Below are 72089 nucleotides of genomic sequence, written 5' to 3' on the forward strand. Positions count from 1 at the left end.
CTTCTCAAGGACCTTATCCAATTCTTGTTGAACTAATAGGCCAATCATCTTGACTTTCTATAATTCAAAATTATTTTTTCCGGAATACTTCTCAACATCGAACTTAGAATTAGATGCCATTAATACTCTATTTTCATATTCAACCTGTGCCCCAATGTTTTTCTTTACTACCACTTGTTAGGGGACTGCAGAAGCACACAGAGATGAATCAAGTAAAGTATTCCAATAGAAATAATCAAGCAAAAGCACAAAGACTCTGAATTTAATATGGAAAAAATCCTTTCAGGAAAAAAAACCATGGCATAAAGTAACATATATCACTATGAAAGTAGAAATTACAAGAGATAGAGAGAATGCTCAATTCGAACAAGCCTTAAATCTCCCCTTACAAGCCCCTAAAAACCCTAGGAATGAATTAGAAAGCCTTGAGATACCCTTTGATCCTGATTACACCCCTATATATAGCCTTTAGGAGAATCACAAACAAAATCGAAAACAAATCCCACAGATATGCAGCTATGCATAACTCTGTGCATACATTCGATGGCACCTTTGATGGGACTTCGATGGCATTGAAACCACTTCGATGACATCAAACTAATGACCAAAATGTTCTAGCAACTAAACATAAAAATCTCAGATTTTACGAATGGCATTGAGCAGGCATTCAATGTCATCGAACAACCTTTGATGACATTGAGCAGCCTTCATTGACATCAAACAGGGTAGCTAAAGTATCCAACAACCAATTTGATAAATTCTAGATTTTCCCCATGGCATTGAACCTATATCGACAGACCTGTTGATTTACAGATTTGAGACATCAATCAACACAAACCAAAGATAAATCCTTTGTTCTTTGTTTCCTTTCCTTCTAATAAATACATTTATCTATATTATATATGTAAGACCATACCCCGAGTATCCATTTCTTTCCCCTAGGTCTCGCGGTCATACTGGTCGAATTTCGCTGACCCGCGACCTGTGGATAGCATTTGTGGTCATCCTTGAGTTGCGTCATGTAGACCTGAAACCTATGCCATTGTGTCCACATCGGTGCCGAGGTTCCAATGCCTCATCTCATGCATAAATCTGACATGTACATCTTCTGATTTCAACCCGAGCATTTCTTGGCCATTCATCATGTGGTGGGGCCCACTTCTTAGCCCTACACATTTTTCAAGGTGGGCCCACCTAGTTACAATTTCCTGAAAAGCCTATACCTAGCCTCTACCTAACCTAGATACACCCATCATAGCTTAGCTTAGGTTTGCTTTTCTAGAAAGTAATCATTTGCCTTGATCCCCACCCCCAATGCTACATCATGAGTTAAAAAAAACGTCCAAGCATTCTCCTCTCCTCCAGCCCCTTCTTCCCCAATCTCCCCTCCATCTAGCCATTAGTAACCCATTTACATAGTTCAATCATCTTCCTCTTGAAGTCTAGAACTTGGATCTTGGAGTTTTGAAGGCCTTCTTCAAGGTGGGTGCTCCATCAAGCTTCTTCATCTCTTTTTCTTCTTCTCTTTCTTCTTTTCTTTTTCTATGTGCATGGAGGCATGTAGGACCCACCAATCCATGGTGGAGATCCTACATGGCTCCTAGGATGAGGCCATGGGCCTAAATCCTCTATATTTCCATCCATGGTGGGCCATTCTCCATGGACCCACCATGATGCTTTCTCCTTCTCATTTCTTGCACTCCATAAGCTATCTATGCCTTGCATGCATGTGGAAAAGGGATCCCTACCCTCCAGCAAGTTCCTTTGATGTATTATAGCATATATGTATCATACAACATAGTGGATGGTGTGAATTTGGGTGTGGGAGGTCCATTAGTGGCGGGACCTTCTACTAATGACTGATTTGCTTCTTCTCTTTCCCTTTCTCTTTATTTTTCTCCTACATATTTTGATGATGTGTGGCCCACGAAGGAGAGGTCAACAACATCTCAGACCCTTAGCTAGATGGGACGTCCAAGCCCACCTTGATTGGACGTCCAAGCCCATCATGCATGTATGGTTTGGGTGACCTCCAAAATGGCTTTTTCATGGAGGTCTGAGTGAACTCATGGGTCTAGAATTTTGTTAACCTACCAAGGTGGACCCTGCATGTTGAATTAGGGCCGTATACCATTTGATTAATTTTTATGGTTTAAAATATGGACAACCTATCTTGCTGCCCGGATTTTGGGCCCAGTTGGAGCATGAGTTTTGAGCTACTATTTAGACCTGTGTATAGGCCTTTCTATCTCAAATTTCTTTAGGGGTTTTTTTGTGTGTGGATCCCACCTTGATATAGAATGGGGCCCACACCCTATCTCCCATGATTGAGGCCCATGGGAAGGGCCAAAGTAGCTTAATTGCCTAGAAATTTCTGGAGAGTTCAGTAACACAGCAAGCTGGAAATGTGCATGTTTATTTGATTTTTTAGAATAAGTGGGCCACCCCAGTGGACCCCACTTGTTGTCCATGTGTAGGACCACCATTCCCATAAAATTTCCAAGGGTTTAGGTAGGTTTAGGCTCACTCTATGCCCAAACATAGGGACAACAAGATTTCCACAATAACCAGATTTCTGTAACATGTATGGTTGCCAATTTATTTTAAAATATTTATCATGCTTATAAAAATCTAAAATTTATTCTTAAGATGGCCCACCCTTGATGGGACCCACCTACTAGATTTGGGGCGATTTGGGCCACTAGAAATCAGAGTGTGGTGGCTGTACTGGTCCACTTGGCCGGATGTCCATGGTGGTGTTGTCCAGCAAGGCTGGCCATCCCCACCATTTGTGGCCCACCATGATGTGTGTTTTATCCACTTGTCCATCCATTGTGGGACCCACTTGGACGTGGCCCACCTTGGTGTGGAACGTCCAAGGTGGGGGCCCACCATGTGCATTGCATAGGGCTGGATGTCTAGCCCATTGGATAACCCAGACCATTGTGGGATGCCCCATGTGGCCCCATGTGGGTTACAAGCTGGACCTTGGTCCAGTAGTATGGCCCACCTAATTCTTTGTGTCCCTTGGTATACTCTTATGTGGTGGGACCCTCTGGCCTAATTACTGGGCCACTTAGACTTGGGTCCCAATCAGATGAGCATTTTTTGGCTCCAGCAGGCCCATAAAACTGGTGGAACAAAAATCCAGTAATATATTGTAAATATACATTGCCTTTGGGCTGAGATTTTTAGGAGGGAGGCCCACCACATTGTGAGCACCTTAGAGGGATTAATTCATGCCCTTAATCCCCTAATTTTGGGCTAAATTAATGCACCCTTGAGGCCCACCATAGTTGGGCTATTTGGGACCATGTATGTAGTTAGATTGTTGGATTCTTTAAGCAGAAATGGGCTAGAACCTTCTTACGAGGCTCGGTAGACTCTTGGGCCATTTTCACCATAATGTTGTGCTAGGTTAGTAGGCTAGATTACACAAATGATTGGGCCCTTGGTTGCCCACCAAATCAACTATATTCTTGGGCCAGGTTGTGGGCCCAATTTACTTGACTAGAGTAAGATTTTTTTTGCCCATGTTGTTTGAGTAATGGGCTGCCCACTAGGCCCACCACAATATATGGGATTGGTGACCTTTATGTTGGTCCCTAACCTTCCCTATAGGCCCATAATATTGCATATGGGTTGGGCTATGTGTGTTGCCCTTAGACCCATGTTTGAGTAGGCCTTGGGCCATCTACTTAAGGCCCATTATGGTATGTATGTGGAATGTTATGGCTGCTCCTCTTATTTATGGTGATGTGTGGGCCTTGGGCCCTGATATGTGAAAGATTAGTATTTGGGCTACCTTCTTGGGACAAGTAGTGGTTGGATGTCTACATTTGTGCCCCTAAGTAGGCCCACTTTCCCCTATGAGTGGTTAAAGGTCCACCATAGACCTTTGCTAGGCCCGTTTCATTTATTTAGGCCCATGTCATTATCCTTCCTCAGCCTTGTGGGCTACCCTAGACTATCAGACCCCCATTAGAGAATTTGTTTAAGTACTTAGACTTACTCCCTACTTGGATAGGAGGAGTATACTACATCGTTCATCGCCGCATGACGCATCTTGTTCATCCTCATGACCCATACGCATCATGGCATGCTTGGTTAGCATTATGTGTGGTCATAGTTGAGCCATTGGGCAAATATGATGGCTTCCTAGAGGGATGGAGTTCCCCTCTTGAGCACGATGGATGCTTGGAGCTGGTGCATGATTGGTATGCATGATCCATGCATCTGGCATCGCATTACATGGATATTATTTACCCTTGCTTCATTAGGGCCGATGCCTCCATTGGTATGTTGTGGATGGCCGTATTTGGACGCCGAAAATACCTCTTGAGCATATTAGGGCACTTAGGATGTCCTTGGGTGAAAGCCCATAAACCTTTATGGTACCAAGAAGATGCCTCAACACCGAGACCAAGTGGAAAACATGAGCGCCCAAGTGCCTTATACTGTTAGGCCGTGTCTCCCACTGTAGCATGGTCAGTTGAGATGGAGTATGGCCTTAGTCGCCTGAGTGAGGAGGCAATAGCCAGGCTGAGTTTAACCAGCTCGTAAATGGGTCTGCTATCGTCGAGCCTTGGTGGTGATTGGTTGTCCACAAGCAGGTAGTGAGGTCTCATACGCTCGCAGACTATGCGGCTATGAGAGCGGCAGTCGGCTAGCAGTGTATTTGACCCCGGTGGTTTCCCTATAGTGGAACTATATATGATTTGTGGACTTGATATGAGGAATGGCATGTATTGCATTGCATTGGCATTAGCTATATAGACCTTTTGTGCATCACCTCAATATGGCACCTAGTACCCATTTATTTCTTTACACAGCCTTAGTACGGCTTGTTGCATTCATGATTGTCATAGTTTAACCTTAGTATGGCTAATGGCATTGATCGTGTTCATGGTTCAAGCCGAGCTTCTGCATTCTCTGATATTTCTTTCCAACACTGGTATTATACACACTTACACCGCCTTTTAAGCTTTCTATAAGCTTATACATGATTGATGCGTACAGGAGATTCTAGGTAGCCACAGTAGCTGAGGACCTTTTGGTGTCGCCGTTGTTCAGACCTTGTATTTCCCTTTTGAGCTCTATACCTTGTATGAAAGTTTTAATTCTTAGGGGATTTTGTGATGTGTTCCCGTGGTTTCTTTCTGTGGTTACTATGTTATGATCTTGGGAATGCTCTTCATGAATCAGATTGTGTTATAGAAATCCTCCTTGTAGGATCCCAGGATCGGAACCTGGTGAATGGGTGCTAGGAGTCAAAAAATGGGATACTACGGAGGCTTTCGGCATCGGATTCGGCTATTGGGATTCTTGAGAGTTTCGGTCACCGAAGGAGTAAGTTCTCAGGACTAAGGTCATTCCCTTGGTGAAGGTGTAGTGGGGTCATCATTCGGAAGCCGATGCATCTTGGGAGCACTAAGTAAAGATTCGAGAGCGCTATCCCCATTTGTTTGTTGATTGATTGTTATATTTCTTTTTGTATTGCCTTCTCTTGTGATTGTTGATGATATGTATAATGATGTTTATGTATTTCCTTTTTTCCTGGTTTTGGCAATTTCGACGACGAAATTTCTTTTTTGGTGGGGAGAGCTGTAAGACCCTACCCCAAGTATCCATTTTGTTCTCCTAGGTCTCGTTGTCCTACTGGTCGAATTTTGGTGATCCACGACTTGTGGATAGTGTTTGTAGTCATCCTTGAGTCGCGTCATGTAGACTCGATTCGGATCGACCCGAAACCTAATCCATTGCGTCTGCATCGGCGCCGTGGTTCCAACGCCGCATCTCATACATAAATCTGACATGTACATCTTGTGATTTCAACCCGAGCATTTATTGGTCATTCATCATGTGGTGGGGCCCACTCCTTCGCCCTACACGTTTTTTAAGGTGGGCCCACCTAGTTGCAATTTCCTTGAAAGCCTATACCTAGCCTATACCTAGCCTCTACCTAACCTAGTTACACCCATCATAGCCTAGCTTAGGTTTGTTTTTCTAGAAAGTAATCACTTGCCTTGATCCCCACCCCCAATGCTACATCATGAGGTTTCTCTTCCCTAACAAGGAGAGAAATCATGACATGGATATATCCTCCCTTCTCTCTCTCTCTCTCTCTCTCTCTCTCTCTCTCTCTCTCTCTCTCTCCTTCTCATTCTTCCATTCTTCCTCTCCTCGCCAAAAATTAAAAATTAAAAAAAAAAAATCCAAGCATTCTCCTCTCCTCTAACCCCTTCTTTCCCAATCTCCCCTCCATCTAGCCATTAGCAACCCATCTACACCCTTCAATCATCTACCTCTTAAAGTCTAGAACTTGGATCTTGGAGTTTTAAAGGCCTTCTTCAAGGTGGGTGCTCCATCAAGCTTCTTCATCTCTTCTTCTTCTTCCCCTTCTTCTTTTCTTTTTCTACGTGCATGGAGGCATGTAGGACCCACCAATCCATGATGGAGATCCTACATGGCTCCTAGGATGAGGCCATAGGCTTAGTCCTCCATATTTCCATCCATGGTGGGTATGCTTTCTCCTTCTCATTTCTTACACCCCATGGGCCATCTAGGCCTTGCATGCATGTGGGAAAAATGATCCCTACCCTCCAGCAAGTTCCTTTGATGTATTATAGCATGCATTATCATACAACATAGTAGACGGTGTGGATTTGCGTGTGGGAGGTCCATTAGTGGCGGGAGCTTCCACCAATGGCCGATTTTTTTATTCTCTCTCCCTTTCTCTCTATTTTTCTCTTGTGTATTTTGATGATGTGTGGCCCACCAAGGAGAGGTCAGCAACATCTCAGACCCTTAGCTAGATGGGACGTCCAAGCCCACCATGCATGCATGGTTTGGGTGGCCTTCAAAATGGCTTTTTCATGGAGGTCTGAGTGAACTCATGGGTCTAGAATTTTTTTGACCTATCAAGGTGGACCCCGCATGTTGAATCAGGGCCATAAACCCTTTGATTAATTTGTATGGGTTGAAATATGAACAGCCTATGTTACTGTCCAGATTTCGAGCCCAGTTGGAGCATGAGTTTTGAGCTACTGTTTAGACCTATTTGCAAGCCTTTCTATCTCAAATTTCTTTAGGAGTTTTGTTGTGTGTGGATCCCACCTTGATGTAGAATGGGGCCCACACCCTATCTCCCATTGTTGAGGCCCATGAGATGGGCCAAAGTAGCCTAACTACCTAGAAATTTCTAGACATTCAGCAACACAACAAGGTGAAAATGTGCATATTTACTTGATTTTTTGGAATAAGTGGGCCACCGTAGTGGACCCCACTTGTTGTCCATGAGTAGGATCACCATTCCCATGAAATTTTCAAGGGTTTGGGTAGGTTTAGGCCCACTCCATGTGGTCCCAAACATAGGGACAACAAGATTTCTGCATCGACCAGATTTCTGTAACATATATATATGGTTGCCAATTTATTTTAAAATATTTATCATGCTTATAAAAATATGAAATTTATTCTTGAGGTGGCCCACCCTTGCTGGGACCCACCTACAAGATTTGGAGCCATTTGGGCCACTGGAAATCAGAGTGTGGTGGCTGGACTGGCTGTAACACCCCGTACTTTTCAGTACTCAGGGTGTTACCATCGTAGAATTAGCAAACTTGTGTGAACGTACACACCCAACCTATGATATTCACTAACAATTGATTATTCAAAATCTGCCCATCCCAACTATTGAGCCTTAAGAGGGACATTCACATTCTCTTGAAAGTGAACCTTAAGTATCAAATCAAAGTTGTAGATCATAGATCCACCATTCATCATAGTCCAACTTGAAGGCCTTCCACCTGTTTCATCACACTTAGACCATCAGACCACTAATCCAACCATGAATATCCATCCTTAAATTAAGGGATCCAACCGTTGAATCACTTCATTTAAATGTTGGGGATAGTGAATTAGACTATCCCTTGGAGTGGCCCATTTTTATGATAAGTAGTCCTAAACTTAAGACTTCTAGCATGAAGTATAGAACCCACATGTTAAATATATGGATGAATAATGATAATAATAATAATAATAAGGAAATGAATAACAATATATAAGTAATAATAGAAATATTATTTTAAATAGATAAAATCAAAGGATAGACGTCCCTAATTACCCTAAGAAAGGGGCCACAACATGGTTTAAGTTAATAAACAAATGTATACATATATATAATAAAATAAAATAAAATAAAATAGCAAAAATCAACTTTGTTCGGGTAGTAATATGTTACGTTGAGAAATTAATAGTAGAAATGCACAGATGACACCCTTAGGCCCTTTTGACGGTCAAGCTATAGATTGGAACTAATCCGACCCTCAGATCGACATAATCAACACTTATAAGTGGTAAACCACTAGGGACGTCCCACCTAAGCTTTGAATCAGTCTCATATTTTGTCTAACACCTTAGAATGATCCGTTAAAATAGATAGACGGAGTAGATTTATCAAATACATCTACGTGGAGCCCACTTGACTTGTGCGTGTGCACAGCCCGTGCTTAACCGCGGTGCCCCGAAATACACAGCCCCTTTAATCGGGCATTGACCCGAGCATGACAAAAAAAGAGGGAGATTTTACCTCCTTGCCCGCTGCAGACCCGATTCAAACGGGCTGCTTTCATTGCATCGATCTATGGCCCACCACTTTGGATCATTTTGGCGATCTGAACCATCCATCATGTAGCCAAGGAAATTCTGATCAAAATCCATCTTTCATGCACGTTGATAGGCACTCGTGTACACACGAGTTTTGACAGTAATAGAACCCGCGTGCGGTGCTATCCGAGAAAGGAAAGAAATTCTGTTTCTCCCTTTCTAGTTGGTATCCACGTGTACCCTACCCTTGCATCCTAGCCCTCCACCTCAGTGGATCTCCGCCATTCAGTCCAAGTCGACTTTAGGGCTTTCATCGCAATGGAAAAGCCGCCGCAACTCCAATACTCGGAACCCACCGAGATTTGTGGACTGACGTCCAGAATATGGAGCCCACGTTGATCAATGGTCCAATCTAGGCCACTCATACGATTCAGATCTTAGGATTAGCCATTGAAATGATATCCGCCATGGGTGGCTGGATCATCTTCCCCATTGAGCCAAATGACCCATCTCCTCTAGTGGGTCCCATTTCTTGATCAGTGCCGTCAATCTAATGGACCATATTACTAGAACATCATTTATAATCTCAGATTATAACCATACAAGCTAAATCTGGTTTTATCATCATAAAAACTTGACGGATTAAATAACTAAAATCATAACTAATCGTGTGATTAGTTAGCGTCCGAACTGTCCAGAATATGATTAAGAAGAGCCTATTAAAGGTTGCCTTTTAGGGCAACCCTTTTCAGAAAAAGGAAACCGAAAAGAGAAAAGACGAAACACCGTTTGCAGTGCCACATCGGGTCGAGTCATCCCGGTCTGAGCTGCTGTGGGTTCGGGCTGAGTCTGTACGCTCAGCTCTTTTCAAGAAAGGAAGATGAGTTCGAGAAGGGAGATTAAGGAGAGGAAGTAGAAGGAAGGGAGAGAAAGAAGATTGAAAGAGGAGAAGAGAGAGGATGCGGGTGTTAGAGACACGGCCCAAGTCTGGACTGAGTCGCTGTTGCAAGTCTGTCGCCAAATCGAGTTGGCTAAGCAGCCTTGAACAGATGCGGGATTTAAGAGAAAAAAATAAGAGAAGGAGAGAGTGGATGAGAGAATGAAGAAGAGAAGAAGAAGACAATGAAGGAGGACTCCTCCAGCTCATTTTGCTACGGGGTCCATAACCGAATCAGCACCCATGTGATTCAGACGCTGGTCTGTGTCTCAGCGACGCTTAGAGACCTCTGGATCCTTAAAGCTAAGAAGAAGAAGAAAAGAAAGGAAAGGAAGAAGATCAATGTGTGCGAGGAGAGATGGCGGGCAAGTTAGTGACTCGCTGGCTCTAGTCAATCGGGTCGAGCCACGGCGAATACGGGCTGAGTGGGGACTCAGCTGGGACATACAGAGAGTGAAGAAGAGAGAAATAGATGAAAGAAGAAGAAAATAGGAGGAGAGAGGAAAGAGAGGAGTGCTGCTACCGAGTTGACTCAGCTGAAACTCGTCAAGTCAGGGCAGGTCTTGCTGAGTCCAGAAAACTTGTTGGATGGGCATTTTTGAAAGAGAAGAAATAGAAAGATAGAGGAGGAAGAAGAAGAAGATCGTGGTTTTCTTCAGTTCTTATCGAGTTGACTCGGTGAGTTTTCATTAGATCCACTGAATTTTTTTTAAGCTAGATATTGTTTATTCCAGTCTAGCATTTAGTTTATGCCTTGATCAGTCTCCATGATGGAATCATTTGGTAATTGAATTGAAACATCAAGCATGTTAATTTAATTGAGTTAGCTTAGTTAGGTTAGGTAAGTATACTTAGTTTCATTACGCAAATTCTAAGTTCAGTTGGTTAATCCTTACATTCACAAAGTGTGAAATCTAAATCTCCTAGGTGCATATCTGTAGGTATGAAGTGGATCAAAATCAACTTAGGTTGGAGGTTAAAAGATGGAGGTTTAAATCTAAACCATAAATGGTGTGTGTGGAACATAGATCGAACCCGTTCAAGTTGAATTCATGCATTCGATCATTCATGTTGCGATCATCTAATTTAAAAGGTGAGGATCACCCTTCAAGCTTTTCCTACATCATGATGGTTATCTTAGTTCATTTATTTCACTAATTGCTTAATTTAATATTAATAGAAGATGTTGATAAATGTTTGTTCCATTCGTATAATTCTTCATAGATGATTGATGGTTAGATTTAGAAAGTATGATATCAAATATTTCTATTCTGGTTTATTGAACACTTTATATATGCAAGTACTTTTGATATCGCACGTGACATATCTTACCACTTTTGATATCTTTATGGTGTATTTAAAGGTCATTGAATTAGTGGCCATTTGCATAATAGATTAGATGGAATTATCTGGTGGACTTGCCATCTTTTGGATCATTTGTTGCCTGAGAGGCTTTTGGGATATTTCTTTTTTTTTTTTTTTTTTAATCACATCCTTGAGATGGATTTGTTTGCCCTATGCGGCTTGATGTAATATTTGCCCTAAGTGGCTTTAAGAAACTATCTTCACATAACCTTGCGATGATAAGTCTCACTTGTAGAACTATAATTGATCACTAATTGAGTAGGTTACCTTTAACACATCATGTTTGTTAGTCTCATGAGCCATGAATGATGGAATGAGAAACTATGCCTGAGCTGTCGGCCTATGCTGGGTGACAAACCCCCCATAGTGACCTTTGAACTTTTCTAAAATGATTGTTTGAAATTAGAATAATAATGGTTGGGCTAATCATGCATTTTCATGGCATGTGGTCTTTTTCAAATGACTAGTTCTCCTTGGGCGTACCTTGCGTACTTTTTCAGATGGCTAGATCTCCTTGGGCGATCTATATATTATTTGATATTTTTCGGGTGATTAGTTCTCCTTGGGCATACCTTTATGTACTTTTTTGGTTGACTAGTCCTCCTTGGACAATTTATATATTATTATAGTCTTTTTCGGGTGGTTAGTTTTCCTTGGACGTACCTTTGTGTACTTTTCCGGGTGACTAGTCTTCCTTCGGCGATCTATATATCGTAGTCTTTTCTGGGTGGCTAATTCTCCTTAGGTGTATATTTGAGTACTTTTTCGGGTGGCTAGTTCTCCTTGGGTGACTTTTTACTAGCTAGATGTGCATCCTCAGGTCTGTGAGCATATGCATGCATCCATGCATTTAAACAATATCATCTTTGTGAAATTCGTTTAATGAATGTATATCTGACGAACCTTATCTGATTTTCATAATAATCATTGTGTAATATTTGTTATACACTGTTTTTGTTAACTATGTTTAATTATCTTGATGATACGATAAATCTTGAGGGGTATACCTCACTGCGATAGCCATTGACGCTATCAAACCGTATTCAGTATGCAAGAAACGCAAATGATGTGTATGTGGGTGCTTATAGAGAATATGGGAACCTGGATGATCTTGCGGCTCTCCATTTCAGATTTCCTTTATGTTTAGTTTATGCTTTCATGTATATTAAGACTTGAGACATTGTGTTGTATAAGTTTTTGGGTAACCACTTGAAATCTTGGTTATGTATGTTTAGACTCCCTCCTATACTTGATTTGCTCATATTCTGCTAGTTTATTAACTCTGATAAAAAGAAAAAAATGTATGTAAAAATTCAGAATATTTTAAAGGTTAACACTCGGGTTTTTGGAAACGAGTAGTCCACTCAGGTTCCGGGAACCGGGGTGTTACACTGGCCCACTTGGCTGGACATCCATGGTGGTGACGTCCAACAAGGCTGGCCATCCCCACCTATTTATGGCCCACCATGATGTGTGTTTTATCCACTTGTCCATCCATTGTGGGACCCACTTGGACGTGGCCCACCTTGGTGTGGAACGTCGAAGGTGGGGGCCCACCATGTGCATTGCATAGGGCTGGATGTCCAGCCCATTAGACCGCCCAGCCCATTGTGGGATGCCCCATGTGGGTTGCATGCTGGACCTTGGTCCAGCAGTATGGCCTACCTAATTCTATGTCTCTTGGTATACTCCTATGTGGTGGGACCCTCTGGCCTGATTGCTCGGCCACTTGGACTTGGGTCCCAATCAGATGAGCATTTTTGGGCTCCAGCAGGCCCATAAAACTGGTGGAACAAAAATCCAGTCATATATTGTAAATGTAAATTGCCTTTGGGCTGAGATTTTTAGAAGGGAGGCCCACCACATTGTGAGGACCTTGGAGGGATTAATTCATGCCCTTAATCCCCTAATTTTGGGCTAAATTAATGCACCCTTGAGGCCCACCATAGTTGGATTATTTGGGACCATGTATGTAGTTAGATTGTTGGACTCTTTAGGCCTAAATGGGCTGAAACCTTCTTGCTAGGCCCAGTGGACTCTTGGGCCATTTTCACCATAATGTTGTGCTGGGTTAGTGAGCTGGATTACACAAATGGTTGGGCCCTTAGTTGCCCACCAAATCAACTATATTCTTAGGCCGAGTTGTCGGCCCAATTTACTTGATTTGAGCATGATTTTTTTTGCCCATGTGGTTTGAGTAATGGGCTGCCCACTAGGCCCACCACAATATATGGGATTGGTGACCTTTATGTTGGGGCCTAACCTTCCCTATAGGCCCATAATATTGCATATGGATTGGGCTGTGTGTGTTGCCCTTAGACCCATGTTTGAGTAGGCCTTGGGCCATCTACTTGAGGCCCAATATGGTATGTATGTGGAATGCTATGGCTGCCCTTCTCTTATTTATGGTGATGTGTGGGCCTTGGGCCCTGATACGTGAAAGATTATTATTTGGGCTACCTTCTTGGGACAAGTAGTGGTTGGATGTCCACATTTGTGGCCCTAAGGTAGGCCCACTTGCCTCTATGAGTGGTTAAAGGTCCACCATAGACCTTTGCTAGGCCCGTTTCATTTATTTAGGCCCATGTCATTGTCCTTCCTCAGCCTTGTGGGCTACCCCAGACTTTCGGGCCCCCATTAGAGAATTTGTTTAAGTACTTAGACTTAATCCCTACTTGGATAGGAGGAGTTTACTACATCGTTCATCGCTGCATGGCACATCTTGTTCATCCTTATGACCCATACGCATCATGGCATGCTTGGTTAGCATTATGTATGGTCATAGTTGAGCCATTAGGTAGATATGATGGCTTCCTAGAGGGATGGAGTTCCCCTCTTGAGCACGATGGATGCTTAGAGCTGGTGTATGATTGGTATGGGTGATCCATGCATTTGACATTACATTACATGGATATTATTCACCCTTGCTTCATCAGGGTCGATGCCTCCACTGGTATGTCATGGATGGTTGTATTTGGATGCCAGAAATACCTCTTGAGCATATTAGGGCGCTTAGGATGTCCTTAGGTGAAAGCGCCTAAATCTTTATGGTACCAAGAAGACGCTTTAACACCGAGACCGAGTGAAAAACATGAGCGCCCGAGTGCCTTATACCGTTAGGCTGTGTTTCCCATTGTAGCGCGGTCAATTGAGATGGGGTGTGGCCTTACTCACCTGAGTAAGGGGGCAATAGCTAGGCTGAGTTTGATCAGCTCGTGAATAGGTCCGCTAACGTCGAGCCTTACTGGTGATTGGCTATCCACAGGTGGGTAGTGAGGTCTCTTATGCTTGTTAGACTGTGCGGCCAGGAGGGTGGAAGTCAGCTGGTAGTGTATTTGACCCTGGTGGTTTCCCTATAGTGGAACTATATATGATTTGTGGACTTGATATGAGGACTGACATGTATTGCATTGCATTGGCATTGGCTATATAGGCCTTTTGTGCATCGCCTCGGTATGATGCCCAGTACCCATGTATTTCTTTACATAGCTTTGGTACAACTTGTTGCATTCATGATTGTCATATCTTAGCCTTGGTATGACTAGTGGCATTGATAGTGTTCATGGTTCATGCCGAGCTTCTGCATTCTTTGATATTTCTTTTCGGCACTGGTTATGCACACTTGCACCGCCCTTTAAGCTTTCTATAAGCTTATACATGATTGATGCATGCAGGAGATTCTATGCAGCCGCAGTAGCTGAGGAGGAGCGTTGGAGCGTTCTGAGGACCTTTTGGTGTCGCCGTTGTTCAAACCTCTATTTCCCTTTCGAGCACTGTACCTTGTATCAAAGTTTTAATTCTTAGTGGATTTTGTGATGTGTTCCCGTGGTTACTTTCTGTGGTTACTATATTATGATCTTGGGTATGCTCTTCATGAATCAGATTATGTTATAGAAATCCTCCTTATAGGATCCCAGGATTGGAATCAGGAGCCGAAATGGGATACTACGGAGGCTGTTGGCGCTAAAATCAGCTATTGGGATTCTTGAGAGTTCCAGTCACCGAATTTGGGGCATGACAATATGTGGTTGATTTGTCCTGTTTCCCAAGAACTCAAAATTTGTCTCACCATGCTCCGAGTTCTGTTATGAAAGTGGTAAACAAGAAGAAGAAGAAGAAGAAGAAGAAGAAAAGTAATAACACCTAATTAGTGACTAATTTAAGCTTAATCAGTTTTTTATATATTAAGAAATTAAAAAACACTTCCATAGAATGTAGTTATTGTCTCAACTGAATCCCCTAGGACCATCTTTATTCTCATGTTGTTGGATTAAAAGGGGGTGCCTATGGACAGTGACCTAAAAATCCTAAATCTTTACTTTGATAAATGCATAGGAAATATGATATGCGTTTTTAGCTTGAGGACTGATATTCACACCCTTGCACTTTTTTTATGCACCCTTTGTTTTTAGTTTGGTTGTTGGAATAACATTAAAAAGTTGAAAAAAGGGGGTAGATATAAAATAATTACTTGTGCATTTATGTAACTTGAGATGAACTTCAGAGCCACCATTGAGGTAGTTGATGTGTGAAAGGCCCATGTGGGAACATAATTTTTGGAGAAGGGAACATCAACTAGCTTGCTTGGTGGAGCAGCCATGAGAAGGATGGGGAAAGTAATGTAGAGAGGCATAGAGCGATGTAAAAAGAGGGTGCCATTCCTACAAAGTAAGAAGTAAAATGAACTATTTAGAGAGAGAGAGAGAGAGTGTGTGTGTTAGAGTGAGAGGGATATGTTGTTAGATGCCTTCAATCTAGCTGGAATAAGGTTTGTTGATGCCATCAACAAACCACTCAATCCCATCAAGCGGTTATCAATTCCATCGAGAAAACATCATTTTTTGGCATCTTCTTGCTGGAACCTTTTTGGGTCCAAATCGATGTGATCAAAGGTGGCTTTGATCCCATTGAAGGGCCTTCGATGGCTATTGATCCCGTCGATAGAAGCGCGTGGTTTTACGGAATTGCAGTAATTATTTCCTATTCTTGGTGCGACTTTATATATGGGTGTAATTGCAGGATTAAGATAATTCTAAGCTATTCTAAGGAGGGTAAAACATTTTTGGTGGCCTGGGAAAGGTGAAAACAAGGGTTTTTGAGTATTGTAAGTGATTCCATCTCTTGTACTTTTGCTTTCATAGTGATTCATTGTTGCTTTCTGCCATTGGTTTTTCTCACAGGGGTTTTTCCATGTAAAATCGTATGTGCTTTATAATTGCTTGTTTTACATTTACTAAATCTTGTGTGATCAAAATTCGAGGTTTGCTTTCGTGAATTCCCAACAAGAGAGACAAAGAGACGATAGATTTGATGATATGATGATTTCAAGGGTTTGGAGGAAAATGAGCAAACATTTACTTCTAACAATATATTCTAGTGGATGATGGGGAAGTTACACTTGAAGAAGCATGGGCTAAATGAATTAGATGTTTACTTCTAACAATATATTGACTTCTAAACACAGCTTAGGATGAAAGATGCATCATCTAGAAGGAGAATAAGGTTGATTGATTCTAAAAGGCACTACACCAAAATCTCTATTCAGGAACGGTTGAAAACCGTTTCTAAATGATTTAGGAATGGTTTTTAGCCGGGGTTTAGGCATTGACAAAATTTAGGGACGATCGAGAACCGTCGCAAAATTTCAATTTCGGAACGGTTTTCAACCGTTCCTAAAATAAGGTGTTGCAAAAGATTAGGGATGGTTGAAAACCGTATCAAATATTTTTAATTTTGGGGAACATTATTTTTTCTTATTTAGATTTTTTTTTCTTTTTTGTTTAGAACCTTTATTATTTATTTATTTATTATTTTTTTTAACATTTGAAACTCAAAGAATGTTATATTACAATTAAAAATTCAGAAATAACTGTAGAAATGTAAGATACAAAAATCAAATATTCTAGACATCATAAGACTTTCTAACACAATACTAAGTAATTAATGATGAATACCTTGCATATCATATCAAAACCAACATTAGTTTCAACAAACTGGTTTTTCAAATCTCCATTCAAAGTAACAAGAATTCCTAATTATTGAAAGAAGAGTAGAGAGAAGGAACATCAAAGAAAATATATTGAAAGTTGAATGAATACTAATTACAAAAAGATAGACAGTTACACGTGTGCCAATATTCTGCCTTTTTTTTTTCTATTCTTTTCTTCTTCTTCTTTTTTTTCTTTTTACAATCAAGCATCAAAGCAACCGAATGTTAGTGTGTGCATGTGTCTAATATAAAAACCTACTACCAAGGAAATTTAAGTATACGATGGCCAAAGAATGCCTTTGTTTAACTTGATAGGTGAAATAATTTTAGTTCATAAATCATCATATATGTGAAATACCTTTGTCGAACATTTTGCTTCTGCAATCGATTCTGTAATTTTTTAGAGCGACAAACATTATACAAACTAAAACTAAATAACAAAGATTGAGGATAACTTGTGACTAAGAACGCTACACAAATTTTTAACATGAAAGAGAAAAGTTTGCTCAAAATAAAATTCAGAATTAAATGAAACCAAATAGTTATAAATCCTGAAAAACAAAAGTAAAAATTGAACAAAATAAGAAACCAGAAATAAATTATTATCGCCTGAGGGTTTAGAGAAACCCATCATCATTTCTTTTACAATTATAAACCTTGGCCCACCCACCATCTCGATTTGGGCTTCAACTTAAAGGCCCACATGCTTAGATGGGCATGCGTTGGCCATGCATAAGTGCTTGATCTGGACCAAGATGCATAGCAAGTTGGACAGGCTGAGGATGGGTATTTAGCTGATGGGTTTTGCTTGGACATGCTAGTTGTGGTCCATCTTTGTTGATCATCCATTATCAAATAATTGAAATTTCTAACAGTTTGATCTAGTTTCTAAAGAAATCAAATGAGCCCAAAGAGTGAACGACGAGTGCATCCCATTCGTTTTATGAGGGGATATGATCCTCAATCCCAAGATACATGTAGCATCTTGAGTTCTCTGTTTGAAAAAGTGGGACCCAATGTTCAGTAGTTTAGATTACAGGACAAATGGGGCCACCATGGATGGACCATGATCCAAAAATTCCCTCAACAAAACAATCCCAACTCCTAGCCCTTGTATCATTAATATGCAAATACATGGTTAAGAGAAGAACCACAGAAAAGGCCCACGATCAACTCTAAAGAAAAGATGCCTACTATTGAGATAGCTAAGCTCTTCAAACCTAGAAGTTTTTAAGTCATTGAAGATTTTTGGTGCACCATCATATAAATAGTTTAGACCAGAGGATTCATGGATCACACTAGTACAAACCAGAAACACTAATACAATGCATACGCTCAGGTCAAGGATTAAATAGTACTTGTTCAAATAATGTCCTTTGATCAAACTTCTTCGAGCTACAGAAATAAACAACTAAATCAACATAGAGCAAACGTTCAGAATTCCTCATTTGAACAAATAAAAGGATCATAAACTAAGAACAGCAGAAAAGCTCGCATATCAAAAGTAGATGGATAAGCTCAATTATATCAGTAAGATGAGATCTAAGCTTACAAAAAGACTATAGAATCCTGCATTGATTTGGACATGTGGCAAAAAAAAAGTGTAGACAAATCTACATGTAAGGATTCATGAGATCGACTATCGATTCCATTCATATATGACTTCCACATGAGTAACATAGATGAGAGGAAAGAGCAGAAATTACAGTTTCTATCCGAAGAACAACTAGTGTTTGAAAATGATAAGGAAGAGGTACTACAACTTCAACCAGAAGAACGTGCAAAGATGGAGAGATGGGCAGCATCGATGGTTTCATAAAAAGAACCCGCCGATTTGGTAATATCCATTTCAGAGATGGCGGATCCTGGGTCAGAATTCAGAACAAATCAGATATTCATTCAAAGGAAATCATATTTAAGCTAATGGTTGGATAGTGTGTATAGCAATTAACTTTACACCTAAATATCCATGCCATTGGATATGTAAAAGCATAGCCACTGCATGCTGTAAAAATAAAATAAGGGAGTGAATTTGCATAGAGCCTCCCATGAGAGATAAACTAAGCCAAAGCTTTGATCAATCATTGTGAAACACGGATAAGTGACTTCCTCTATCCACTTCCTTTTGTACAAGCGCACCATCTAACCATTTGTATATGGTAGAAAAGCATAATGAGATGGTAAGAAAAAGAAATAGTACAAGTGTAATACAATTTGGGTGAGGTAAAAATATGTGGTAGCAATCTCTTTATCCAACTCGAGGGTATGGTTGGAACATCTACCAAATGCAGACAGCAAAGTGCATCCACCACCGGGAATGAGAATGGTAAGAAAAAGGTTAGACCTGTTATCATCCCATTCTCATTTTTGGTGCATTTTGCAGACAGGAGTGTTTAGTGCATCCTACCATTACCACTTTGTAGAATGTGTTGTGCAACTCCACTTCCACAAAGCACACGGGTGGATGCACATTCAATTCCATTTTCATTCCGTGATTCCCAACAAAAACAGAAATATTGAAAGATTTGTCTTCTGAAGCAGAGTAGTTGAACTAAACTCGAAGTTGCTTAGAGGATAAGATACAATAAAGTATGGAGAAAATATAAAACATTCCTTTTAGAGATGAACCATACATTTATGGTTTGCCAATGGATCTGCAATACAATTTGAGTCACAATTAATATGAGAAAATACAATTTCCATTTACTGGGATATCAAAATTAGCCCCTTAAGAATGAAATCTATGGACTACTGCTATTGCCAATGAATTGGCAATACAATTCGAGTCATAGTTAATATGAGAAAATACAATTTCCATTAACTGGGATATCAAACTTAGCCCCTTAAGAATGAACCCAAGCTTACAAGGAGGGGAGCAACTCCCTGATGCCTAGGCAATAACATTACTTAGATCCCCTTCCATGATTAGAGAGCTGCTACCAAATTAACAAAGATTTCCACATACTTCTATTGCTAGATGCTCTGCTCAATTCGAGGAAACCACTCCGACAGGTTCCTAAAAGGTGAACTTTGTGGTATGTTAGCATTCATAAATTACCATAATCAATGGCAGAGTATGAAACATAAGGTGAATTTAAGGGCCATCTCATTTTAGTTAATTGTAATTATGTGCTAGAAATCATGCATGTTAGTTATTAAGATTAACTTTAATCGTTACCTAAAAAAGAAGTTTGATCTCTAACACATATTACAATTAACCAAATATGTCAACATCCCTACAGAAGCCAATTCATGATAAAATAGCATATCAAATATCATAACTCATGGAAAAAATAGAGATGAAATAAATTACAATTGAAAAGCAAAGCAGAAATCATGACAATGCCACTTCAAGAAATCCAAATCATCGATCCCAAGAAATTGAAACTAAAATGAAACACAAATAAGAAACCATAAAAATCCAATCAAGAATCATGAAAAGAAATACAGTTGAAAATACTCCCAATTAGATTCACAAAAATATTACAATTAAAGAAATTCCAATCTGTAAATAAGAAAATCCTCCCTAAAAAATAAAACCAACATCAAATTTTCTTTTTTGATGGTGCATCCATGAATATATTTACATAGCTTTTTCAGTAGGGGGAAGCAAATAAAAGCTAAATCCATACTTATGAAAATATGCTTTAAACACCACTTAAAATCATGAAGATCCCTGTCAACCAACTCTTAAGTCGGCATTTGCTGGGACATGTCCTAAACAAATGAAATTGCATAATAACCATAGTAAGGGGGAAAAAATGAAGATACTGATACAACCCTAATAACCAATAGAAAGTGAAAATACAAGAAAAAACCTAACCCACCAATGGAGGAAGACACTCACTAGCATGTCTTCTAAGAATAGAGAACCTGCCATGAGTACTTGTATCAGAAGTTGTTAATGTTTTACAAAATGATCTAACTGTATACCTTGAAGACTATGTAAGGCTTGGATCAAGACTCCTAGGCTCATTTTGTTATTGAAAAAAATAGAAATTTACAATAGGGCAAAAAAGACACTTGGGTAAGAAATGATCCACTATATTGGCAGCTTCTAGTTGTAGCACTACTAATAAACAGATGGGGAAGAAACATTTAAAAAAAAAAGATCAAAACCCTAATAGCACTAATATTAAACTCCACCGATTTTCAAAACCATATATCAAAACCCTGAGAAAACAAATTACAGTGAATCGAACTTACCTTCCATTGTTTGTGGGCCTTCGACAAAATCAAAATACAAGATAAGCATCTCATCATCTTCCTGTTGCAGAAAATAAAGCATGAATCAAGGGTCAGATCTAACAAAACCACACCCCATGGGCCACTGAATCAAAACACTAGAAATATTGCCCTGTAACGATGGAATTGAAATTCCTGCCCAAAATGAAGAGAGAGTAGAGAGATGGATTTGGTTTTTATAGATTACATCTAAGGGAGTAGGAGTCATAGTCATGGATGGACAAATATGGACTGTCCGATCAATGAATCGAAAACAAGCCTTGAAAGAGAGGGGGGAATGAGGGGCGAAGAGGGGGAGAGAGAGAGGGAAACCTAGCAATGCTGGGTGGAGAGAGACCTGCAATAATGAAATAATGTAGGATTTGGGGGCTATCACGATAGGGAGAGAGAGTGGTTTTGAGGGATTTCGCCAAGGGAGCGGATTAGGCGTTACCAGGGTATCAATTTAGTGGGTGTTACCCCTTACCTTATGTCCCAACTTGATGATGTGGTGTATATCCACGTTGTCCATCCATTTCTACGGACAATTTTGGGACATCATATAAAAAATTAAATATTAGGTGGACCACACTACAAGAAAGAGTAGTGATTGAGTGGATCACCGTTAAATTTTCCAAAGGCCCATTGTAAGGATTTTATACAATTTATTTGCAATCCAACCTGGTCTGACTTAGTTTGGTTCTTCTTATGATTTGGGATCCCAACATAAAATGAGATATAAAAATAGATGGATAGTGTGGATATATAAATAATACATCAAGGTGGGCCCCACACCGTTAGAGTAACACTCCCTAAATTGTTACCTGGGTAACAACAAATGCAACAAAATATACGTTCCCAAGGAGGGTTCAAAATAACTGTTTCAAATTAGGAATGGCTTTAAGCCGTTCCTAAACCAAATACTTATATGTTCCAAATCCATGATTATGGTGTAGTGAGGGATTTCAAGGGCATAGATCGACATAAATAAATAAAAAAAAGCAGATCGTGAAATCAAAATTGATTCCGATTTTGAATTTCATTCTCAACTTGAGGATGTGCACTGCATACTTGTGTTTTGAGCTTGGCTGAGAAATATCCATGGTGTAATTGGTCTGTTGGGTGATAGCTTGGATGCACCAAGACTCTAGAAATCTCGTCAATAGAATGATCCTGACCTTTCAACTATGGCCAGCAAATGGACAATTCCAAAGATAAATACAACAACCAGCCAACATTCAGCAGATCAGAAAAGCCTATAAGATTGATAGTTAGAATCAACTAATATGGGGGACTTTCAGGGCATGGTCTAAACAAGGTGGAACCGTTGTTTAAAAATAAAACTCAAGTCAATGTTCAACTGGGTGGAACCATACTTGCAAAGAAAAAAAAATGATTGTTAAACATGTTTGTGTCCTCAAGTTGCTGAAAGTCAGAAACCCAAGTTGGTTTTTATTCAGGACTGACTGCATGGAATAGTGAACAAAGTGATGGGAGTTTTGATGTTATTATTAACATTAGACATGATTTGCATCCCATATTCATAAGGAAGTCAATCTTATTGTAGGTTGATGACTTAGCCAACTAAACCCTATGAATGGAGTCTCTCCCTTAGGTTATAGAGAAAGTGAGAAGGTACAAGTTATATAGAAAGTGATATCCACATGAACGATAGGGTAAATCTTAGAAGTATCCTCTGTTGGTACTCGCAGAAGCACACAGAGCATAATTAAGTAAAGTAATCACAATTGCATAAGCAAACCCAAACAGAGGACAATCTAAATTTTACATGGAAAAACCCTTGTGGGAAAAAAACCATGGCACAAAGTGATGAGTAATGCACTATAAAAGAAATATTACAATAGATAGATGATCCTATCGATTTGAACAGCCCCTTGAATCTAATTTGAATCCCTAACTATACCTTTGAACCCTTAAGAACAACTTAGAAAGCCTTAATCCCGATTATACCTGATATAAATACTACCCAACCAAAATAGGAAATAAATCGCGCACTCATTCAATTCTATGAGCATATTTGATGGCACGATAGCCATCGAGGACTAGTTGATGACATTGAAGATCCTTTGATGCCATCAAGTAGCAACCTCCAAAATTGTCCAACAATCAACTAGAATTTTTTCAAATTTTCTCAATGGGATAGAGCATCTATTAATGACATTGATATCTACTCGATGGGATTGAGTGGTCTGTCGATGACAATGAGACTCTATTACAGATAGATTTAAGACATTGATAACAATCTCCACCATGTCTTCAATCTTCATTCTCTATTGCTCCTTTGCCATCACCATCTCTAATTGCCTTCTATCATATTTTCATCGTTGCTTCTCATGCATACTTTGTCCTCAATATGCCTTCGCCAAGCCAAGAAAAGTTCCACATAACTTGAACTTCTCTTTAGGAACAACCTTGGTAAGCATATCTGTCGGATTCACGCGTGTTTGTATCTTCTCAATAGTCACACATTATTTATCAAGCACCTATCGAATAAAATGATGACACACATCAATATATTTAGTACGTGAGTAATAAATAAAGTTCTTTAGGAATCAACGATAGAATATCGCTAACCCATGAAAACTCCGTACTTCATGGATGTTTGGTAGAACTATCCATTTCCTGATGCCTCTCACCTTTTCATCGTCCACCCAAATGCCCATGAACGTTATGAAAAAGCCCAAAAATAGTAGGCTTTTGGTCAAAACGTTGTATTTTTTTAGATTAACGTACAACTTATTCTCGATGAGTACTTAAAGGACCTGTTTAAGATGTTATGTATGGCTTGCTTTGTCCTTATTATATATCAAAATGTCATCGAAATAGACCACTATGAACCGCCCATTCACTATCATTTTCCTAAGCACAGATGTGTATTATGCGAGCATTCCAGAACTGGATTGGTGGTTTTAATTCAAACCTAACAATGATCACCCCGAGCGCCAAGATAAGCAAACACAAAGCATGACCGAGTTCTAAGGGAATCAACCACCTATTCAGCCACTAGCTCACTTGTTCAAAGAGATCAGGCAAAATTCAAAAGGTAGGGTTCATCCTCTGAGAATGAGTTTTTTCCTTGCCTTCCATAAGAAAGGACTTTCCTATATAGGTTAAACAGTGATAAGAAGATAACTAATACGACCGATCTTATCGTGATCAGATTTACTAATCAAGCATTATGCTACGAAATATGAAAATGACAAATGCATAATGTAAATGATACTTCACTAAAGAAAACTGAATGTAAATGAGATTAAACTAAGAAATGGAATGTAAATTCTTCTGAAGTTAAAGTAGGGGATTACACTGTGGAATATAATTTGATTGAATGAAAGGTAATTGAAAGATAGTATTTAATTAATTTGGTTGGTGTGAGACATCTTTCCTATTTCCATTCTCCCTCTACTTATAATCTTGATCTAACAGTTATGTTTTGACAGTTATAGCAACCGTTCTTCCATTACTTTATTTCTAGATAATTCTCTTGCTCTTGCTCCTTATCTTCTTTCTTGCCACTTGTCCAACGGATATGAAAATTTGATCGCTGGATATCTGATGCTTAGTCATTTGAGTTCGATCAGACATATGTCGATCACTATAATGTAATTGATATGTTGTGGGTCTGTTTTTAAAATACGACCATACATATCTATAGAAAATCCTATAGCCATAGCATGCACATCCATAAAGATCACTCGTAATCGACCTTGATTAGCTAGACATAGGACTAGGCCAGTCAGGGCACAAACACTACCCAATGAATGGTTTCGGAACTTGGTGTATGAACCTCGTGAATGTGTTAGGCACATTCGAAAGACTGAAGGATATGACCAACCATTCATATAGCCACTTCTTAGTCTTAAAAGTTGTCTTCTACTTATTACTTAGACATATTTAGATCTGATGGTAGCCACTTCTCAAATCTAATTTAGAAAATAATTTTGCACCCTCAAGCATATGTTTAACATATCATCCAGCCATGGTATAGGAAACCTATATTTTATGGTAATTTTGTTGATCGCCTGACTATCAATACACATACGCCAACTCCAATCTTTCCTAGGAGTTAATATGGTCACAACGACACATGGGCTCATATTTTCTTAAATTAGAGCCTTACGGATCAATTCCTCTACTTGCCCTTGTAGAATATCGCACTCCTTTGGACTCATCCGATAGAGAGGCTGATTGGTTAAGCTAGACCCTAGGATAAGGTCGATATAGTACCAAATATCTTCCATGGGGGGCAATTTATCGGGAAGGTCGTCGAGCCAAATTTCTTTGAAATCATGTAGTAAGGGTTTTAATTTCTTAGGAATGATGATGGTCTTGAGTTCTTTTCCCTTTATAATTAATGCATAGGTTTGTTCTGCCTCTTTGGATTCCTCTGTAAAGTCCCATATGGTTAGGAGAGAACGCCCAGCCAGTTAAGAAGTTACGGGTGGCACTTTTGGGTCCATAGGGGGCTAGTATGGTTTTCTAGTTGTCCTTGACGAAATGTACACATTATCTCATTCTTTATGAGTGGTGTCATGGTCGGATTGCTACGGTCGATCTAGTAGAATGTGACAGGCCTCCATGTCAACACCCTCGCATATGACTTGGTCTTTATAATGTTTGTCAATTGAAAAAGATATCGTGCATTGATCAGTTACCTTTGTCTCACTAACCTTCTTAATCCAGCCAATCATATACGGGGAGGGATGACACTCTATTTTTAGCTGCAATTTATCTACCATGACCTTGAAAACAATGCTCTCGTTGCTTCCTCTATCAATAATCACATCACAGACCTTTCGATTCACCGTACACCTAGTTTGCAAGATTTGTGCTGTGGGTGTGTGTACCTCCTTTCTTGGTGCATACAATAGTCGCCTCACGACGAGAGACTCACCATGATCCTCTGGAGCCCAATCTTCCTCATCCACTTCATCCTCTGCGGTGTACTCCAATTCATCAACATTCAAGTCTTCATTGGCATTTTCAATATTACCATCATTAATGGAAAGGTTAGCCACTTGTCGTTGGAGGCAAGTGTTTAATAGGTGATCCGGTTGGCTACAACGATAACAATGGTTGGGCCTTGGCAAACCATAGGGGTTCAGGATCTTGCTTGGATTTTCATCAGTGGTTACGCCCCTTTGGGGTCTAACTTGCCCGCTTCCCGAATCTTAGTTCGTGGGTGTAAGAAGTTAAGTGCACCCCCTACAAGTTCTTTCCTTTTAGCCTGTGAAGTTCCCTGGGATGGACCCACTGCAGTGACCCTAGTGGTAAGATAGGTCCGTGTGTTGGGATACTGAAGTTACGCTTTCGTTCGAGTGGCCAACTTGATTACTTCATTCATCATCCACAAAGGTTGCATCTATACCCAATTTTGGATCACAACCACAACCCATCGTTGAATCGAGCAACTTACTATGATTCGGCTTCGACTAAATCGTACCATGCCATTAAGTGGTAGAATTCTTCTGCGTAATCTCTCACTGAACGACTGCCTTGTCGACAAGTTGGAACAATACCTGATCGTAGTTGCTAAGGAGGAATTACACATACAATAACTACTTCATCCGCTGCCATGTGCAGATTGATGCTTTCATCTGTCTCGTCCATGTAGGTTAAAGTTGCTCCCACTAAGGTGAAGTTTCCTCCTTCAACTTGTAAGCTATACACTTAACCTTCTTTGCTTAAAGGATTTTGATATAGTCAAAGAATCACTCAACTTTAGAAAGCCAATTGAAGAAATCCTCAATGTGAAGTTGGCTATTGAAGATAGGAATATCAACTTTCATCTTAAATTGTTAATATGTCTGATCTACCCGATCGTTGCCATATCTAGGATATTTGAGGATCATGTTGCCAATCTCCTCATCATTGGATCCCACCTCCCTAGGCATGATCCTGTGGTTCACTATTGTCATTGCCCTGCGATTAGTGCAATTATGAATTTCAGCCTAACAAGGGTGGATAGTTCACAACCCCAAGTGTAGGGTCACAATGCAGTAATAATCTCGGTAAGACCGAGGTCGAATCCATAGGGACTAAACTTGTGTGTCTTTTGAAAGTAACTAGAATTAGAACTAGAAGAAGACACAAATCTAAATATGAAAATAAAAGGAGTAATTGTGATGTATGGAATTAGAAACTTAAGAAATTAAAGGTGGGAACTAGGGTTTCCAAAGATCCACTTAAAGAGATCAAGGAGATCTATGCTTGATTCAAGGAGACAACTGGAATCAAAGTCCCATCTTATCCAATTGGAAGACATCTCCGTAAAACCAAATCTGAACTTCCTTTGACCTAATTCTCAATGGAAGAGAGGTGTGAGAACTGGAAGTGATTCCATCACAAAACCATGCCTAGGAGACAATGGCTCACAATAGGATATACCAATTCACAACCAATATGTGAGAACTATGAAGATTAGAAGGGATTCTGTCACCCAACCATGCCCATAAGATGATAGTGAACAACAGGATTTCCTAATTTCATAATCTCAATACATGAAAAGAAGATCCTCAAAGTTATTGCAGATCTACTGTAATTTAAGTCACAATAAACCATTAAAAATTGAAAGTATTCCTTAAGAATCAAAGAGAGTTCAACATAAACATGAATTAAAGTAATAGAAAACATCACATTACGCTATAAGCTTCACCTCTTAGCCCTAGTTAAGACGTTTAGCCAACCATAAACATGATTGAACTAAAATCTCTTGCGAAAAACATAAAAACAACTAAGAAAAAGGAAGAAAAACTCTTGGCGACAGCTTCTCCATTCTTTTGCTCCACTCCTCAAACCCTAAAAGATGCATAGAGATGCCCTGAAGACTTCTATTTATAGTTGTACATTACCTCCTTTGGCACCGTGTTGGAAAATTCCAAAAACCGTCTCAAATTTACGCAGTCTGCGCAAAATCTCTGTAACCCTTGACTAGTTGAGGACAGCCTTCGACTGGTCAAGGGTCACCTTCAACTGGTTAAGGATCTCCTTTGACTGGTCGAGGATGAAAAAAATTTAGAGGATTTTGTTGTTGGAGTTTGAGTCGAGGAATCTTCGACTAGTCGAGGGACTAGTCGAATGAGGTAGATTTTTAGGGTTCCTTTTCTTCACTTCAATTCTTTAATGCTCTTTATATCTCACTTAGTTTTCTCAGATCTTTGGCATGTGAATTCTTCATTTTTAATCTCCTAGGATCCATCCTTAACTTGATGATTCTTGAGCGTTAAATCTATGTTTTTAGCATCCTTTTCAATTCAAGCTTTTAAATTCACCTTGCAATACAAACATGATTAAAATAAAATATTAAGCATTATCATGTTCATAAAACTAAGTAATAAATGGAGGATAATATACAATATTTGACCCTTAATACAATCCCCAACCAGCATTTTGTTAGTCCCGTACAAAGTACACGAAAAATAAATCTCAATGCTTAATGTCAGAAATCCTTTTCAAGAAACAATCTTTTGTACACTCAAGGATGAATGGGTAGAAATAAGATACGAAAGTGAGATTTTGAACACATAGAACCAAATCACATAAGCAACCAATTGAATAAGTTCTTTGTCCATTAAACCGAAGCATAATTTATATATCAAGTTTTTCAATGTGCTTAGTGCAAGTCAATTTACTTCCCATATGAATACTATCAATTTATCATGTTAGTTATGCCCATCACTTCAAGATCAATTTAAAACTTAAGTACTGATTCCGAACTTATCCCCTTTTCCTTATTTTTCCAATTTTTAATTTTATGTCGACGGTTAATTTTTATTCATTCTTTTTATTTTCGCATTCTTTTCAATTTTTTTTTCATTTTTTTCATTCTTTTTCATGACCTCTTTGTCAATTTCCTGGTTTTTTTAACTGATTCTTTTCTTCTTTTAAGGTGGATAAAATTCTCCAGAATTGATTCTCACCATCTATCAATGATTTACATACTAATAATCAGAAATTCTAGTACATCTTACAGAAGGTAGATTGAGTATAATGTGTCTTGTAATTTAAATTAACATGATATTCAAACTACCTCTTAATCAATTGAGCACAAGCACTTAGGTGATAAGTTACTTAAATGATTAGACTCTAGCAATTCAAGATTTAATCTCTATCTTATCATACTAAAAGCATTCTTAAGTACACAATTCATTGCTTCCCAAACAGATTTCAACTTGAAACATTGAAAATTTTTAAAAATTTTGTTCAAAACTGAGAAAACACTGATTAGGTTACCTAATTCCCCATCCCCAACCGAAAATCTACATTATCCTCAATGTAAAAGCATTAAGCATGTGATGCAAAAGAGACAATAAAAAGAAGAGGAAAGTGATGGAAGGGTAATACTTGAACTTTAAGAAGGAATTCTGAGGCTATTTCTTTCAATGATCTTAGTATGAAGATGAGTTAGCACAAACAAAACTCAACATAGTATAAGAAAACTATCCTAAACAGTAGAAGTAAACTACCCTAGTCCTATGAAAGCGATAAACCTACCTATACCTTCGTCAGACTAAGAGGTCAATCTTGGTAAACAGGATCAATCAGATGTATGAACATGTCCTCTGAATCAAATTTCTCAACAAATGGCTTTGATGGATGTCCATTTACTTTGAATTCATTGCCATTGTTCAGATTCTTTATCTCAATAGCCCCATGGGGATAAACATTGGCAATAGTGAAGGGGTTGGTCCAACGAGATCAGAGTTTGCCTGGAAAGAGATGTAATCGATAATTATATGAGAGGATTATCTAACTTGGTGTGAACGATTTTTGAAGAATGTGTTGGTCATGAAACGCCTTCATTATGTCCTTGTAAATTCTCGAGTTCTTGTACGCATCATTCCAGATTTCTTCGAGTTCATTCAACTAAAATTTGTGTAGTGAGCCAGCGTTATCCAGATTAAAATTCAAAATTTTGATCGCCCAGTAGGCGCTATGTTCCAACTCCATAGGCAAGTGGCATGCCTTCTCATAAACAAGTCTAAAGGGAGACATTCCAATAGGGGTCTTAAATGCTGTACGGTAGGCCCATAAGGCATCGATCAATCAGATTGACCAATCCTTACGGTCAGGGTTAAATGTCTTTTCCAAGATGTGTTTAATTTTTCTATTGGAAATCTCAGCTTGCCTACTTGTTTGTGGGTGGTATGGAGTGCTCACTTTCTGAGAGATATTATATTCCTTCATTAAGTTTGTGAATAGCCTATTACAAAAATGTGAGCCCCAATCACTAATGATGGCTCGAGGCATTCCGAACCGGGAAAGGATGTTCTTTTTTAAAAACTTAATGGCCATTTGATGGTCATTGTTTTGGCATGAAATCACTTTGACCCATTTAGTGACATAGTCTACTTCTAGTAGAATGTATAAAATCTCAAAGGATTGGGGGAATGGTCCTATGAAATCGATGCCCCAACAATCAAATGCTTCAATGATCAGAATGGGGTTCAAAGGCATTATATTTCGATGAGACAATGCTCCCAACTTCTGACAATGCTTTCAAGCTTTGTAAAACTCATGAGTGTCCCTGAACATAGTAGGCCAGTAAAAGCCACACTGTAGAATCTTAGCCGTCGTCTTTTTAGAAGAAAAGTAACCACCACAGGCCTAAGAGTGACAGAAGGAAATGACACTTTAATATTCATTGTCTGGCACACATCTCCTTAAGATTTGGTGTAGACAATATTTAAACAAATATGGATCATCCTAGAAGAACTTACGAACCTCGGCGACGAATTTTTCTTGTCTTGCGCAGTCCAATGTGTCGACGTGAAACTTGTGGCAAAATAATTAGCAATATCAGCAAACCAAGGTGAATGGTAGACTTTGAAAAATTGTTCATCAGAGAACATGTCATTTATATGTGTCATTTCAAGGGAATTAGAGAGATTAAGTTAGGAAAGATGGTTAACCACTACGTTCTCTACTCCATTTTTATCTTTTATTTTCAAATCAAATTCTTAGAGTAGGAGGATCCATCTAACCAGGTAGGGCTTAGCATCATTCTTAGAAAGAAGATACTTAAGCTCTACATGATCTGTGTAAATGACGATTTTGGATCCGATCAAGTAGGATTTAAATTTGTCCAAAGCGAACACTACGGCTAAGAGTTCTTTTTCCATAGTCGAGTAGTTCGCTTGGGCAGGATTTAGAGTTCTACTTACATAATGAATAACATATGGCTTCTTTTCTTTTCTCTAGCCTAAAATCGCCCCAGGAGCATAGTCAGACATGTCGCACATAAGTTCAAAAGGAAGGCTCCAGTCGGGCGGCTGCATGATAAGTGTAGTAGTTAACATGCCCTTGAGCATAGTAAAAGCTTCCTAGTATTGCTCAATCCACTCGTATGGTGCATCCTTTTGAAATAGATTACATAAAGGACGAGAGAGGTAACTAAAGTCCTTTATGAATCTTCTATAAACCTGGCATATCCTATAAAGGATCATACGTCTCGTATGTTGTTAGGTGGAGGTAGGTTAGAGATAAGATCAATTTTAGCCTTATCTACTTCAATTCCCTTAGACAAGATGATGTGTCCAAGGACAATTCCCTTACGAACCATGAAGTGACACTTTTCCCAATTCAGTACCAAGTTCTTTTCCTCACATCGCCTCAGTACATTTTTTAAAATTTTCAAACATTCGCTGAAGGATGGACTAAAGACCGCGAAGTCATTCATAAAGACTTCTAAATATTACCCCACCATGTCAGAAAAAATACTCAACATGAATCGCTGAAAAGTGGTGGGGGCATTATATAGCCCGAATGACATCCTTTGGTAAGTTAAGGTGCTGTAAGGAAATGTAAATGTAGTCTGTTGTTGATCTTCAAGGGCTATCTCGATTTAATTGTAGCCTGAATAACCGTCGAGGAAGCAATAGTAAGAGTAACCAGCTAGCCTTTCCAAAATTTGATCGATAAAGAGCAAAGGAAAGTGATCATTCCTCGTGACGGTATTCAACTTCCTATAGTCAATGCACATTCAAAAACCAGCAGTGATCCTAGTTGGCACGAGTTCATTATTGGCATTGGATACGATAGTGATTCCAGATTTCTTGGGAACTACCTGAGTTGGATTCACCCATTGGCTCTTAGATATTGGGTATATGATACTTACATCCAAAAGCTTAAGAACCTCGCTTAACCACTTCCTTCATGTTTAGATTTAGTTTATGTTGTGATTGCCAAGAAGTCTTCATATTATCCTCAAGATAAATGCGGTGAGTATAAATCGAAGGGTCAATTCCTTTGAGGTCTGCAATCGTCCATCCAAGGGCTCCCTTATGCTCAATGAGAGTAGATATGAGCATACTCTCTTGTTCTTGCTCAAGATGGGAAGAAATCACCACTGAGTATGTCTCATCTTGACCTAAATAGACATATTTCAAATCAGAGGGCAAAATTTTTAGGTCAAGCTTTGGTGCCTTAAGGTTAGACGGTAGGGGCACTACATTAGTTTGGGGTAATTCTTCGAATTGTGGCCTCCACCAGTTAACTTTTAAGTAATGGCACGGTATCCAACATGGTCCCCATCTCCCTAATCATGTCATCATCAAAATCATAGGAGTGGGCTAGGCAAGTCTCTAGAGGGTCAGAGGATAAGGTTAGAAGTGCTCTATCTTCCACGAAAGAATCAATCAGGTTAATATTGTGGGAATCATCTTCATCCTCTAACTATTTGACTATGTTGAAAAAGATATTCAACTCCAATGTCATTTTCCAAAAGACATACTCATGACTCCATTCATACAATTAATGATTGTGTTTGAAGTGGCAAGGAATGGATGACTAAGAATGACGAGAATTTGAGTGCTCATATCCATGATGGGTTGGGTATCCAGGACGATAAAATCTATCGGGTATAGAATTTGTCAACCTAGATCAACACATCCTTGATTATCCCTCTTGGTACATGAACTGAGCAATCGGCAAGTTATAACGAGGTTCGAGTGAGTTTCAATTTACCCAAACTTAGTTGTTCGTAGATCGAGTAAGGAATCATATTTATGCTTGCTCCTAAGTCAAGAAGTGTATGCTTAATCTGTTAGTTCCTAATTACACAAGCGACGGTTGGGCTACTGGGATCTTTGTATTTCAGTGGCACATCTTGTTTCAGGATGACACTCACTTTTTCAGTTAAAAAGATTTTCTTTTGAATATTTTACCGTCTTTTAGTTGTATACAAGTCTTTTAGAAATTTGGCATATGAAGGTATTTGTTTAACCACATCCAGTAAAGGGATGTTGACCTTCACTTATTTTAGCACCTCTAGAATGTCCTAAGAGTTAGAGAGAGGTTTTGGTGCTATCATCCGTTAGGGAAATGGGGCAATCGGCTTGCCTTGAATTTCTCGTTCTAATTCTTATGGAGCAAGGCTAGATCTATCATTGTTGTCCTCTTCCGGGTCCTTAGGCATTTTGGCCCTAACCGGAATAGTTTTGTCAATGGTCTTCTTACTCCTAAGAGTGGTGATAGATTTAGCTTGCTCCATCTGATTTGAAGAGCTCGGATCGCTAACTTCATATTGTGGTTTTGGATTGGGAAGAGGTTGAGTTGGAAGGCTCCCCTCATTCCCAATCATATTCCTTGTGTTAAGCCCTTGTATGGCTTTTGTAAGGTTTTGGAAGGCTTGTAGCATCCCTTGATTGAAAAGCTCTTGGTTTTGAAGATTTTTTAGAACTAGATCCTCTTGAGGTTTCCTTTGATTTAGAATTTGATTGAAGAAACCTTGAGGGGTAGTAATTTTTCCATTCCTCTAACTAAAGTTTGGATGATTTCTCCAACTAGGATTGTATGTATTAGAGGCATGTCCATTAAAAGGTCTTTAGTAATTGTTCATGGCATTAGATTGCTCATTCAACACTTCTTGAAAGGCAGGTATTATTAGACAATTTTTAGTTGTGTGAACGTTATAAGTACAAATACCGCAAACAGTTTCCTTAACCTTATTCTTCTTTAGTTCCATGATCTGGAATTTCCTTAGGAGATTAGACACTTTAGCATTGATATCATCATCCTCTTTAGAAGATATAATCTACTCCTCTCCTTTGATTGAGTGGGCCTAGAAGTAGTGCTTAATTTTGGGGAGGTGTCTGATGATTATGCATTTTCAGCAAGTCTTTCCAAGTAGTCCCACACATTATCGACATTTTTATTCATGAATTCCCCATTACACATTGTCTCAACCAATTGGTGTATGGAAGATGTCAGATAGTTATAGAAAAAGTGTGTAATACGCCACGTTTCAAAGCCGTGTTGTGGGCATGAACTGACAAGATCTTGAACCGCTCATAACATTGGAAGAATGTTTCATCCTCCTTTCCGGCGAAGTTCATAATTGACTTTCTAAGAGTGTTCGTTTTATAATATGGAAAAAATTTCTTTATGAACTCCCTTATCATGTCATTCCATGTGCCAATAGATAGGGGACATAGTGAATGCAACCACGTCTTAGCTTTCTCTTTCAAAGAAAATGGAAAGAGTTTCAGTCTGACCGTGTCCTCAGACATGTTAGGAAAATATAAAATGGCTATAATCTCATCAAACTCTTTCAAGTGCAGTTATAGACTTCTAAATTCAAGTCCATGGAATTTTGGAAGGAGTTGGATCACCCCTAACTTAATATCCAAATGTCTCTTATTTTCTAGAAAAACCATGCATGAGGGCGTTCTCACCCCCACCGGTTGTAAATAGTCTCACAAAGTACGAGGCGGGGTGCTTGATGTACCTCATTCTCATCCTGGACTTCCTCCACCCGATGTTGAGGTTGTCTTCTCAGTTGATTGGCAGTCATCACTTCAATTGACTCTGAGGATTTCAAGTTGTGTCTAATCATGTGATGGATAGATAACCCCTCAACCAATCCTCCTTCACTCAAAAGACGTTGAGTGTTATCACAGACCCACTTGGGCATGAAACACTCTCAACCCTCTATTTCAGACTTTAAACTAAACCTAAAAGAAAGAAGGAAAATGAAGATCTAGAAATAGAAAGAGAGAGGGAATTAGAAAGAAGTTATCAAATTAGAAGTTTCTAAATTAAGATCTTGCAAAACAAAACAAAACAAGTCAGTTTCTAAAAAAAGAAAGAGTTAGTTTCTAAAATCAAATTAAGAATATTTCTATACCTAGATTTAGGAAGCTAATTAAGTTAGTTTCTAAAATAAAACAGAAAAACCCTAATCCTAAAACTAGAAAACAGAATAACCCTAATCTTAACCTAATTCCAAAACAAGCTAATCTTAGAAAAAATGCAACCGTTAGTCCCCTGCAATGGTGCTAAAAACTTGTTCACAACCCCAAGGGTAGGGTCACGATGCAGTAATAATCTCGGTGAGATCGAGGTCGAATTCGCAGGGACTAAACTTGTGTGTCTTCTGAAAGTAACTAGAATTAGAACTAGAAGAAGATGCAAATCTAAATCTAAAAATAAAAGGAGTAATTGTGATATATGGAATTAGAAACTTAAGAAATTAAAGGTGGGAACTAGGGTTTTCAAGGATCCACTTGTAGAGATCAGGGAGATCTATGCTTGATTCAAGGACACAATTGGAATCAAAGTCCCATCCTATCTAATTAGAAGATATCTAAGTAAAAGTAAATCTAAACTTCCTTTGACCTAATTCTCAATAGATGAGAGGTGTGACAACTGAAAATAATTCTATCACAAAACCATGCCCAGGAGATAATGGCTCACAATAGGATATACCAATTCACAACCAACATGGGAGAACTATGAAGATTAGAAGGGATTCCGTCAACCAACCATGCCCATTGGACAATGGTGAACAATAGGATTTTCTAATTTCACAATATCAATGCATGAAAAAAAGATACTCAAAATTATTACAAATCTACTATAATTTAAGTCACAATAAACCATTAAAAACTGAAAGTATTCCTTAAGAATCAAAGAGAGTTCAACATAAACATAAATCAAAGCATTAAAAAACATCCCATCATGGTACAAGCTTCACCTCTTAGCCCTAGCTAAGAGGTTTAGCCAACCATAGACATGATTAAACTAAAATCTCTTAAGAAATACATAAAAACAACTAAGGAAAATGAAGAAAAACTCTTGGCGATGGCTTCTCCATGCTTTTTCTCTACTCCTTAAACCCTAGAAGATGTCGAGGGATGCTCTGGGGACTTCTATTTATAGTTGTGCATCACCTCCTTTCGTACTAAGTTGAAAATTTTCAGAAACCGCCTCAAATTTACGTAATCTATGCAATATCTGCATAACCCTCGACTAGTCGAAGACAGCCTTCGACTGGTCAAGGATGACAGGAATTTAGAGGATTTTGTTGCTGAAATTCGAGTCGAGGAATCTTCGACTAGCCGAGGGACTAGCCGAAGATGGCAAATTTTTAGGGTTCCTTTTCTTTACTTCAAGTATTTAATACTCTTTATTCCTCACTTAGTTTTCTTGCATCTTCAGTATGTGAATTCTTCATTTTTGGTCTTCTAGGATCCATTCTTTACTTGGTGATTCTTGAGTGTTAAATCTATGCTTTTAGCATCTTTTTCAATCCAAGCTCTTAAATTCACCTTGCAACACAAACATGATTAAAATATAACATTAAGCATTATCATGCTCATAAAACCAATAATAAATGGCGAATAATATGTAATATTTGACCCTCAATAAGGATCACCGCCATAAACACGGAGCTACCATATAGCCTCCATCATGCGATCGATGGCAGTCTGCAGCCCTTGCATGACTAGCCAATTCTCTCGCTATACCACTTCGAAAGCAGCCACTATTAAAAACAATTCATTGGAGCACCGTTTATGGGAATGTTGCTCGACCCATAATTAGAAGCCATGGATTCGAGGAGGACGCCTCGCTTTGATAACACTTGGCGTAGGGAGGGCATGATGAGGTCGATCACAATCTTCCTCAGTGGATAACTACTTCGAATCCATGGAGTTCTCTGGACTCCTCACAGAGCTTCCTCGAAGCTACAGGGTATAAAAGAACGAATAATTCCTAATAAATTTGAAATAATTTGGTTGATGATAAAAATGAAATTAGAACCCTTTAAATAATGAGCTCAAACTTAAGACAAAGTTTTAGACTTACAATCCAACTCAAACACCCTAAAAACGTGACTTACTATAAATTATAGTAAACTTACTATTTATAGACAGCCTCTGTTCCTACTACACTTCATGGTTTTCGTCCAAAAATAGTAAGCGTCCAATTTGGCCCAACCACATTATTCTCGTAACTATTCTAAGCCCTTGTTATGTTGGGCATGACTTCTACAACTCAAAAGATCAAAAGTTATACTCGAGATAAAACTTACTATTTATAGTAAAAATGAAACTAAATGGGACTTTTGAATGCTTTAATATGATGGAATCTCACAAATCTAGCATGTGCAACTCAACATGGTAGGATTATTTGGCTAAGTAAGTTTTCCTACCCAAAATCATATGTAATATGTCAAAAAACTCATCCTGGTTTGTGATACACGACTGATTTAAGGTTCTTATGACCTGTATCATTTCTGCCTCTGATGGAGCCTTCTCTGGTCCATCTTCACCACAAAAGTGCCCCCAACCTGCCCTACATCAGCACCTCACACGAGGGGGTGGAAGGCCTGCTAGAGATATTGACCTATGACTCATATGTAAATGTTCAGGTCGGTCATCGGGTATGGTACACAGTAAGCATGCCTTCAACTAAAATAGTCCAAACCCAATATGCATGTATGGCACATTTGACAACTGTGCCACTGAATTTTGATATAAGACGTGTTAGCAATGTGCAATTTGCATTACCTAATGAATTGCGTACCATAGCCCAAATTTGTTAAACGTTTTGCTGATTCACGTAAGTGTCACCTCCAAGAATCATGGCTCTAAATGTTTGGCCAAAGGACATCCACGTTGGGCCTACAAAATGAAAACCTAAATGTGATACATGTACGTAGCATCCACATGGAGACATGGTAAGAGTTTCATCGTCAGCTCCTACCTGCGTGAATAGAGTTCTAAACAGATTTATGGGCAGATGTGGTCCCTCGTCACGCAAACATCATTCCAGGCCAATTTGCTGGTGGGCCAATTTTCCATGGTGGGGACTCAGGTTTGGCTGCTCATCAGGCCGACTGCGTGTAAGAGCAATCTGACTCTTGAAAGTAAGAATAACCAGAAAATGAGCATATCACACTGACATGTGTGGATTTGTGTCTTATTTTTTAGGCTGAAATGCAAAACGCCTCATGAGTTTTGTTAAAATGTTGGCTGAGCATCTATCTACCATGCTGGGCTGTTTCACCGTAGGATGGCACAGGTATGATCAATCTGGGATGTTCATTTGGCAAAGTGAGCCACACGTACATTTTGATCAATTTGGACGGTTGGACTTCTGTCTAGACTCCTCAAACATGTGTGATGTGCCTGATCAATAGATCATATTATCTTTTTATCCCGTGTACACTACCCATTAAATAATCCCAATCTCTAACATCTGTACCATCTATCCACCTTAATGACGCCCTTATGGTAGCTGCCATGCGGACCCCACATTCTATAAAAAAAAACCAATGCCGAAACCATCAAGCACAAAGATGACCCTATATCCAAAGGCTAAAGTGACTGCTTGTGTCGCTCCTCATTAGGGCCCACATGCTGTATGGTCTGATGATCAGAACCATCCATGTTGTGCACCCAATTATAAGAACCACCTTCTAAATATTATAAAGGGGTATTTAGAATAATGAAGTGAACATTTTCAATGGCTGGCATTCAACTCTAAAAATCAAAGGCCATGATCATCATTAAGTGTGAATGTCCGATGGTAGGTTATTTGCGATAGTATTAAAGAGAGGTATCTATCAAACCAATGGATAATATTAACATGTGGGCCCCAGTGGGTGGTCACATAGGACGCGGACTAGGTGCTACCCTCGCAGGTCCTGATCTGGGCACAGGAAGGGCTCGGCCGCCGTAATATATATCGGTTTTCATCTACGTCGTTCCATCATTTTTTCCATATCAATTTAAAGTGAGACAGATCCAAGGTTCAAGTGGACTACACGGTTGAGATTGAATTCCCACCGTTGAAATTTTCATGAGGGCCATAAAAGTGCTGGATCAAGCTGCTATGTATGTTTTCCCTTCATCAACGTCCATGCTACCTTATGAACAAATTGGATGGAAAATTTATAGTGGGCCCTAGGAATTCAGTAGTGACTGCCATTGTCACTGCTGGATGAAAATAAGCATTAGGAAGCTTTTAATTTCAATCACCACTGTTTCCTGTGGTGTGGTTCTGTTGCAAAAATATTGATTTTAATAAAAAAATATAATATAATATAAAAAGTTGTTTTGAAAAACACTTTTCTACGGGTTTTTTGGAAATAGTCCCACATGGAAAAGAAAAGAGAAAAACCTGTGGTTTATATGAAGGATGTGGAGTATTATGATATTTACCTACTTATTCCGTGGACTATGGACCTTACGTGTTCCAGTGCGTAGCACTGAAACACCCACGCACGGGCTCGGGCTCGGGCGTGGGCATGTGAGGCAATGTGGCTGTAGAGGCGCTAGTGGCGCACTTTGCTCTTCGCACGTCCGCATTGTGTACCATAGGCTATAAAAGGAGGACCTGGATAGGTTTCCAAACCATCTCAACTCACTCCAGCACACCCATATGAACTGAGACAGCCAGCCCCTCTCCATTCATATATTCTAGTGTTTTCAGCAACATGGTAAGGCTTAAATCTTAACTTGAAGAACAGACCAGCGGTGTGGTCTAGAACGGTTCAACTGAACCAGTAGCTGAAGATTTGAACTGACCTGTGCAGAAGTTTTTCTCTTCTTTTCTTCTTCTTTTGAGATTTTTTCCTTTATACTGTAATACTGCCAGAAAGTGTGTAATTGAGTTCCATTTGGTAGGCCTTCGTGTTTGCTGAACGCAGACCCACACTAGGCTCGTCGTATCCTAGAAGCTATTTGAGTAGGGGCAAATAACGCTTTAAGGACAGCGTTTCAGACGGGCTTCAGGCTGTCCTAATTTCTAATTATTTTGCACTTTTCGATTTTTACATTATATAGAAATACATTAATCTGTATAAAATCTAATACGTCCATATGAGATTTGGATCTAATGATATGGTAAGAAAAATGGATGGACGGCATGAATAAGATACATGCATCATGTGAGGCCCAAGGAGCTTCTCCATCACCTACTTCTACTGGCTTGATACCGGATGGGTAAGTACGGAAGCCGAGTCCCCCAGTGCCGGCTCGAATAGTCTGGAATCCGCGTCCGGCGATATACACGGTATCTAGTGTCGTGAGCCTCGCGACAAAGGTAAAGAACTCTTCCACCAAACTTCTCGAACGTTGACGTGGACGGAGACTTTGGCGGATTCATGCTTTGCACAGCCCGTTTTCTGGACAAGGTTCCGTGAGTGAATTGCGTGGAAAGATACTAAAGACATGATTAACAGTACTTGCCGGTATCTCACACGTTTACGAGATTAGACCATTCATCGGGATGTTACACGGTTACCGCGACCTTGTGGCTCTACCTAAATAGGGGGTGTCCGGTTGAAGGGAGCCTTTGTAGGGACTTTTACTAAAATGACCCCAACGTTGTGTTAAACAATACAATTGGTCCGGCTTTGAATTTTCTCTGTTTACCGGCAAAGGCTTTTTGAACTTTTAAAGGGACGAAAATGTCCCTATATACGTTGACCCCAGCCCCCTGCGGGAGGATTCCGATTACACACGTGGAACCTTTTGGTATTTGTTAGAGACAAACAACGTTTACATGTTTTACCAAATCATTTGATGACATAATTTCAGAAATGAGGTGGATCCAGAGCTCAAGTGGACCACACAACATAAAACAGTGGAGATTGTACGCATACGGTTGAAACATTGGTGAGCCTGCAGAAGCTTTGGATTATGCTAATATTTTTGTTCTTTTAGTTCATCCCATGGTAATGACCCTACGAACAATTGAGCTATTTTATAAACGGTTGGCATTGCATATAAACATCATGTGGAACCTAAAAAGGTTTGAATGATAGGTAACTCATTTACACCATTTTTTAGTCATGTGGCCCCTTGACTTTCGAATCTGACTGATATTTAGTTTCATGTCTCAACATGATCTACCAAAAAAGGACGGACGGAGTGGATTTCTCAAAAACATCATGATGAGCCCCATGTACAGTGAGGCCAGGTTCTTATTTAAACGTGGCCTCATCCGGCTGTAATATCTGTGAGCTCCAGGGAGAGAGGAATGAATTAGGTGCAACCTTCTCTCACCGAGCACGCGCGGTGCCACACTAAACTTATGGCTCACCTTGATGTACCAATTTATATATATATATATACACACACACACACACACACACACACACACACATACACATACACACACACACACACTGTCCATTGGTATTTCCAAATTATTTTGTGGCATATGCTAAAAAATTAAATAAATCCAACTCTCATAAATACCAAAATATAGGAAACAATAGTTTTTTTTTTTTTTTTTTTTTTTTTTTTACCATTAAAAGCTTCTCGTGAAATTTTTTAATTTTTTATCAAGATGATATTTGTTTTTTCCCCTCCATCTAAACCGTTGTCACTTTACCAACAGGTTACATTTCAAATAAACATTAAAGTGGATGTTCAATCATCACTGTTTTGTTTGGTGTGGTCTACCTGTGATTTGAATCAGCCTAAGATTCTTTTGGTCATGCTCTAAAATGCGTTGGCAGAAAAGATGGACTGCGTGGATATACAATTCATGCATCAATGTGCCTCCAATGGTCAAGGTTGCAGCCACTTGCTAGTTTCAATGTTGCACCTAAGTCACGCTCGCATGGGGATGTGGATTTACTGCTGGTTATTATTTGGCAGGAAGTTCTTGCATTGAGAGGGGCTATTGTGATGTTCATTGTGATGTTTGTGAGCAATTCATATTGTCCATTAGTGTTGCAATTAGGACATGCGAAAAAAAATAATGAGGTAAATTCAAAACTCAAGTGGCCAACATGAGAGAAAAAACTAGAAAAAGAAATATCTTAAAGTCTTATAGGATAACCTCAGCCTTTAACACATGACAACCTTAGCATTTAACATATGAAAACCTTGGCTCTTAACATGTGACAGCCTTGACCCATGATAACATTGACCCTTAACACATGATAACCTGGACTTATGACAACCTAGACTCTTAACTCATAACAACATTGACCCTTAACACATGATAACCTGAACTTATGACAACGTAGACTCTTAACAAATAGCAACATCGACCCTTAACACATGACAACTTGGGTTGAGGTTATCATGCGTTAAGGGTTGAGGTTGTTCACAAAAGTTTCAACAATGGGCATTTCTTTTTCCAAATTTTCCTCCCGCGTGGCCTACTTAAGTTTTGGATCCAGCTCATTTTTTTTCTGCATGTTCTAAAATAATCTTGCAAAATGGATATAGAGGAGTTGGATTTCTCACAAATATCATAGTGGGCCCCACATTCAGGGTGACACCATGTTAGGTGAGAGAGGGGCCACACCTAATCCATTCCAAATTTGTTGATATTTCTAATGGTATACTCGACCTGATATTTAGATCTTATTAAGATTTGTGATTGTGTCCTAACATGAGATGGAAAAGTAGACGGACGGTGTGGATATACAACAAATACATCAAGGTGGGCCCCACACGATTACGGTGTTAGTAACACCCACTAAGATTTAACCAGGGTGTTAGTAACACTTATATGATTTAAACCCGAATTGAATCAACAGTCCAGTGACCCGATGGAAAGCTGATGGGAAACCCCAACCGATGGTTCAAGGTCCTATATAACAAGAGTCGGAATCGCAAGGACACAAACGGGGCAATACCTGATGTGTGGATCTGCAATCTCTAAGAGCCCATCCAACCCGGATCGGTCGACAGCCCTAGCTGTGAATAGATACATACCTTGGTTTAGTCCACTTGATATTTGGATCTGCTTCATTTTTATATAATGCCCTAGAATGAGTTGGAAAAAATGATGGACAGCGTGGATATACAACACATGCATCAAGGTAGGGCCCACGGTCAGGGCAACACCCAATAACATGTTACCCGCGCAACATCTAATTTGCATTCTGCTTACGTCGTCAACGGGTTTAAGGCGCCTGATTTTTTATTGACTGCATTCGTTTTGCCTACGGCACCACTTATTGGGCCACATGGTCGGTTCTTTGGTGATCAAAACCGTGCATGTGGTTGAATACATGTTATCCGGACCATCTTAAGAAAACACACCGAAAGAGTGATTGTGACTTTCACCGTCTGTGAAAAGATTTACAACAATGAAATTAGAATTTTCATTAAGGATCATCACTGACGTGTAATCACGAGATAGTAGCTGATATTGGGTGTTGCCCATGGGCGGCGAGAAATGCAGTATCTGGAGTCATCGCGACGGAGGGAAAATAAACTCAATGTTAAAGACCCAGTTATTGGAGTCGTCTTGGCACCCTAAACGCGTCAAAATGATACTAATTAATATAATAGAGGTGGTACACTAAACGCGTCAAAATCATACTAATTAATATAATAGAAGACGCAGACCGAGACTCTGACTAACACTGTTGTTGGAGACACCTCGATCGTTTGTTATAAATAGCCAATCGTCACTCAAATTCTCCAAGACGAGCTTCTTAGCTTTTGAGCATTCTTGTTTGTTACAAGAGAAGAAAAAAATAGTAATGGCATCCGAACAATGTTCCTCTCTTGTAACATGCGCCCTTCTTCATCTTGTCATCCTTCTTTTTCTCCCTCTTCTCATTCATTCTCATTCCACTCACCAATATCAACACCAAAACCAACAACCCTTTAAGTCTCTAGAAGGTTGCCACAAGGGCCAGACCATCAAAGGCCTCCATGCAATCAAGCAATATCTTGAGATGTTTGGTTACCTCCCTCACCGTCACAACAACAATACCAGCGGCAGTGATGACGACACGTTTGATGATTCCCTGGAGTCGGCCGTCAAGACTTACCAGCTCAACTACCATCTCAGTGTCACTGGAACACTTGATGCGAATACGCTTCAAGACATGGCGTTGCCACGGTGTGGTGTCCCAGACATTGTAGATGGACGTACTTCGATGCGTTCCGGGAAAAAGCGTCATCTTGGGTCCACCACACAGCACACAGTGGCCCATTTCACCTTCTTTGACGGCAACCCCAGGTGGCCTTCTTCCAAGAAACACCTCACCTATGGTTTCCTCCCTGGAATCCAAGTCATTGGGACACAGGACCTGAGGTCTGCCTGCTCAAACGCTTTCAATAGGTGGGCGAGCGTGAGCAATTTCACGTTTGAGGAAACACAAGATTATAACTCTGCTGATCTTAAGATCGGATTTTTTAGGGGAGATCATGGTGATGGGGCCCCATTCAATGGGCCTGGCAATGTAATTGCACATGCATTTGCACCGACCAGGGGGTGGTTCCATTTCGATGCAGATGAGAAGTGGTCCACTAAGCTAGCTAGTGATGCCTTCGACGTGGAATCCGTTGCGGTGCATGAGATCGGGCATTTACTTGGACTTGGGCACTCATCGGTGGGGAATGCTATAATGTTCCCCTCTATTTCCATTGGTGTGAAGAAAGTGGAGCTGCATGGGGATGACGTACAGGGAATTCAAACCCTGTATAATCTAAACCAATGACAACATCCCATGGTACGTCGCCACGCCATCATAAATAAAGGTGTTTACCTCCTGGAGACTCGTTATTTCTCCTCTACTTCGGGATTTATATACATAAATATTTGAGTTAGATTTTTCATGTTTGATTAATAAAGAATAATGAGGTTGTAAGTTGTTTCCTATTGGAGTTGGGTTTATTATTTAGAAGGATTATTTTATATATATATAGATGAAAGTGCGTGTACATGATTAAAGCCAAACAAATCAAATTAGATCTATTTTTAGGCGGGTATAAATTTACATGAACTTAAAAGAGCATTTTTTTGCTATTTCTATATTGTGGAATAAATGAATCGTCTATGCATCGATAACAGAGATTCAACATAATAATGTTAATGGCATACTTGATCGAGAAGACATTCCCATTGCAATAATTTACCGAGAAGGGATCTTAGGGCATGTTTGATTTTTCAGCTCAACTGTAATTACCGTGTAAATGGGTAATAATTATTTACATAGGTAATTACCACATCTTTCCCAATGCAGATGTGACAACTTACTTTTTTAACACTTCAAGTGAGAAATTTACAAAATCAATGTGGGGCCCATTGTGTTGTATGTGACTTATCCACACTGCTCATTTGTTATGCCAGTTGAATTTAGGGCATGAGAAAAAAAATGAGGAAAATACAAAGCTCAAGTGGACCACACCACATGCAATAGCGGGAATCGAACGCCTACTAATAAAAACTTATTGGGGCCTTTAAAAGTTTTGGATCAAGCTAATATTTGTGTTTTCCCCTTATCCATGTCTATGTGACCCTATAAACGGCTTAAATGATGAAAAAACCTCAATGTGGGCCCAGTGAAGGAAACAACTTTCAATGGTAGATGAATTAAGGCCACTATTTGCTTTCATGTGGGCCGTTCGAGTGTTGAATATGCCTCATTTTTCGATTCATGCCCTAAAACGTTCTAATAAAATAGATGGACGGTGTAGATATATCATATACATTACGGTGGGGTCCACAAATTTAAGTCAACATTTTTATGTCAAGGTGGAATTACTCTCACATTTTCAAACCAAGTAAAAAAGTAATGATTACTTATTTACCATGATTTACATGTATAATAGAAAATCAAACAAGCCCCTAGTCTTCCGCACTTCACACTTTTAGGAGAACCTCTTAGTGGGAATAATGTTTTCTCTCTTATGCGAGTGAGGAGACTAAGACATGTATTTATATGAAAGAGGGCTAGCGAAGCTTACCCATCACTTTTCTCTCATCTAGGGTCTCCACACTGTAAGTTTCTATATCTAGCTTAATAATCGTGCATAGGAACCATGGTTCAAGCATTCTGCCCCAAACTTATCTATAATAATCACAACTGTAATTGGGTTTATTAAATCACTCAATCTGAATAATCTAACAGTCAGATCTAAACCAGTAATCATGTGTGGCCCACTTGATGGAGTCTTACATTTTTCCACTTGGGCTACACTGATCTCTAAAAGAAAACAAAATATTTTATTTTATTTGTGAAATATAATATTATAAAATGCATTTACTTTTGAAAGTTCCTAATTGTAAAACCCACTACACCAAATTTGCTGATTAGGTACGGCGGTTTTTAGTTTAGGTACGACTTAGAGCCATACCTAATGGGAACACTTTTACACCAAAACCTTACTCCTACTTTGTGTGGGGCCCACCATGATGTAATGGTTTTATCCACATGGTTCATCCCCTTTCTCATATTATTTTATGGTATGATCTAAAAAATGAGATAAAACCAAGGTTTAAATTGACCACAAAGTAGGATTTAAACAGACCACATAGTAGCATTACATACCCTACTCCTCCCTATGCAGGGAATTTCATCATAATATGATAGGTGGAGACAACCGCCCTCATTGCGTTAAGGGAAGGTTTACCCGGTATGACATTGTGCACTTACGGCACGCTCACGATGAGGAAGTCAACCAGAAGAGTAACCTGATGCTGCCCCTCCCCTACTGTCACTGGGAGGGAGGTGTCTCCCTTGAAGATCACTTTGTATCTGGCAAAGTCGTACAAAGGGGTCTTCACAGGTCGGAGACGTGACCCGTCGATCCCCATTCTCTCGAATGCCTCGGAGTAGATGATATCGGCCGAGCTTCCAGTGTTGACCAAGATGCGGTAAACTTTGTGGTTAGCTATAGTCATAGCTACCACCAGGGCATCGTCATGTGGATGTTGGATTTCGCGCGCATCATCTTCTGTGAAGGTCAAGCTGCAGGGGCTCACTCGAAGTTCTTTCCCGGCCTTTCAGCCAAGTGGACGTAATGCTTGGGGTTCGAGCTCCAAGAATAGGCTTTGCGAGCCCTATTCGAGTCTCCCCCTCCAGACGAATTGCCATAGATAGTCGGATCTCTGCAGGTTCTTCTGTGGTCTTGCTCGGCTGATCTTCTCTCTGAGTTATCTTCTCTTCCTTTGTGTATCATCGCAGATAACCCTTGCGAATGAGGGTCTCAATTTCTTCTTTCAGATCCACGTAATCGCTAGTGTTGTGACCATGGTCACGATGGAAGCGGCAGTACTTGCGCTTGTTTTGCTGGTCTACCTTGGCCTTCATGCATATCGGCCATTGCAGGAGCTTTTAGCCCTTGATGTCTAGCAGGATCTACTTTAGAAATGTGTTTAAGGGTATATAGGAGGGGAATTTTCCCTCAGGCCTCCTGCTCGATCAGCGATCGTGAGAGGCCCCTTCGTCTGGCCTCTTACTCAATGACTGCGGCTCTTCGTTCCTCGACCTCTTCCCCTTGGAAGACTACTTTGTGGCCTAGACATTTATGCGAGAGTTGAAGAACTCCTCGGCATTGGTGTATTTCTGATCTTAGCTGATGAGCTTTGCCAAAGTAGTCTGCAGATTCTTCCCAATTGAGAAGACAAACTTCCCTTCCTTTAGTCCGCTAAATATAGCTGAGAGTGTCATCTTGTTGTCGTAGTCATCCACCAGTAGCACCTCTTCATTGAAGCGGGTGATTAAGTCCTTCAGCAATTCCTTGTCCACCTACTTGAGGGTGAATAGATGGGTCATCGGCTTCCGGCTCTTCTTACTTGAGAAGAACTAGTGTAACGCCCTGAAAATCGAGGGTCGAGCAAATGCTCAACTCCCGAGTTCCAATGCATCACTTATGCAACATAGATAATGATGATTAAATGTTATCCATATTTGTGCATTAACAATGAGTGAGATTATACCAAATCAACATATCATACTGCAGAGGCGATTAAATTAAGCAAGCGGAAGATGTGATAGATATATAAAATCTATAAGTGGATATAAACCCCAGAGTATGATCATATCACCAGGATGAATAATTACATGTATAGTTTCAAAATATACAAAATGATAAGTGTAATGTCATCTAATCCATATCCCTGTAGTCCCGGTGACGCAACTCCAGGTCTACATAGACCCGCCAAAGAGTTGCAGGTAGGAGAACTTCTCGTCGTCATAGAAGGCCGGCTCCAACTCGTAAGCCGCAACATCATTTGCAACTACAACAGAGTCTGGTTGGTGTTTTTAAACACCGTTCCAGAGTGGGAGTGACTAATCAACTCGGTGGAGCTATAAGGTAAAGGTTAACATGTTATCAATTCAGTCAAGCAGTAATGATAAAGTAATACAACAAGCATTCCTAAGTACTCTGGTTAATGTAAGGATGATATGTATTAATGATGCATGCTCTCACCTGAACGCCTTCTACGACATCATCTCACAGTCGCGCATGCTAAACTCCCATTGTGCTCAACACCCACGCCAAAGGCATATGTAATGGGGTGCATGGTAGTGTTAGCCAAGTTCTTAATTAGACCTGTTCATGCAGCAGATTCAGGAAGCTAAGGTACCTCTCTTTATATCATTTACCCAAACAATGATCCATATAAGGTCGTCAATCCTAGTTAATCATATACGATAGGCAAGTTCGTGAGTTTACACTATAGGTTGCTACGGGAGGCTCGTCACCTCAGCGTAGGCTTAATTCACACTCGGGGTCATTGCAAGGGACTCGTCACCGGGTCATAGGCCTATTTTATACTCGAGGTAACTACAGGAAGGCTCGTCACCATAGCATAGGCCGACAGCTCGAATACAAGGTTTGAATGATAGGTAACTCATTTACACCATTTTTAGTCATGTGGCCCCTTGACTTTCGAATCTGACTGATATTTAGTTTCATGTCTTAACATGATCTACCAAAAAGGACGGACGGAGTGGATTTCGCAAAAACATCGTGGTGAGCCCCATGTACAGTGAGATCGGGTACTTATTTAAATGTGGCCTCATCAGGCTGTAATATCTGCCAGCTCCAAGGAGAGGAATGAATTAGGTGCAACCTTCGCTCACCGAGCACGCGCAGTGCCACACTAAACTTATGGCTCACCTTGATGTACCAACTACACACACACACACACACACACACACACACACACACACACACACACATTGTCCATTGGTATTTCCAAATTATTTTGTGGCATATGCTAAAAAATTAAATAAATCCAACTCTCAGAAAGACCAAAATATAGGAAACAATAGTTTTTTTTTTTTAATAATAATAATAATAAATTTACCATTAAAAGCTTCTCATGAAATTTTTTAATTTTTTATCAAGATGATATTTGTTTTTTTTCCCTCCATCTAAACCGTTGTCACTTTACCAACAGGTTACATTTCAAATGAACATTAAAGTGGATGTTCAATCATCACTGTTTTGTTTGGTGTTCTCTACCTGTGATTTGAATCAGCCTAAGATTCTTTTGATCATGCTCTAAAATGAGTTGGCAGAAAAGATGGACTGTGTGGATATACAATTCATGCATCAATGTGCCTCCAATGGTCAAGGTTGCAGCCACTTGCTAGTTTCAATGTTGCACCTAAGTCACGCTCGCATGGGGATGTGGATTTACTGCTGGTTATTATTTGGCAGGTAGTTCTTGCATTGAGAGGGGCCATTGTGATGTTCATTGTGATGTTTGTGAGCAATTCATATTGTCTATCAGTGTTGCAATTAGGACATGTGAAAAAAAATGAGGTAAATCCAAAACTCAAGTGGCCAACATGAGAGAAAAAACTAGAAAAAGAAACATCTTAAAGTCTTATAGGATAACCTCAACCTTTAACACATGACAACCTTAGCATTTAACATATGAAAACCTTGGCTCTTAACACGTGACAGCCTTGACCCATGATAACATTGACCCTTAACACATGATAACTTGGACTTATGACAACCTAGACTCTTAACACATAACAACATCGACCCTTAACACATGACAACTTGGGTTGAGATTATCATGCGTAAAGGGTTGAGGTTGTTCACAAAAGTTTCAACAATGGGCATTTCTTTTTCCAATTTTTCCTCCCGTGTGGCCTACTTAAGTTTTGGATCCAGCTCATTTTTTTTCTGCGTGTTCTAAAATAATCTTGCAAAATGGATATAGAGGAGTTGGATTTCGCACAAATATCATAGTGGACCCCACATTCAGGGTGACACCATGTTAGGTGAGAGAGGGGCCACACCTAATCCATTCCAAATTTGTTGATATTTCTAATGGTATACTCGACCTGATATTTAGATCTTATTAAGATTTGTGATTGCGTCCTAACATGAGATGGAAAAGTAGACGAACGGTGTGGATATACAACAAATACATCAAGGTGGGCCCCACACGATTAGGGTGTTAGTAACACCCACTAAGGTTTAACGAGGGTGTTAGTAACACTCATATGATTTAAACCCGAATTGAATCAACAGTCCAGTGACCCGATGGAAAGCCTATGGGAAACCCCAACCGATGGTTGAAGGTCCTATATAACAAGAGTCGGAAACGCAAGGACACAAACCTGGCAATACCTGATGTGTGTATCTGCAATCTCTAAGAGCCCATCCAACCCGGATCGGTCGACAGCCCTAGCTGTGAATAGATACATACCTTGGTTTAGTCTACTTGATATTTGGATCTGCTTCATTTTTATATAATGCCCTAGAATGAGTTGGAAAAAATGATGGACGGCGTGGATATACAACACATGCATCAAGGTAGGGCCCACGGTCAGGGCAACACCCAATAACATGTTAGCCGCGCAACACCTAATTTGCATTCTGCTTACGTCGTCAACGGGTTTAAGGCGCCTGAGTTTTTATTAACTGCATTCGTTTTGCCTATGGCACCACTTATTGGGCCACATGGTCGGTTCTTTGGTGATCAAAACCGTGCATGTGGTTGAATACATGTTATCCGGACCATCTTAAGAAAACACACCGAAAGAGTGATTGTGACTTTCACCGTCTGTGAAAAGATTTACAACAATGAAATTAGAATTTTCATTAAGGATCATCACTGACGTGTAATCACGAGATAGTAGCTGATATTGGGTGTTGCCCATGGGCGGCGAGAAATGCAGTATCTGTAGTCATCGCGACGGAGGGAAAATAAACTCAATGTTAAAGACCCAGTTATTGGAGTCGTCTTGGCACCCTAAACGCGTCAAAATGATACTAATTAATATAATAGAGGTGGTACACTAAACGCGTCAAAATGATACTAATTAATATAATAGAGGTGGTACACTAAACGCGTCAAAATAATACTAATTAATATAATAGAAGACGCAGACCGAGACTCTGACAAACACTGTTGTTGGAGACACCTCGATCGTTTGTTATAAATAGGCAATCGTCACTCAAATTCTCCAAGACGAGCTTCTTAGCTTTTGAGCATTCTTGTTTGTTACAAGAGAAGAAAAAAATAGTAATGGCATCCGAACAATGTTCTTCTCTTGTAACATGCGCCCTTCTTCATCTTGTCATCCTTCTTTTTCTCCCTCTTCTCATTCATTCTCATTCCACTCACCAATATCAAAACCAAAACCAACAACCCTTTAAGTCTCTAGAAGGTTGCCACAAGGGCCAGACCATCAAAGGCCTCCATGCAATCAAGCAATATCTTGAGATGTTTGGTTACCTCCCTCACCGTCACAACAACAATACCAGCGGCAGCGATGACGACACGTTTGATGATTCCCTGGAGTCGGCCGTCAAGACTTACCAGCTCAACTACCATCTCAGTGTCACTGGAACACTTGATGCGAATACGCTTCAAGACATGGCGTTGCCACGGTGTGGTGTCCCAGACATTATAGATGGACGAACTTCAATGCGTTCCGGGAAGAAGCGTCATCTTGGGTCCACCACACAGCACACGGTGGCCCATTTCACCTTCTTTGACGGCAACCCCAGGTGGCCTTCTTCCAAGAAACACCTCACCTATGGTTTCCTCCCTGGAATCCAAGTCATTGGGACACAGGACCTGAGGTCTGCCTGCTCAAACGCTTTCAATAGGTGGGCGAGCGTGAGCAATTTCACGTTTGAGGAAACACAAGATTATAACTCTGCTGATCTTAAGATCGGATTTTTTAGGGGAGATCATGGTGATGGGGCCCCATTCAATGGGCCTGGCAATGTAATTGCACATGCATTTGCACCGACCAGGGGGTGGTTCCATTTCGATGCAGATGAGAAGTGGTCCACTAAGCTAGCTAGTGATGCCTTCGACGTGGAATCCGTTGCGGTGCATGAGATCGGGCATTTACTTGGACTTGGGCACTCATCGGTGGGGAATGCTATAATGTTCCCCTCTATTTCCATTGGTGTGAAGAAAGTGGAACTGCATGGGGATGATGTACAGGGAATTCAAACCCTGTATAATCTAAACCAATGACAACATCCCATGGTACGTCGCCACGCCATCGTAAATAAAGGTGTTTGCCTCCTGGAGACTCGTTATTTCTCCTCTATTTCGGGATTTATATACATAAATATTTGAGTTAGATTTTTCATGTTTGATTAATAAAGAATAATGAGGATGTAAGTTGTTTCCTATTGGAGTTGGGTTTATCATTTAAAAGGATTATTATTTTTTTTATAGATGAAAGTGCGTGTACATGATTAAAGCCAAACAAATCAAATTAGATCTATTTTTAGGCAGGTATAAATTTACATGAACTTAAAAGAGCATTTTTTTGCTATTTCTATATTGTGGAATAAATGAATCGTCTATGCATCGATAACAGAGATTCAACATAATAATGTTAAAGGCATACCTGATTGAGAAGACATTCCCATTGCAATGATTTGCAGAGAAGGGATCTTAGGGCATGTTTGATTTTTCAGCTCAACTGTAATTACCGTGTAAATGGGTAGTTATTTACATAGGTAATTACCACATCTTTCCCAATGCAGATGTGACAACTTACTTTTTTAACACTTCAAGCGAGAAATTTACAAAATCAATGTGGGGCCCATTGTGTTGTATGTGACTTATCCACACTGCTCATTTGTTATGCCAGTTGAATTTAGGGCATGAGCAAAAAAAAATAAGGAAAATCCAAAGCTCAAGTGGACCACACCACATGCAATAGCGGGAATCGAACGCCTACTAATAAAAACTTATTGGGGCCCTTAAAAGTTTTGGATCAAGCTGATATTTGTGTTTTCCCCTTATCCATGTCTGTGTGACCCTATAAATGGCTTAAATGATGAAAAAACCTCAATGTGGGCCCAGTGAAGGAAACAACTTTCAATGGTAGATGAATTAAGGCCACTATTTCTTTTCATGTGGGCTGTTCGAGTGTTGAATATGCCTCATTTTTCGGTTCATGCCCCAAAATGTTCTAATAAAATAGATGGACGGTGTGGATATATCATATACATTACGATGGGGTCCACAGATTTAAGTCAACATTTTTATGTCAAGGTGGAATTACTCTCACATTTTCAAACCAAGTGAAAAAGTAATGATTACTTATTTACCATGATTTACATGTATAATGGAAAATCAAACAAGCCCTTAGTCTTCCGCACTTCACACTTTTAGGAGAACCTCTCAGTGGGAATAGTGTTCTCTCTTATGTGAGTGAGGAGACTAAGACATGTATTTATATGAAAGAGGGCTAGGGAAGCTTGCCCATCACTTTTCTCTCATCTAAGGTCTCCACACTGTAAGTTTCCATATCTAGCTTAATAATCGTGCATAGGAATCACGGTTCAAGCATTCTGCCCCAAACTTATCTATAATACTCACAACTGTAATTGGGTCCATTGAATCGCTCAATCTAAATAATCTAACGGTCAAATCTAAACCGGTAATCATGTGTGACCCACTTGATGGAGTCTTACATTTTTTCACTTGGGCTACACTAATCTCTAAAAGAAAACAAAATATTTTATTTTATTTGTGAAATATAGTATTATAAAATACATTTACTTTTGAAAGTTCCTAATTGTAAAACCCACTACACCAAATTTGCTGATTAGGTACGGCATTTTTTGGTTTAGGTACGGCTTAGAGCCGTACTTAATGGGAACACTTTTACACCAAAACCTTACTTCTACTTTGTGTGGGGCCCACCATGATGTAATGGTTTTATCCATATGGTTCATTCCCTTTCTAATATCATTTTATGGCACGATCTAAAAAATGAGATAAAACCAAGGTTTAAATAGACCACAAAGTAGGATTTAAATAGGCCACAAAGTAGCATTACATACCCGACTCCTCCCTATGCAGGGAATTTCATCATAAGATGATAGGTGGAGACGACCGCCCTCATTGCGTTAAGGGAAGGCCGACCTGGTATGATATTGTGCACTTACGGCACGCTCACGATGAGGAAGTCAACCATAAGAGTAACCTGATGCTGCCCCTCCCCTGCTATCACGGGGAGGGAGGTGGCTCCCTCGAAGATCACTTTGTATTCGGCAAAGCCGTGCAAGGGGGTCTTCACAGGTCGAAGACGTGACCTGTCAATCCCCATTCTCTCGAATGCCTTGGAGTAGATGATATCGACCGAGCTTCCAGTGTCGACCAAGATGTGGTAAACTTTATGGTTAGCTATAGTCATAGCTACCACCAGGGCATCGTCATGTGGATGGTGGATTTCGTGCGCATCATCTTCAGTGAAGGTCAAGTTGCAGGGGCTAACTCGAAGTTCTTTCCTCGGCCTTTCAGCCAAGTGGACGTAACGCTTGGGGTTCGAGCTCCGAGAATAGGCTTTGCAAGCCCCATTCGAGTCGCCCCCTCTAGACGAACTGCCATAGATCGTGCGGATCTCTGCAGGTTCTTTTGTGGTCTTGCTCGGCTTATCTTCTCTCTGAGCTGTCTTCTCTTCCTTTATGCATCATCGTAAATGACCCTTGCGAATGAGGGTCTCAATTTCTTCTTTCAGATCCATGTAATCACTAGTGTTGTGACTGTAGTCACGATGGAAGCGGCAGTACTTGTGCTTTTCTCACTGGTCTGCCTCGGCCTTCATGCATATCTGCCATTGTAGGAGCTTTTAGCCCTTGATGTCTAGCAGGATCTGCTTCGGAAACGTGTTTAGGGGGGTGTAGGAGCGAAATTTTCCCTCAGGCCTCCTGCTCGGTCGACGATCGTGAGAGGCCCCTTCGTCTGGCCTCTTACTCGATGACTGCGGCTCTTCGTTCCTCGGCCTCTTCCCCTTGGAAGACTACTTTGTGGCTTAGACATTTATGCGAGAGTTGAAGAACTCCTCAACATTGGTGTATTTCTGAGCTCGGTTGATGAGCTTTGCCAAAATAGTCGGCAGATTCTTCCCAATTGAGAAGACAAACTTCCCTTCCTTGAGTCCGCTAAAGATAGATGAGAGTGTCATCTTATCGTCGTAGTCGTCCACCAGTAGTGCCTCTTCATTAAAGCAGGCGATTAAGTCCTTTAGTAATTCCTTATCCCCCTACTTGAGGGTGAATAGATGGGTCATCGGCTTCCGGTTCTTCTTACTTGAGAAAAACTAGTGTAACGCCCTAAAAATCGAGGGTCGAGCAGATGCTCAACTCCCAAGTTCCAACGCATCACTTATGCAACATAGATAATGATGATTAAATGTTGTCCATATTTGTGCATTAAACATGAGTGGGATTATACCAAATCAACATATCATACTGCAGAGGCGATTAAATTAAGCAAGCGAAAGACTGTGATAGATATATAAAATCTGTAAGTGAATATAAACCCCAGAGTATGATCATATCACCAGGCTGAATAATTACATGTATAGTTCCAAAATATACAAAATGATAAGTGCAATGTCATCTAATCCATATCCCTATAGCCCCGGTGACGCAACTCTACATCTACATAGACCCGCCAGAGAGTTACAGGCAGGAGAACTCCTCCTCATCGTCATAGAAGGCCGGCTCCAACTCGTAAGCCGCAACATCATCTACAGCTCAATAGAGTCTGGTTGGTGTTTTTAAACACCATCCTAGAGTGAGAGTGACTGATCAACTTGGTGGAGCTAAACATGTTATCAATTCAGTCAAGCAGTAATGATAAAGCAATGCAACAAGCATTCCTAAGTACTCTGGTTAATGTAAGGATGATATGTATTAATGATGCATGCTCTCGCCTGAACTCCTTCTGCGACATCATCTCACGGTCGCGCATGCTAAACTCCCACTGTGCTCAACACCCACACCAAAGGCACATGCAATGCAGTGCATGGTAGTGTTAGCTAAGTTCTTAATTAGACCTATTCATGCAGCAGATTCAGGAAGCTAAGGTACCTCCCCTTATATTATTTACCCAAACAATGATCCATATAAGGTCGTCAATCCTAGTTAATCACATACAATAGGCAAGTTCGCGAGTTTACACTATAGGTTGCTACGGGAGGCTCATCACCTCAACGTAGGCTTAATTCACACTCGGGGTCGCTGCAAGGGACTCGTCACCGGGTCATAGGCCTATTTTATACTCGAGGTCACTACGGGAAGGCTCGTCGCCTTAGCGTAGGCCAACAGCTCGAATACAATGTCTCATACCATCGTATTCGGCTCATGAGTTTGGTTTTCTCACTGGACACTATGGGGAGGCTCGTCACTCCAGCGTAGGCCGACAGCTCGACCTCGGTGTCCCATACTACCATACCTGGCTCATAAGTCTTAGCGGATTGTGGTACCAAGGTTAAACGGGCTTTTCAATGGTAAGCGGTACCTTAGATTCAAACAGTAGCGTCCATATATGGTGAACATACATTAGGCTAATCGGGTTACTTGACAAGCTCAACTGGTACTAGCGTACGTTGAATTAATCGACATGGAGGGCATAAGCACTACGCGTGGCCTAACCACTATTAACAAACGGTATACGACTCGGATTCATCTAATGTGTCTTACGTGGCGAAACGACCTCGGCCACTACCGATTATCAAGACTACGCAGTAGTCCCAATCATATTCAAACACAATAGGCCTTCATATTGGATAGTCGAAGCATCATGTGACAACCAATTTAAACATAAATCTCACTTGAGCCTTTCAACAAACACAAAATGCACATGTTAATATACATAGGCATTTCATCTATAAATCACATAGTCGTAAGAGAGATTTCATAAAGAAAATTGTAGTTAAAGATAAGGTAACTGAGAATCCTATCTCAACACCCTCATTAAATACATTTCAACAAGCATTTTCTCATTCAGGCATTTTATCAAACACTTAGACTACACATAACACATACATGTAATAAATTTATTATAACATATATTATAACAAATCCTTTCACAAAGGAGTTGCCACACATACAACAATCATGTATTTATAATTAATAATCATGGCAAGCATGAATCCAAATTTCATATTTATTCAAACATTTCAACAAACACATGGAATGCATTATAATCAACATAGTTCGTATATATATGTAATACACAGGAAACATCGCATCTAAGCATATGTGATAGCAATCAAGTCAGTCATAAATCATTAACTGACATTGAAAGCCTTGAAAACCAAACTTAAACATTTATAGTCCGCACCTTCCGTTGGTAAACTCGTATCAAACTGAGTTCGAACACTATGCCTTTATCTACGGCACAACGGCTACCTAAATCATGAAATATGTTAGTTATTTCACCGATCTACCTATCTGGATACCTAAAGCAGATTATGGTTAGGATTCCTTGCCCAAAAGTGGAGTCAAAATCACCGGTATAGCGACACGGATGAGGTGATTCAGCACGTGGAGTGCCAGGATCGAATCCCAGCAACTATCTCTCGCTCTCTCTAACTTCTCCTCACTTTCTCCTTCTCTTCTCTCTTTTCTCTCTTAGGGTTTAGAAAATTCATATGGAATGAGAGAGGGGTAGGTTTAGGGTCTTATATAGGCCCAGAAGTGAAGTCAATGGCCTAAGGGCCATGATATACTTAAGTTATAGCCAAAAGTCGTTTGTTTCGGGCCAACGGAACTCATCTAGAGGCCCATTTCCTATATACGATCCAGAGAAAGTTCCCTGACAATGAATCTACACCAGGTTGAGATTTTGGTTTGATTAAATTTATGGATCGACTACGATGGACCAGTTTCAGTTCATCGGTCATCGACACTCGATCAGGGCCACAAGTACATTGACCTGTGTATGAAAATTTTCTTGATCCAAGGGTATAGTTGGGTCAGAATCTGTCGGTCAAAAACCTTAAATTTAGCCTCCAAGCGAACAGCCCAAATTACTTAAGTTTAAATTTATTTTCTAAAGATATTCGCGTTTCTCACACACTTCGCTTCGAGTTCAAGTTGTGCATTTCTAGATACTATTTGGACTTGATTTCTGGGATGGTGTCAAGCCCAGTAAGGCAGTCATAATCGTATAGTTTCGCAGTCATCGGACTTTCAACGCGCGGTCCAGGTCCGATACGAGGTTTCATAATGCTCCAGAGAGCAACTGGGTTTTGAGATTGATCCTAGGTTTTTAGGTAATGTAGAGTTAGCGATTCTACTGGTTTTAGATCTTACAGTTCGTATAGAAAGCGGTTCAAGCTAATCTACCGATTAATTCAGTTTAGTACTTAATTACTTTTCATCTAATTTCTAAAGGATTTAGTCCTTAGTGATTTCTGCCTGAGGTGGTACTCGGGTCTTTGTACGAATTTTTCTAGGATGTTATAACTGGGTAAGGAATGATCTATTGAGCTCTATAAGGGAGCCGATCGACTTTGGCTTGAGCTGCTGATACTAACTCTTAACAGACCCAGAGAGAGTTATCGAGAAAGCCCTACACATCATGGCGTCCGTGGCTGACTGGATCTGCATCCAAGGGCGGTAGGATTCCACATGTTCTAATGGGTCCCCGAACCCCAAGTACTGGATGACTGGAGGCATCCTCAACCTCAGCGGCATTAGCTCATTTATGATTTCTGAGGTGAAGGGAGGCTCGGTCTCTTCCATCATCGCCTGTATCGCAGTTGGAATGGATGCAAGATGTCAATTCTGCTGTAACGTCTTGATCTGGTCACGGAGTTCCTTAACTTGTGCTTTCAAAGGATTTTAGTTCTCGGCTACTGCTTCTCGGGGAGCCTCCATCGCCTCGAGTGCTCTGCCCTATCTTCTCCTCTCCAGCCGATAGCGTAAGTCAGTTGAGGCCAGAGATGAGGTCACGGATACATAGGATGGTTCCGCGTCCCGAGTAGGATCCGGGACTTGGACATACCGATTCTAGGACACAATGTTCTGCATAGGATTGGGAGCTCGTGCGGACTAATCTTAGGACACCCTGACCTGAGAACTAACTTGCTGCGGTGGTTCCTCGAGTGCTGGGGTCACCTCCACTATGTTGAGAGGTGGTTGCTGACTTTGTCGCGCCTTCATCCAACTGATTTCATCTCTCAGCATCTAAACTTCGTTCTGTAACGCTTTATATTTCCCTCCTCGGCTCCGAGTCCACTGGGACGGCCCTGTCGAAGTCGATTCAGTATGCAATAGTGACGATGATTAATGTTTTTCGCTAAGTTCGGGCTCCACTGTTGTCACCTTCTTCTTCCCTTTCGCCATTTTCAGTAAAGCTTTCTAACTCTTTGTTTGAGTCCCACAGACGGTGCCAAAAAAATGTTGAGGTTAAAATCTATACCACCCTCCACTCAATGCTACGAACTCAAAACTGATCCTGGTCTTGCACGGAAAGGGTGAGCAAAGGAGACCCTTGCTTAAACAGAGGACCCTCCGATGCCTAAGTTAGGCTAGGGAATTTGGGCCTAAGTTGCGTAATGTAGAGAGAGGGTGCAAGATATTACGTACCTATTGTAATGGGTTTCTCTAGTATTTATACCCGTGAGGCGAAGGGATCGCGACCATTAATCTCGGCACGATTTGCTCAATCAAGCGAATGTCGCGCTTGTAGGAATATCGGTCAGTATCTTTGAGTCATGCATAGGATCATGCATTAATGGGACAAATCACCAAGCGTGATCTTCAGCTACGTCCATATTTCGGTCAGCCTCATGACTTTGTACTCCGAGCTCGTGATCGGACCGAACCTTCCTTATCCGGACCTTCCTTATCCCGACTCGGACTCAATCCATTTGAGTCCACGATCAGATCCCCCTAGTCGGAGCATAAAAGTTGGAGTCCGTTGGGCGTGCCTTCTTCTGGGCTCACCGGCCCTCGAGATCAAGGATGAGTCGGCTGATCCAGGGCCATAACTCTTCAGATGAGGTCAAGGACGAGGACAAGGACGAGAGCTCGGCTTTACCGATCCTCTTCAGATGAGGACAAGGATGAGAGCTTGGCTCGTCTGACCCTCTTCGGATGAGGACGAGGACGAAGACGAGAGCTCAGCTCTACCAATCCTCTTCGAATGAGGACAAGGACGAGAGCTTGACTCGGCTGACCCTCTTCAGATGAAGACGAGGATGAGGACGAGAGCTTGACTCTACCAATCTTCTTCGGATGAGGGCGAGGATGAGAGCTCAGCTCGGTTGATCCAGGGCCGTAGTTCGGATGTCTGCTTGAGTCCGTTGCGATGTTCTCTTTCCGAGGCCCTACTAATTGATTCAGTTCACTTGAGTCGGTCATTATCGGGTCTGCTCACATTTTCCCATAACAAGAATAATGAAAAGAACATTTTTAATGGCTGGCATTCAACTCTAAAAATCAAAAGTTGTGATCATCATCAAGTATGAACATCGGATAGTAGGTTTTTTGGGATAGTACTAAAGAAAGGTACCATTCAAACCACTGGGCCATATTAACACGTGGGCTCAAGTAGGTGGCCACATAGGACGTGGACTAGGTTGTCTTGAGCTTGGCACAGGCAGGGGCTCTGTGGGGCTGCCGCCTTGATATTTATGGGTTTCATCCACACCGTTCATTCATTTTTCCATATCAATTTAGGGCATGAGCCCAAAAGGTGAGATAAATTGGAGTTTCAAGTGGACTACACAGTGGGGATTAAAGTCTCAACATCGAAAACTTCTTGAGGGCCACAAAAGTGTTGGATCAAGCCGATATTTGTTTTTTTTCCCTTCATCAAGGTCCATGCTACCTTATGAAAAGGTTGGATGGCAAATAATCATCATAGTAGGCCCTAGGAAGGATTCAATAGTGACCGTCATTGTCACTGCTAGATGAAAATAAGCATCAAGAAGTTTTTAATTTCAATCACCATTATTTACTATGGTGTGGTTCATCTGAGATTTGGATCTAATTCATTTTTGGGCTCATGCCCTATAATGATCTGGAAAGAAATGGAAGGATGGCACGAATAAGACACATACATCATGTGAGGCCCATGGAGCTTCTCCATCACCGACTTCTACCGGCTCGATACTGGAGGGGTCAATAAGGAAGCGAAGTCCGCCAAAGCCGAGCTCGAATAAGCCAGCGTAGTCCACAATCTGCGTCCAGCGATATACGCGGTATCTAAAGTCGTGAGCCTCGCGACAGAGACAGAGATGAAGGAACTCTTCCACTAAACTTTTAGAAGGTTGACGTCGATGGAGACTTGGGCGGAATCATACTTTACACAGCCTTTTCTCTGGACAAGGTACCGTGAGTGAATTGAGTAGAAAAATATTAAAGACATGATTAGCGGTTCTTGTCGGCATCCCACACGTTTACAAGATTAGATCATACAATTAGCCCTGCTTTGAATTTTCTTTTTCTTTTTTCCTTTTTTCAATAACCAGTAAAAGGCTTTTTGAATTTTTACTGGTACAGAAATGTCCCTCCGTGTGTCAAGGATGATGGCGGGAGGATTCAGATTACATACAGCGTAACCATGCTGGGTAAACTATGGGGCCCACTATGGTGTTTGTTTGAAATCAACACCGTTTACATATCTTGCCAAAGCATTTTATGCCATAATTCCAAATATGAGATGAATTCAAAGCTATGTGGACTACAAAACAGAAAACAGAGCTTATATGTCTATGGTTGAAATATTATTCGCAGAGCTGTAACGTCCTCACTGAACTGTACCTGCTCCCATTTGATGATGTGGGAAGGATCAGGAACGTATTTCTTCAGCATCGATACATGAAATACGTTGTGCACGCCTGCGAGTAGTGTGGGCAAAGCAAGGGGATACGTTACCACACCCACTCGGTCTAGTATCTGGAATGGGCCTATGAATCTCGGCATGAGCTTCCCTTTCTTTCTAAACTGGAGGACTCCCTTCATGGGGGAGACCTTCAAGAATACATGGTCCACAACTTCAAACTTTAGCTGTCGCCGTCTCGTATCGGCGTAACTCTTCTATCTACTCTGTGCTGCAAGAAGTCGACACCTAATAATGTCGATCTTCTCTGAGGTCGCTTGTACTAACTCTAGGCCAATCAAACTCTTCTCGCCAACCTCTGCCCAGCAATGTGGTGCTCTACACGGACGCCCATATAGTGCTTCGTAGGGGGCCATGCCGATACTCGCCTGAAAGCTATTGTTATAAGCGAACCAGCATAAGGAAGACAGTCATCCCAACTATCTTTGAAATCGAGCACACATGCTCGCAACATGTCTTCCAACACCTGATTTACCCGTTCCGTCTGCCCATCCGTCTGTGGGTGGAACGCGGTACTAAATTTCAGTTTCACACCCATTGCTTCCTGGATACGAGTCCAGAAGATAGATGTGAATCGCGTGTCTCGGTCCGACATGATCTCTATCGACACTCCATGCAGACGTACTATCTCCTTGATGTACAACCTAGCCAAATCGTCTGCAGAGTTAGAAACTTTAATTGGGAGAAAATGAGCCGATTTCGTCAACTGGTCCACAATCACCCAAATGGAGTCATGCCCCTTCCTCGTCTTCGAAAACCCTGAAATGAAGTCCATAGAGATGAAATCCCATTTCCATTCAGCTATGGGCATAGGTTGAAGCAAACCAGGAGGTCGGCGATGCTCTACCTTGATCTGCTGGCACATGAGACAACATGACACATAGTCTGCTATGTGGGCCTTCATATTGTCCCACCAGTATGAGCGCTTCATGTCTCGATACATCTTCATACTACCAGGATGCATCACCATCTTCGAATTGTGAGCATACTCGAGAACTTCCCTTCTCAAGTCAAGAAGATTTGGGACGCATAGGCGGCCACGATAACGTAAACCCCCATCCATACCAACTCTCCATTCCGAGTCTTCACTATTGCTCACTTTCTCTCTCATATTTGCTACTAGTTCATCATCTTTCTGCGCTACAACAATCCTGTCATCGATGAGTGGATGCACACGAACGTGTGTGACGCTCTCGAACGGTTCCTCTATTGTAAGTTTCTGCTCAAAGTCTCGCACAAACTTTACCATGTTCCACTTGTCTATCATTAGTGGAGCCGTGAATGCTATCGTCTTCTGTCGGTCAACGCGTCTACCACAAGGTTAGAGTCACTACCAAAAAAACGGGCAAAGGCTACGGATTTAATCCGTAGCCATAGCCTAAGGCTACGGATTAAGTCCGTAGCTAGTCCGTAACACGACCGTCGTCGTAGGTGCCATAACGATAGGTCTGGAACCTATGGCTACGGATTAAATCCGTAGCCTTTCCCCTGTAGCAAAAAAATAAACAGCTATATATATTATTTGTAGCTGAAAGTCCGTAGCAATAGGCCAAAATTTAAAAGGCTACACCTATCTGATTATTGGCTACGGATTTAATCCGTAGCTATGTGTTAAATAGCTACAAATATAATCCATAGCAATTATATCTGTAGCAAAAACTTCAAACAGCTACGGATATTATTTGTAGCTGAAAGTCCGTAGCAATATGCCAAAATTAGAAAGGCTACACTTTTCTGATTAGTGGCCACGGTCAATATCCGTAGCTATTTTGTACATTGAAAAATTAAATCATTTGTTCATTCAATTACCACCTGTACAATCATTCATTCATTCAATTACAATCATTCATTCATTCAATTACAATTACAATCCTTCATTTAATTAATTACAATTACAATCAATTACAGTTACAATTACAATAATGCTGAAAATACAAATCTTTGGCTTCATTAGAGAAATGTGCTCGACTTCACCGAATTTCAGCAGCTTCGTATATTCCATCATCCTACAAACAATCATGTCATTCATAAATTAGAATGCCCATTAGAGAAAAGAAAGACAGTGAAAGAAGTGCATCACGTATAACCACTTTTTTTTCTTAATGAATTAAAAAAAAAAAACTCAAAGAGGAATGAAATTGACACAAAAGAAATGGTCTCACCATATGATTATAGGTTTAGGTTTGGGTTTGGTTTAGGTTATAGGTTTAGGTTAAGGTTAGGCTATAGGTTAAAATTAAGTTTAGGTTATAGGTTAAGGTTTAGGTTATAGGTTTTGGTTTAGGTTTAGGTTAAGGTTTAGGTTATAGGTTATAGCTTTTGGGAACTTGATTACAGGTTAAGGTTTAGGTTTAGGAAATCGGGTTCGGGTTCGGGATCGGGTTTAGGTTTGGGCTTTCAAGTTTAGGTTTAGGTTAGGGAGTTGAGATTAGGATTAGGTGTAGGTTTGGGTATAGGGATAGGTCAAGGTTTAGGTTAGGTTATAGGTTATAAGTATAGGTTTAGGTTAGGTTATAGGTATAGGTTTAGGTTATAGGTCAAGGTTTAGGGATTTGAGTTTAGGCTATAGGTTTAGGATTAGGTCTAGGTTGAGGTTTAGGGAATTGAGTTTAGGTTATAGGTTTAGGTTGAGGTTTAGGGAATTGAGTTTAGGTTATAGGTTTAGGTTTAGGTAATAGGTTTTGGGATTTGGGAATAGTTTTAGGTTATAAGTATAGGTTTAGGTTAGGTTATAGGTTAAGGTTTTGGGATTTGAGTTTAGGTTATAGGTTTAGGATTAGGTCTAGGTTGAGGTTTAGGGAATTGAGTTTAGGTTATAGGTTTAGGTTTAGGTTTAGGTTTAGGTAATAGGTTTTGGGATTTGGGAATAGTTTTAGGTTATAAGTATAGGTTTAGGTTAGGTTATAGGTTAAGGTTTTGGGATTTGAGTTTAGGCTATAGGTTTAGGTTTAGGTCTAGGTTGAGGTTAGGTTATAGGTTAAGGTTTAGGGATTTGAGTTTAGGTTATAGGTTTAGGATTAGGTTTAGGTTGAGGTTTAGGGAATTGAGTTTAGGCTATAGGTTTAGGTTTAGGTCTAGGTTGAGGTTAGGTTATAGGTTTAGGTTTAGGTTTAGGTTTAGGTGTCGGTTTCGGTTTTCGGGATTTGAGAATGGGTTCGGGTTTAGGTTATAGGTTTTGGTTTTGGTTTAGGTTATAGGTGTTGGGATTTGAGAATGGGTTTAGGTAATAGGTTTTGGGATTTGGGAATAGTTTTAGGTTATAAGTATAGGTTTAGGTTAGGTTATAGGTCAAGGTTTAGGGATTTGAGTTTAGGCTATAGGTTTAGGATTAGGTCTAGGTTGAGGTTTAGGGAATTGAGTTTAGGTTATAGGTTTAGGTTTAGGTTTAGGTTGAGGTTTAGGGAATTGAGTTTAGGTTATAGGTTTAGGTTTAGGTAATAGGTTTTGGGATTTGGGAATAGTTTTAGGTTATAAGTATAGGTTTAGGTTAGGTTATAGGTCAAGGTTTAGGGATTTGAGTTTAGGCTATAGGTTTAGGATTAGGTCTAGGTTGAGGTTTAGGGATTTGAGTTTAGGTTATAGGTTTAGGTTTAGGTTTAGGTTTAGGTTGAGGTTTAGGGAATTGAGTTTAGGTTATAGGTTTAGGTTTAGGTTTAGGTTTAGGTAATAGGTTTTGGGATTTGGGAATAGTTTTAGGTTATAAGTATAGGTTTAAGTTAGGTTATAGGTCAAGGTTTAGGGATTTGAGTTTAGGCTATAGGTTTAGGATTAGGTCTAGGTTGAGGTTTAGGGAATTGAGTTTAGGTTATAGGTTTAGGTTTAGGTTTAGGGTGAGGTTTAGGGAATTGAGTTTAGGTTATAGGTTTAGGTTTAGGTAATAGGTTTTGGGATTTGGGAATAGTTTTAGGTTATAAGTATAGGTTTAAGTTAGGTTATAGGTCAAGGTTTAGGGATTTGAGTTTAGGCTATAGGTTTAGGATTAGGTCTAGGTTGAAGTTTAGGGAATTGAGTTTAGGTTATAGGTTTAGGTTTAGGTTTAGGTTGAGGTTTAGGGAATTGAGTTTAGGTTATAGGTTTAGGTTTAGGTTTAGGTTTAGGTTTAGGTAATAGGTTTTGGGATTTGGGAATAGTTTTAGGTTATAAGTATAGGTTTAGGTTAGGTTATAGGTTAAGGTTTAGGGATTTGAGTTTAGGCTATAGGTTTAGGTTTAGGTCTAGGTCTAGGTTAAGGTTTAGGGATTTGAGTTTAGGCTATAGGTTTAGGTTTAGGTCTAGGTCTAGGTTATGGTTTAGGGATTTGAGTTTAGGCTATAGGTTTAGCTTTAGGACTAGGTTGAGGTTAGGTTATAGGTTTAGGTTTAGGTTTAGGTTTAGGTGTCGGTTTCGATTTTGGGGATTTGAGAATGGGTTCGGGTTTAGGTTATAGGTTTAGGTTATAGGTCTTGGGATTTGATAATGGGTTCAGGTTTAGGTTATAGGTTTTGGATTTGAGAATGGGTTTAGGTAATAGGTTTTGGGATTTGGGAATAATTTTAGGTTATAAGTATAGGTTTAGGTTAGGTTATAGGTCAAGGTTTAAGGATTTGAGTTTAGGCTATAGGTTTAGGATTAGGTCTAGGTTGAGGTTTAGGGAATTGAGTTTAGGTTATAGGTTTAGGTTTAGGTTTAGGTTGAGGTTTAGGGAATTGAGTTTAGGTTATAGGTTTAGGTTTAGGTTTAGGGAATTGAGTTTAGGTTATAGGTTTAGGTTTAGGTAATAGGTTATAGGTATAGGTTTAGGTTATAGGTTAAGGTTTAGGGATTTGAGTTTAGGCTATAGGTTTAGGATTAGGTCTAGGTTTAGGTTTAGGGAATTGAGTTTAGGTTATAGGTTTAGGTTGAGGTTTAGGGAATTGAGTTTAGGTTATAGGTTTAGGTTTAGGTTTAGGTTTAGGTAATAGGTTTTGGGATTTGGGAATAGTTTTAGGTTATAAGTATAGGTTTAGGTTAGGTTATAGGTCAAGGTTTTGGGATTTGAGTTTAGGTTATAGGTTTAGGATTAGGTCTAGGTTGAGGTTTAGGGAATTGAGTTTAAGTTATAGGTTTAGGTTTAGGTTTAGGTTGAGGTTTAGGGAATTGAGTTTAGGTTATAGGTTTAGGTTTAGGTTTAGGTTTAGGTAATAGGTTTTGGGATTTGGGAATAGTTTTAGGTTATAAGTATAGGTTTAGGTTAGGTTATAGGTTAAGGTTTTGGGATTTGAGTTTAGGCTATAGGTTTAGGTTTAGGTCTAGGTTGAGGTTAGGTTATAGGTTTAGGTTTAGGTTTAGGTTTAGGTGTCGGTTTCGGTTTTGGGGATTTGAGAATGGGTTCGGGTTTAGGTTATAGGTTTTGGTTTTGGTTTAGGTTATAGGTCTTGGGATTTGATAATGGGTTCAGGTTTAGGTTATAGGTTTTGGATTTGAGAATGGGTTTAGGTAATAGGTTTTGGGATTTGGGAATAGTTTTAGGTTATAAGTATAGGTTTAGGTTAGGTTATAGGTCAAGGTTTAGGGAGTTGAGGTTAGGTTATAGGTTGAGGTTTAGGGAATTGAGTTTGGGTTATAGGTTTAGGTTTAGGTTTAGGTTGAGGTTTAGGGAATTAAGTTTAGGTTATAGGTTTAGGTTTAGGTTTAGGTTTAGGTAATAGGTTTTGAGATTTGGGAATAGTTTTAGGTTATAAGTATAGGTTTAGGTTAGGTTATAGGTCAAGGTTTTGGGATTTGAGTTTAGGTTATAGGTTTAGGATTAGGTCTAGGTTGAGGTTTAGGGAATTGAGTTTAGGTTATAGGTTTAGGTTTAGGTTTAGGTTTAGGTTTAGGTAATAGGTTTTGGGATTTGGGAATAGTTTTAGGTTATAAGTATAGGTTTAGGTTAGGTTATAGGTTAAGGTTTTGGGATTTGAGTTTAGGCTATAGGTTTAGGTTTAGGTCTAGGTCTAGGTTAAGGTTTAGGGATTTGAGTTTAGGCTATAGGTTTAGGTTTAGGTCTAGGTCTAGGTTAAGGTTTAGGGATTTGAGTTTAGGCTATAGGTTTAGGTTTAGGTCTAGGTTGAGGTTAGGTTATAGGTTTAGGTTTAGGTTTAGGTTTAGGTGTCGGTTTCGGTTTTGGGGATTTGAGAATGGGTTCGGGTTTAGGTTATAGGTTTTGGTTTTGGTTTAGGTTATAGGTCTTGGGATTTGATAATGGGTTCAGGTTTAGGTTATAGGTTTTGGATTTGAGAATGGGTTTAGGTATAGGTTTTGGGATTTGGGAATAGTTTTAGGTTATAAGTATAGGTTTAGGTTAGGTTATAGGTCAAGGTTTAAGGATTTGAGTTTAGGCTATAGGTTTAGGATTAGATCTAGGTTGAGGTTTAGGGAATTGAGTTTAGGTTATAGGTTTAGGTTTAGGTTTAGGTTGAGGTTTAGGGAATTGAGTTTAGGTTATAAGTTTAGGTTTAGGTTTAGGTTTAGGTAATAGGTTTTGGGATTTGGGAATAGTTTTAGGTTATAAGTATAGGTTTAGGTTATAGGTTTTGGTTTTAGGTTATAGGTTAAGGTTTTAGGTCATGGGTTTTGGTTTAGGTTATAGGTTATAGGTATAAGTTAAGGTTTAGGTTTTGGGATTTGATTAAGTTTAGGTTATAAGATATAGGTTTAGGGAATTGAGAATAGGTTAAGGTTTAGGTTTAGGATATCGGGTTTGGGTTCGGGATCGGGTTTATGTTTGGGTTTTCAAGTTTAGATATAGGTTTAGGTTAGGGAGTTAAGATTAGGCTTAGGTATAGGTTTAAGTTTAGGGATTTGAGAATACATTTAGGTTATAGGTTTAGGTTTAGGTTTTAGGTTTTAGGTTTTAGGTTAAGGTTATATGTTTAGGTTGAGGTTTAGGTTTAAGTTAATGTTGAGGTTTAGGTTATAGGTTAAGGTTTTAGGTCATAGGTTTTGGTTTAGGTTAAGGTTATAAGTATAGGTTAAGGTTTAGGTTTAGGTTTACGTTTAGGTTATAAGATATAGGTTTAGGGAATTGAGAATAGGTTAAGGTTTAGGTTTAGGTTTTGGGTTTAGGTTTAGGTTTTAGGTTTTAAGTTAAGGTTTAGGTTTAGGTTAAGGTTGAGGTTTAGGTTATAGGTTAAGGTTTTAGGTCATAGGTTTTGGTTTAGGTTAAGGGTATAGTCCTTGCAAATACAGATATAAACACGGCCATCCGACACAAATGCCAGGCCCTTCCAATGCTGTCCATAAAAAATGGACAGCTTCATCATGGTCATAATAGCGGTTCCCTCTTTCCAGGGAACCCCGCTCTTCCGAATAGCTCCGACGCACATCCGGGTCTGCTCCATTAATTTCGATCAAATACATAAACACGGCCTGTCCAAATGGCCAGGCCCCTCCAATGTTGTCCATAGGAAATGGACAGCTTCATCATGGTCATAACAGCGGTTCCCACCTTCCAGGGACCCCCGCTCAACATTCGAATAGCTCCGACGCACATCCGAGTCTGCTCCATCAATTTCGAGCGGTTCATAAATACGGCCTGTCCAAATGGCCAGGCCACTCCAATCATGATTCAAAGAAGAGAACTCGAGGGTTTTCCTTACCTTCCATTGTATGCTTCCAAGGTGCAGATGACCCCTGAAAGACACATACATCCTGAGAATCGATCGCTTCTCAAAACCGCAGACTGTTTTGTTTTGAAACTCGTTCATCTCACCTAAAAACCTGTCACATAATGAATAACTGTAACCACAATGATAACTATTGTGAATGCACTATAATGAAAAAATTATTATTATTATAGATAACTGTAATTACAACATAGATATCATGAACACGATATCACATAATGTATTGTTTGATGAACTACACATGTGCATTCTTAACAAGAGACGTACCAAATGCTTGAATCTGAAATATGCAGCTCCAATCATCTCATATGCAACATCCACCTGAAAGGAATAAAACCTTTAAATGTGCACTGATTTTAAAAAAGGAATAGATTTAAATGTGCTAGATTAGAAGAGGAGTCTTGATGAATTTTAAACTCCTCCATCCTACAACTACTTGGAACTGGGTCTTCTATAGATGCCCACTTCTTCTAAAACCATGTTCATGATTCTCACCTGCAAATCCTTGTGCAATCTAACTAGCAATTCTGGAATGCTGCATTCAGCAAAAAAATAAAAGCTTCACAAAGCTATAATGGAATCCCCAATTGGCCAAGTGGGTCAACAAATCCTAAAGAAGCATGCACCACAAACTGTAATCACACTGCAAAAATCAAATTTCAAAAGTAACCTTTGTATGTGCCTTGTAGCCAACCAGTGATTTGGTGACCTTTCATGGAACAAGTGGCCAACCAGTAATAGGAACTGTTGATATGGTGGAGTCAAGCTAAAGGTCAAGATCATGTTAGAAAATTCTGACCATCCAGTTTGAGTATCACCAGGGGAATGTAGTTGTTGGGCCAGGGCATGTGTGGCCCAACTGATGAGCTGACTGGCCTGATTTTTGGGCCAGGGCATGTTAGTGATGGGACCCACCTGATGGAAGTGCAGATAACATCCGATGTTAGCATTCGTCCTTGAATTATAATGTTTTGATCCTCTCTTTTTTCTCTGACAAATAGCTGCTATTGTTGAGGACTGTTGGAATTCTTATTCCAGTTTATATAATGGCAAGAGCACTGACTATAATTCAACGCAGGCTCCAACAACAGGTAGCTCCCCTTTTCCAAACCTATAAGCGGGATCCAGGCTGTTCACCAGGTAGATCCCAGCAAATTAACCACAAACCAAAAATCAGGTCAGGCCCAGCACCAGGTATGCCACATTATATATGGAAAAAATGATGATATTTGAAACTCATCAATGGCTACACGTGGACCATCTGATGATCATGCTGCAGCACATAACACTGATGGGCCCCACCAATGAATAGCTTAGAGCTTGCATGGGGCAAGAGCACAACTTAAATTTGGGTTATGGTCATCCCTTTACTGCACATATATGGGTTATGGTCATGTGTCAATTGAGACCATCCATCCAGTAAGACCCATCTTAAATCATGTTCACTCTAATTTTTTATTTTGTTAGGTAATCCTAGCCCAAATTTATTCTCCTCTAACCAAATGGGGGCCATTGACCTTTTTTTTTTTTGGGGGGGGGGGGGGGAAATGTAATCAATCTAGGATTACAGAGACCTTTCCATAGTACACATGACAGGGGTGACATGCCAATTCAGTATTTTCATTTAATTGCCCTTGTTGATGATGAAACAGGATTAAAAATATAAATCATCTAATTTCTACAGTTAATATATTGGAAATGCATATCCTACAATCATATCCCATATAAAAAATAATAATAATAAAGAACAGATTTTTATAGATAATCAATGCATAAAAAGCTAGAAACAATAGTTGATTTCTACTTTCTAAAGAAGTTTGCAACAAAAGATGAATTCATGCGGGAATTTCACGGGATCAGAAATAACACTTTATTTGGATAATAAGTGACATGGAATATACACCAAGTGTTCTAGATTAGTCGTGTTTTTTATTAGGACTGTCATTCCATACAAGTTGCCCTAAAATTCAGCAGGAGTGCACCCATGAAACTCAGCCCACCACAAAGATTTATTGAGACAACAAAGCAAGCAAAAATGGAGTCCATTTAGCAATCCCCAAATTCAGGTTTCAGCTATTATGATGCATATAAATGTCTCACTATCACATGCTCAGAATTTTTATTAACAAATAGGAGAAGTGTCCTTTTACATTTACATGCATACACAAGTAATGGAGATTAAATCTAGGAGCTTGATCCAGAATCAATATTCAGTCCAAAGCATTGCAGGATC

General features: G+C 40.0%; 2 protein-coding genes across 2 annotated transcripts; both read left to right on the forward strand.

The window, feature by feature from the left end:
* Positions 1-43841: 43841 nt before the first annotated feature.
* Positions 43842-45013, forward strand: LOC131225357 (metalloendoproteinase 2-MMP-like). The gene has a single exon (XM_058220881.1). The coding sequence runs from the start codon at positions 43885-43887 to the stop codon at positions 44848-44850; it is 966 nt and encodes a 321-aa protein (XP_058076864.1). The 5' UTR covers positions 43842-43884; the 3' UTR covers positions 44851-45013.
* Positions 45014-51580: 6567 nt separating this feature from the next.
* Positions 51581-52800, forward strand: LOC131225267 (metalloendoproteinase 2-MMP-like). Its single transcript, XM_058220771.1, has one exon. It carries the CDS (start codon positions 51636-51638, stop codon positions 52599-52601), a length of 966 nt encoding a protein of 321 aa, XP_058076754.1. The 5' UTR covers positions 51581-51635; the 3' UTR covers positions 52602-52800.
* Positions 52801-72089: the final 19289 nt, after the last annotated feature.

The sequence above is a fragment of the Magnolia sinica genome, chromosome 14 (assembly GCF_029962835.1).
Source record: "Magnolia sinica isolate HGM2019 chromosome 14, MsV1, whole genome shotgun sequence".
Lineage (NCBI taxonomy): Eukaryota > Viridiplantae > Streptophyta > Magnoliopsida > Magnoliales > Magnoliaceae > Magnolia > Magnolia sinica.

Coding starts and splice junctions, on each gene's coding strand:
- LOC131225357 (XM_058220881.1), top strand. CDS start 43,885: ATGGCATCCGAACAATGTTCCTCTCTTGTAACATGCGCCCTTCTTCAT.
- LOC131225267 (XM_058220771.1), top strand. CDS start 51,636: ATGGCATCCGAACAATGTTCTTCTCTTGTAACATGCGCCCTTCTTCAT.